Here is a 72,089-nt window from a genome sequence, read left to right as displayed (position 1 = left end):
TGATGGGAATTGTAGTTCCTGAACAACTGGAGGGCCGTAGTTTGAAGACCCATGCTCTTGGATGTGTGCATGTTCATTCTCGTATTTCCAGAATATGAGGAAGTAACAAACAAGACTAAAGCAAGGCAGTTACATTCGGTGAGTCACTCAAGAGGAGATGTGGCTTGTAGTCAAAGAGATTAGAACTCATTTGTTAAACATAAGAGGGGGAGAACTTATCCACTGAGCTACTACCTCCGTTCAGTCATGTGACTCTTCATTCTCCTGTTTCTGGATATTTGAATGCATTTATCAACCGGTGAGAAAGCTATGTAAGAGAGAGCATCTCCACCGAGACACTTGAAAAGTGAAGCAGCTTGCTTACCGCCACAAGGTTTTCACTCTAAAGCACTAGAACTCCTAGCCTCCTTCTTTCCTTTCTTTAGTCAGAGCTCTTACTCTCTGAGCTACCACCTTTAGGTAGTTGTGGTGGCATTTATTCTTCTATTTCTGAAATATAGGGCACTAGCAAGCAAGAAAACTGAGAATACAACTAGATCCGCTGGGACACTTGATAGGTGAAGTAGCTTGTTAAGAGTCAAGAGGCTTTCCTATTTTTTTTTTTACATCACCTCCTCTTTGGTGCTGAAGCATTATTCCTCAAATTTAACGAGAAGCATTTTAGCAAGGGGAGCAGCCTGTCTAGAGCCAGAAGGCTTGCATTCGGAGAGAACCCTTGGTTCTCCGTTGTCCATTTAGAAGCCACAGCACTTACCCTGTGAGCTATCACATGCGCTAAGATAACGTTCTTCAACTCCAGTCCTCAAGTACCCCCAACAGGTCATGTTTTCAGGCTTTCCATTGTTTTACATAGGTGATTGGATCGGTTTCACTGCCTTAGTGATTACCGCAGCCGCTTCATCTGAGGTAAATCCTGAAAACATGACCTGTTGGGGAGATACTTGAGGACTGGAGTTGAGAAACAGTTTTCTAAGACAGGGATCTCCAAACTACGGCCCTCCAGCTGTTGCGAAACTACACATCCCACGAGGCATTGTAAAACTCACAGACATGACTAGGCATGATGGGAATTATAGTTCCTGAACAACTGGAGGGCCAATAGTTTGGAGACCCCTGCTCTAAGACATGGGCAGGGGCAGACTGACCATTGAGCATCTCGGGCACTGCCCGAGGGCCCCAGGCCACTAGGGGGCCCCATCAGGGTTGCCAGGCTCAGTAAAACCAGGGACAGTATGTCAAAATCCTCTCCAGTACCTTCTCAGCCAATAGAAACGTGTCTGTGTATACTAATGTGTACATGTATGTGTATAATGTGTGATTGTATACTGTGTGTGTGTTTTTGTATACTGTGTGGCCCCATGATCTCTTATTGCCTGGGGGCCCCATAATCTCCTATTGCCCGGGGGCCCCATGAGTTGTCAATCCGCCCCTGGACATGGGTCTTCAAACCATGCTTGCGGGCGGCACAGTGGTGTAGTGGTTAGCACCCTCACCTAGCAGTAAGCAGGGTTGCGGGTTCAAATCCCAACCATGACACTACCAGCCTGAAGTTTGCACATTCTCCCTTTGCCTGCATGGGTTTCCTCCCACACTCCAAAGACAGGTAGGCTAATTGGCAACTGGCCCTAGTATATGAGTGGGGACCTTGTATTGTGGGCTCCTTGAGGGAAGGGACCGATGTGAGTGTGCAAGGGATAGGGACAATTGTAGACACCCACTCAGGTTGGACTGGTGTCTTTATGCAACCTTACTAAATATGAAATGATGGCCCTCCCGTTGTTCAGGAACTACAATTCCCGTCATGTCTGTGAATGTCAGAGTTTTACAATGCCTCATGGGATGGTTAGTTTCACAACAGGTGGAGGGCCGTAGTTTGAGGATCCCTGCTCTAAGACACCAACCCAATCATTTTCCTATTTCTGGAACATGAGGCAACAGCAAACTAGAAAACACCTGAACTAAGGGAAAATGACTACTGTAGATCTACTTGGAACACTTATGAGGGGACAAGGCTTGATCCCCAAGCCACATTGTCAGAACTCTTGAGCTTACGTTTCATTCTGAGATCATTTCCGCCGAGCTAATCCCACCACCTGGTTCCATCCTGTGTTCATCCTCATATTTCTTCAATATGAGGCATTAGTAAACTAGACGAAAAGGAAGACCATTACATTTGGGTGGTCGCTCAAGATGCTTTAGCTCCAATGGAGTCTTTTTTTTTTTTTCCTGCATATTCGTCAGTGGTCTTTATTCTCTGATCTATCACCTACACTCGGTCCCGAATTGCCTTCATTCTTTGATTTCACAGCTTATTAAGGCATTAGTCAACTAAAATAAAAACTTGAGCAAAGGAAGACATCCCCATTGCCCCAAAACACTTGAGAGGTAAAAAGCAGCTTGGATAGGGGGCACAAAGCTTTTTACTCAGATGGTTAAGAACCCTTGGTCTATCGATTTATATAAAGTCACAGTTTACCCTCTGAACCATCGGCTCCTCAGACATAGACGCATTCATTCTCTTATTTCTGAAATAAAAGGCAATACCAAACTAGAAAGTACCCAAACTAAGGAGAAACAAGCATATCTGCTGGGACACTTGAAAAAGTGAAGTGGCTTTTTTCAGAGCCAAAAGGCTTTCGCTCAGATTGGAATGCTTCTTGTTTTTTTTGTTTTTTTTTTACGCTTTGCGCTATCACCTCCTCTTGGGTGATTAAGCGTTTGTCCTCAAATTTAATGGAAAAAAGTTTTAGTCAGCTTTAAAAGAATGTAGAGAAATGCAGCTCTATCCACCATAACATATAAGAGGTGAGCGGCTCGTACACGATCTAAGATGGATTAGAACTCTTGGGTTTTCGTTTAAAGTAAGAGCACTTATCTTCTGAGATGTCTCCCAGGACAGACAGCCCCACACATTCATTCTTCTATTCTGTAGTATTAGGTTAAAAAAATAAAATAAAATAAAAAACCCCTAAATTAAGGGAAAACACAACTATATACACCAGGGGTGTCCAAACTTTTTTTCAAAGAGGGCCAGATTTGATGAGGTGAACATGCACGAGGGCCGACCATTTTGCCGGACATTCTTTGAACCATTGAAAATTCGGTCTAAGTGTGTCCATCCGAGCGCTAATACATGGCCCAACAAGAATTCTCTTGCCTTTGTCGCACTCGTTCCTGACACACAGACGAATGCTCCGCACTTTAGGGGGCACCGTTAATTCTTAATGGTACCCCACACATTGAAAAATGTAGGGTGCTTTTGGTACAGTGCAATAAAAAATAAAAAATAAAAAGTTCGGGAACTTCTTGCCCTGCATTTTTGTGAGTAGAGAAGTCCATTGAAATGAATGGGCTGCCCTACACACAGTACGCAGCCACACAGATGTTGCATTTACGGACTTAAAACAGGTGGTGAGGAGGCAACATAATGCATCTTTACCGCCATTCAAATGCCTCTGAAAAGAGATCTGTGCATGGATTGCTTTTCAGAGGAGCAGCAGTCCTGGCTAATATCACCCACAAGCCCTACAAAAGCAGTTTTGATGGTATAAGAATGGGGGGGGGGCGGGTCCAGATTAAAAGTAACATACACAAGCACACACATGCAGACACACATACAAACAAATGCATACACATACAGACACATGTGCACACACAGATACAGACACACGTGCACACACATACAGACATACATACATACAGACAGACACGTGTGCACACACACACATACAGACACGCACACACACACACACACATATACAGACACATGTGCGCACACACATACAGACACATGTACGCACACACATACAGACACATGTGCGCACACACATACAGACACATGTGCGCACACACATACAGACACATGTGCACACACACACAGACACACGCACACACACACATGTGCGCACACACATACAGACACACACGAATAAAGCCCTTTTTAACACCAATATAGCTTGAAGCACAGTACAGTACCTTTCCAGCTTCCTCATTCAGCCGGGTACTGCACTGCAGGAGGAAGCAGAGAGCACAACACACTTCCCTGCACTTTCACTTTTGAAGCTCACGGAGCTTCTCACAGTGCTGGGGATCGGCTCATCTGACAGCCCTGATCCCGCAGCACAATAAATTGAGAAAGACCAGACGGGCTGTTCAAAACCGGGCCGCGGGCTGGACTTTGGACATGCGTGATATACACGATCTAACCAAAAGTATTGGGGCACTTGCCTTTACACACACACGAACTTTAATGGCACCCCAGTCTTAAGCCCCATACGCACTATTATGCCGCGTACACACGATCGGAATTCCAGCCATAAAAAAAGACCAATGAGAGCTTTTCATGGGAAAATGTGACCGTGTGTACGCTCCATCGGAATTTAGCTGTCCGAATTTGCGCCAGCCAAAAATCGATAGCATGTTCTCAATTTTCCACCGACGGAAGAACTTTCTATCAGAAATTCCGATCGCGTGTATGCTATTCTGACACACAAAAACTCACGCATGCTCAGATTCAACTACGAGATGGAAGCTATTGGCTATTGAACTTCCTTTTTTCGAGTCCCATCGTACGTGTTGTACGTCACCGCGTTCTAAACGATCGGAATTTGGTGTGATCGTGTGTAGGCAAGACAGCTTGAGCGGAATTCCGTCGGGAAAACCATCAGAGCTTTTTCCGACGAGAATTCTGATCGTGTGTACCCGGCGTTAGATTTTCTTCAGATTTATCAAAACCATGTAGTGCAAAAGGCCTGCCTGATTGCATACAAACTGAAACTCTTAAGCCCCATACACACCATCAGTTTTTCTGCTGAGTTTTTCCATCAGATTTACCAAAACCATAGAGGCGATTCAGTTCGCATTGTGCGCTATACAAGTATTTCATTCATTCATATAATATGGAGGTCAAACCTTAGGATTTTCAATGTGTATGCAATCAGGCAGGCCCTTCTACTACATGGTTTTGGTAAACCTGAAGGAAAAACCCAGCAGAAAAACTGATAGTGTGTATGGGGCTTAAAGGTTTGACCTCATTATATGGTTTTGGTAAATCTGAAGACAAAAATCCGCAGAATATCAAATAGTGTGTATGGGGTCTTAAGCCTCGTACACGCGATCGGATTTTTCGGCAGACAAAGCGTCAGACTTTTGTCCGAAGGGCGTGTGTCTGGATTTTGTCTTGCATACTAACGGCACACAAATGTCGGCCAACAAACACGAACGTAGTGACGTACTACATGGAATTTCACCTCTTGAGCGCCACCCTTTTGCCATCTTCTGCCAATGTCTGCATTGATTTCGAGCATGTCCGTTTGTACTTTGGACTTTTGTGTGACGGATTTGTGTACACGCACTAGGAAAATCTGACAACAGACCGTTGTCCGCCGAAAATTTACCAGCCTGCCATCCAACATTTGTTGGCGGAAAGTTGGCCAACAATTGTCTGATGGAGCGTACCAACGGTCGGATTTTAGGCAAACAGTCTGTCATCACACAATTCCCTGCCAAAAATCTGATCGCGTGTACGGGGCTTAAGTCCGTAGGATTCAGTATCGAGTTGGCTCCGCCCTTTGCAGCTATAACAGCTTCCCCTCTTCTGGGAAGGCCGTCCACAAGGTTTAGGAAGGTGTCTATGGGAATGTTTGATCATTTTTCCAGAAGAGCATCATTGGTAATAGTGGGAGGAATAGAGCCCCACACTATTGGTATTAGTGGCAGGAATTATGCCCAAATAGTTGGTGATCAGTGGGAGGAATAGTGCCCCAAGGGCCGGATAGAGGCTAGCAAAGGGCCACAGTTCGGAGACCACTGCACTAGAGCAGGGGTCTCCAAACTATGGCCCTTCCCATCATGCCTAGTCATGTCTGTGAATGTCCAAGTTCCACAATGCCTCATGGATTGTGTAGTTCTGCAACAGCTGGAGGGCCGTAGTTTTTGAGATCCCTGCTGACTAGAGCAATGTTTCTCTACTCCAGTAGCTATCACATGCTCTAAGATAATGTTCCTCAAATCCAGTCCTCAAGGTGATTTGATCAGTTTCACTGCCTTATGCCGCGTACACACGAGCGAATTGTCCGGCGTACTTAGTCCGCCGAAACGCATTTCACCAGACAATTTGATCGTGTGTGGGCTTCAGCGGACTTTTCCAGCGTAAAGTCCGGCGGACTTAGAAAGTATTTTTGCACTCCAATCTTTCCGCCGGACTTGGGTTTCAGCGGACAATACGTTCGTCAGTATGCTAGTCCGGCGGACTAAGAATGACGCATGCTCAGAAGCAAGTACGAAAAAGGAAGCTATTGGCTACTGGCTATTGAACCCTCCTTTTTCTAGTCCCGTTGTACGTGCTGTACGTCATCGCGCTAGCAAACGCCAGACTTTCTGTGTGTCCGTGGGTGGCCAAGTCCGTTCGGTATAAAGTGCGCCGGACTATCCGCCAGATTGTTTGCCGGACAATTCGCTCGTGTGTACGCGGCATTAGTAATTACCACAGCCGTTTCATTGGGGGGGGGGGGGGGGAATCCTGAAAACATGACCTGTTGGGAGGCTACTTGAGGACTGGAGCTGAGAAACACTGTCCTAGAAGGCTTGAGTGATGAAGTGGGTCGTCCGGGGGGAAACTAAACTTTCAGTTGGGGTTCTAACACTCGGAGGTATTACCACCTCTCTCAGGTCCCAGAAGTGTCATGATGCGGTTCTAAAATAGAAGGCCTCAGCCAAATAGAAAACATGGCCTTAGAGGCCGCCTTCCAAAAGGACTGTTAGGAGGTGAAGCTTATGAACTCTGAGGGAATTAGAACTCGTTCTCCTCTTTTGATATTGAGCAGAGCCAGGGGTGGACTGACAACTCATGGGGCCCCCGGGGCAAATTATGGGGCCACACAGTATACACATACATGTACACACATTGTACAACCACACAGTTTACACAGACATGTTTCTATTGGCTGCGAAGGTACTGGAGAGGTGGGGCAGCTATAACCTCTGGATTGTTAGACCAAAAGGATGTCGGTAAGGGACAATTCAGAGACAGATGTAAAAAACAAACAAAAAACAAACAAAAAACAAACAAAAAACAAACAAAAAACAAACAAAAAACAAACAAACAAAAAACAAACAAACAAAAAACAAGGATGTCGGTAAGGGACAATTCAGAGACAGATGTAGATGACAAAAAACAAACAAACAAAAAACAAAACAAAAAAACAAAACAAAAAACAAACAGATTTTTACATACTTTCCATGGTTTTACTGAGGCTTGCAACCTTGATTGGGGCCCCCTAGTGGCACGGGGCCCTTGGGCAGTGCCCCAATGGTCAGTCCGCCCCTGAGCAGAGCACTCGCCCTCCAAGCTATCAAGGCTTAGATCAGCCATTCTCAACCAGGGTTCCGTGGAACCCTGGGGTTCCTCCAGAGTTTGCTAGGGGTTCCTTGAGCTGGGGCTGATGAACCACCTTTTTCGTGGTGCCTACAGAGTTCAAGGTTCAGCATCACTTAGCAAAGCCGGCAGCACGACACCAAAATATCTTTTTAGCCGTCTTTAAGAGGGGCAATCTGAGCACCACTTTAAGGGGGACATTGTTTTTGGCCACCAGTAACAGGGGCATTGTTCCTATTGACTCCTGATAAATTGGTTTTAGTAAGGGATCTTCAAGACCTGAAAGTAATTTTTGGGGTTCCTCTAGGGTTAAAAGGTTGAGAAAGCCTGGCTTAGATCATTAAAGGAATAAAGCAATGGCAAGAGCAAAAATATTGCAACTGATCAGCCCTTTAACCACTTCCGGACCGCCCACCGCCGTTATTCATTGGCTGTTTGAAGAGGAATGTCATTATGGCAGCAGCTAGCTACCATAATCCCGGTACCCTCTTCTTTGGCGGGCGGTCTGGTTTCAGATAAAAGTGGTCTCTGCGGCGGATTCGCCACGAGATCACTTTTATCGGCGGCGGGAGAGGGGGCCTCCCGCTGCACTCCGGTTCTATTCTGCCGCTTACTGGTTCCTTCGGCGGCATCAGCGGAGTCGATCGGATCTTCTCCCTTGCTGGGTATGGAGACGAGTGAGGTGAAGATGGACCCCACCCGTCTCCATAATAATGGAGGGCGGAAGCGACGTCAAAACCTCACTTCCGCCCATAGCTCTTAAAAGGGACTTTTCTTTTTGGCATGTTTTTAAATTACATTTTTATTTTTTATTGCATTTTAGTGTAAATATGAGATGTGAGGTCTTTCTGACCCCCCCCCCCCCCCCCCTCCCATATCTCATATTTAAGAGGACATTCTATTACATGGGATGTTTACATTCTGTGTAATAGGAATAAAAGTGAAAAAAAAAAAAAGTCAAAATAAAAAAGGTAAAACAAATAAGAACAACATTTTCTTTTTTTTTAAATGCTCCCCGTCCCGGCAAGTTCGCGTGCAGAAGCGAAAGCATACGTGAGTAGCGGCCACATATGAAAACGGTGTTCAAACCACACACGTGAGGTATCACCGCAATCGGTAGAGTGAGAGCAATAATTCTAGCCCTAGACCTCCTCCGTGACTCTAAACATGCAACTTGTAGAATTTTTTTTTTTTTAATTTTTTTTTAACCTCATCTTTCACAATATAAAAAAAAAAAAAAAAATTGGGCTTTACTGTTATTTTTTAAAAAGTTCATTTTTTTCCCCAAAAAAAGTGCGCTTGTAAGACCGCTGCGCAAATACAGTGTGACAGAAAGTATTGCAATGACCGCCCTTTTATTCTCTAGGGTGTGAGAAAAAAAAAAAAAAAAAGTATATTTTGGGGGTTCTAAGTCATTTTTAAGCAAAAAACAAAAAACAAAAAACAAAAACTGTTTTTAACTTGTAAACAACAAATCTCAGAAAGAGGCTTGGTCCTTAAGTGGTTGAAGTGGTGGCTGCATTTGTTTTCTTTATTAGGGATTTTGCCCCTTTCATCCAATGATTCAGCCAATAACACTTTCTGTCCTAGGTAACAATATACTATATCAATGGTGGAGCATTCTTATAGCACTGGAAGCTTTAGGACTACAAAAAGCCCCCACTTCATTCCCATAACAGAGATAGGCATTCACAGATAATATAGGCAGGTCTGATAACACTTTAAGATTTTGGTACAGTAGAGGCACTATGTTGCCTGCTGAAGTTATAAATGCAGTAGATTTCTGGCTGATCAGCTTGTGGGTGGGTGCAATCTGTATTCTCAACAGCAGGTGGCAGGCTGAGAGGAATTTGATTCCTGTGTGATTTCACCAGTCACGAGGAGGCAGCTATCCGATTGGATGCTGGTGCGCCATGTGATTTTTGGCAGCCATCTTGGGTTAGGCAGAGTCTTTTTATGACTCAGTCTACCAGGCTTTGCATGCTTTTTTTGTGAGTGGTTAACGTGGGGAAAGGAGCCCCATCTGTCAGGGCAGTACCAGAGAGATAGGGAGAGGTTCCCCAGGGTAGTGTCAGTGCTATATCTACCTTCGAGTAAGCCTTCCCTTTTGGGTATGGAACAGCCAGGCTGCATCCTACTCCTCATGGCAGACTTTATCAGCACCCTCTTTTGTTCATCTCGCGAGTCCACCCCTGTCTCAGTTGGATGTAGGTCCCTGCTGGGCCTATTTTGCTTGCTAAACCTTCCTACAGTATATGGTTTCTGCCAAATTCAGACTATCTTGATTTACTAAAACCAGTGCATCTCTGCATATAGCCCAATCAGCTTCCAGGTTTTATAGTTAAAAACTAAATTGAACAAGATAAAGTCAGAAGCCGATTGGGGCGAACATGCACAGCTCTACCAGATTTCACACTCTCCAGTTTTAGTAAATCCAGAAAGATTGTGTGCAAGGAGAATCGTGGATCACTATGGGGCCTATAGGAGCAGCCTTGGTCCTGAAGCCTCCATTTTTTGGGTCAAACATCCCTTAAATTTTTTTGCACTCAACAGATTTAACAATTTGGTGTTGCAAAAATGGTGTGAAAGCAGGGGCGTAACTATAGGGGGTGCAGCAGTTGCGACCGCAACCGGGCCCTGTGATGCAGGGGGCCCATGCAGCCCCCTCTACATATGGCTGCTCTTTAGTTGTGCATTACCCGCATGACCTGTGTCCTCAGCCGGCTCCTCAGAGTACCCCTCTCCTGCTCCATGCATTGCCGCTCAGTCCGATGTCTGTTCTCCCAGCTAGAGTCCCCCCCCCCCCCCCCCCCCCCCGAGTCCGGCCCACACTGCACTGCATACTTCTCCCGGGTAAACAAACTTTAAGCACACAGATGCAGTGCAGCCCTATGAGAGCCGGCTCCCCGGAGGACACTGCAGGCTTGTCTGCCAGCCCCCCCTCCTCCCCTGTCATACACAGATGATGAAAGGTCTTTCTGGGAGATATGCTGATCGCCCGTCGAGCACACTGGATGGAGCCCAGGCCAACATGGATGAGTGCGCGGCCTACAGCTTGGTCATGGTGAGTGAGAGGACCCCATCCCCCACACACCATTACATACCCCCTCCATCTCCCCTGGGTACAGGGACCCCTTCTCACGTGGGGACAGGGACCCCCACCTCCCCTGGGGACAGGGACCCCTTCTCACCTGGGGGAAGTAACTTCATCTGCCCTGGAGAAAAGGACCTCATCTCTTCTGGGGATGGGGACCCCATCCTGCCTAGGGACAGTCCCCCAATGGGACACCTAAAAATAAAAAAAAACTACTGATACCAGTGGTGGAACTACAGGGCTCACAAAGGGCATACCTGTGACCACGCCCTGGAGTTCCAATACCGGACTCTGAGGGAAGGGCCCTGGCTGGGGTTCAGGGGGGGCCCCTCATGGTTTCTTGCATCAGGGCCCTGAAGGTTCTAGTTACGCCACTGTGTGAAAGGGTCTTGTAAAATAATGGTTTGTAGCTCACAGTTAAAAATTGTGAGTTTTTGCGAGTCATTGTTATAAAATCCAAAAATTCTAAAATCCAAAATAGCCAAGTTATAGGTATTGGAATTTCCTTTCAAATTTGGCTGTTAGTCAACATAACGAATATGAATTTATCCACAGTGACGAATTATCCAAAACAAATGCCATATCTAAACAAATGGAACAGAATGAATTTAATAAAAAAAGTTATTATTGTGATATTTGTTAAGGAATGCCATATGTAAAATATTAGAACAAACTTTATTCATTTTGTTACGTCCCGTTTGTTTAGATATGAATTATCCGAAGTAAGGAATGCCCTAATGTCAGATAAATTCGTATTCGTTACGTTGACCAACAGCCAAATTTGAAAGGAAACTCCAATACCTATCATTTAATAGTTGGTAATCGAATCGTTAAGTTATTGTTAGTCATTTCAGATTTTCATTCTTTCGGATAATAAAACTTCAGGGGAGGTGACAGCTGGAGACCCAATTTTACTCTTTTGGATAAAGTGAGAAAAAGTTTTATAGAGCTGCTTGTTTTTACAAGTCTATGGAGGAGTTGACTTGCAGTGATTGAATGAACGCCAAATATTTTAAAGCAATTCTATACTCGCCTCCCCTCAGCAGGTCTTTTGCTGGGTATGGGATCTTCAGCCAGACCGACCAGGCCAGAAGGACCCAACACCCATAGGCATCCCCAACCCCCCCCCAGAGGGGCACGCGGCAGGCGCACCCCCCCCCCCCAGAGGGGCACGCGGCAGGCGCACCCCCCCCCCCAGAGGGGCACGCGGCAGGCGCACCCCCCCCCCAGAGGGGCACGCGGCAGGCGCACCCCCCCCCTCAGAGGGGCACGCGGCAGGCGCACCCCCCCCCCAGAGGGGCACGCGGCAGGCGCACCCCCCCCCAGAGGGGCACGCGGCAGGCGCACCCCCCCCCCAGAGGGCACGCGGCAGGCGCACCCCCCCCCCAGAGGGGCACGCGGCAGGCGCACCCCCCCCAGAGGGGCACGCGGCAGGCGCACCCCCCCCCAGAGGGGCACGCGGCAGGCGCACCCCCCCCCAAAGGGGCACGCGGCAGGCGCACCCCCCCCCAAAGGGGCACGCGGCAGGCGCACCCCCCCCCAAAGGGGCACACGGCAGGCGCACCCCCCCCCAGAGGGGCACACGGCAGGCGCACCCCCCCCAGAGGGGCACACGGCAGGCGCACCCCCCCCCCAGAGGGGCACACGGCAGGCGCACCCCCCCCCCAGAGGGGCACACGGCAGGCGCACCCCCCCCCAGAGGGGCACACGGCAGGCGCACCCCCCCCAGAGGGGCACACGGCAGGCGCACCCCCCCAGAGGGGCACACGGCAGGCGCACCCCCCCAGAGGGGCACACGGCAGGCGCACCCCCCCAGAGGGGCACACGGCAGGCGCACCCCCCCAGAGGGGCACACGGGAGGCCCCGTTTATACTGATTAGCTGCGGATGGACACAAAGATCAGCTGATCATGGAGACCAGAGGCTCTTTACCTAGATTGGAGCTGCGGTGTGTCAGATTGATCACGGCTTATGCAGCTGGACATCATATGATGCCCAATAAGGATAACTGAACCACTTCCCGGCCATCATTCTGCTATAGGCCAGGAGGGAAGTGGTTAAAGGCCAAGTTCACCTTTTTTCACTTTTTCTAAATTCCAGCTCCGCTTGTGCAAAAATAAAATCACTTTCCATTTATTCTACACACTTTCCTCTCTCCATGGCTGTTTAAAACCCCCCCCCCCCCGTCTTTTAGGACAGCCACAAAGTGAGACCTTTTGGCTGTCCTGAAAGACTACTGGAAAAGAGGTTAATGGCACGAGTAACTAATTATCCATTGAGCCTCATTTCCTGGACAGACTTTAGGTCATACAGGAAGGAGTTGACCAGCTGAGGGTAGATGCATGGCGCGCGCCAATGAGATTCAGAAAAAAAACTCCATAATAATTTTGCACTTTATTGGTAAATTTGACAGAATATACATTCTCCTCTCAAACATTAAGCACAAGGCCATAATAAAATCATTCATACTTCAAGAAATAAGGCCGTAAAACACATGTAGTGAGAGGGAGGGTGGAACAAGGTCTCCGGGACAAGAGACCAGTAGGTCTATCAAATCCATGTTGGTGTCTGGTGAATCAATATCATTGATTTAAATGAAGGTGTAGCAGTTTCCAAGTGCATCATTTCGAAAAAAAACATGCAAGAATATAGGTTTAAAATAATAAAATATTTACAATTTCTTAAATATTGTGACATTTAGAACCATGAAATAGATTTAGAATTATACAATTATAATTTTATGCACATTCCATTAGATATTCAGTGTTATAATAGTGGTCAAAAATTTGAAGGCATTACCCAATTTATTTTTTTGGTTTTACCTTTAACAAAAAAAAAAGGTTAAAAACCCTCTCCCCACCAGGGGCGTGTTCGAAAAATCAAAACTAAAAATGTGTTTTTGGGCAAATCTCAAAGTAAACAAGACAATTTTATTAAGACAGGCCTAGTCATAAGACAGGACACACAAATACATATAAAAAAAAAACCTTTACCAAGGACATGTCACCTTGGTCTCATCAAGTCCGATGACCTCCAAGAATTTCAGAAGGTTGGAAGGTTTGAAGTTGGCTCCCGATGAAGTCAACCGGTTTTGTAAAGGCAGTCTACGTTACCACCTTACGAAAGGTTTATTGTCTTAAGAATGGTGTCGCAGATACAGACATGCTACGCGTCTTGAAGCTTCCTCCGGGGATTTCGCAGCTCCGATTCCTTTTGATTACATCCAAAATGTACTCTTGACACTTAAGACATATGGTCATTGAAGTCCAGTTGTACATTATCCATTTGCGAAAGGCAAAGTCACCCGATGTGTTTTTGGGATGAAACATAACCAGTGGAACGCTAGAAAGGTCAAAAAAAGGTAAAAAGTAGATTTTAAAACCCATCAATAAAAGTCATTATCTTTAAACATGTTAAAGTAGAAGTAAACTCCCCTATCGTGTTCAGCCAAGGAAGCTGCCATCTTTGCCCCTGTTTAATCTTCAACGGTCCTGCACATGTGATTCGTTATGACACCAGCCATTGGATGGTTTGATAGTTTGGCTGAGAGCAATGGGCAGTTAGCATTCTCGGCATGCCTTTTTTTAACCGTTTAAATCCATGGGTTTACTTCCACTTTAAAGACATTTCCAGATCAATTTGCATCTTCAAATGTGTAAAGGGGAACTTTTGGCACAGCAGGGAGGAATAGGTTAAATAGTCCACTAAAATGACCCTTCGTGCAGGGTTCTCCCAACTACAGCCCGATGTGGGCCTTTGCTATCCTTTATCTGGTCGATGCGGCACTATTCCTCCCACTCATACCAGTGATGGGAACTACTCTCACTGACACCATTGATGGGGAACTATTCCTTTCACTGACACCAATGGACTATTCCATCCCACTGGCATCATTAACGAGGGGCAATTCCTCCAATAAAATGTTAAAGTCCTTAGTGCAGGGTTCTCTAAACTACAGCCCGATATGGCCCTTTGCTAGTCTTTACCGGGCCGATACGGCACCACTCCCCCCACCGATGCGGCACCACTATTCCTCCCCTGATACCAGTGATGGGATCTTCTCTCACCAACACCATTGATTGGGAACTATTCCTTTCACTGACACCAATGGACTATTCCTCCCACTGGCATTGACGAGGGGCAATTCCTCCCACTGGCACCAATAGTGAGGGGCAATTCCTTTAAGTGATATCAACAGGTACTATTCTTCCCACTGACAGCGAATTTCTACTCCCATTGGTCACTGTTCCGGCCCCTCTTAAGTCTGAGGGGCAGTAAACTGACCCTTTGTTTCAAAAGTTTGGAGACCCCTGATGTAGACTACAAGCCCATACGGGCTTTGTTGTCTGAATAAGCCTAGATCCAATGACCTGAGCACAAAGAAAAAACTAAGACTGTACTGTTATATACTTTTGGCCAGTTCAAGACTGACAAGCCCTATGTCCACTCAGAATGGCAGGTTTAAAAATTTCTATTAGCCTCCCTTTAACTAGCCAGAGGCCATCGGCTGACAAGAATCAAAGGGTAGGCAAGATATTGGGCACAGCTAGTGAGGGCTCCAGAGATTTTTCCAGGCCTGTAAGTTACACTCAATGACTAAACCTCACCTTGAGTTGTTCCAATGGAGCAAGTCCTTTGTTCGAGTAAGATCACTCTCCTGCGTGAGAACCTGAGCTTTGAAGAAGCTGACCGGTAAGTTCATGCACTTTTGGTGGGGCATCAACATCTGCAAAAAATAGAAAGTTTGAAAAGACTCCTCAAAGGAATCATTAAAAATTTAATTCAAATTTCTTTAAACTGTTGATGTTCTATAGAAGCATTACATGGCTGAGATGACCTGACCAATTAAAACTAGAACTCCTCTCGACAGTGGGGTCTGAGAATTAATTAGAAGGGAGTCTGGTAGAGGGACGCCGATGACACCATTTGAAATTGTAATGTGGGCCCTACGGGGATAAGAATACAGTATGCCAATGTAATAGTAGAGATCTGGAACTGACAAGGGTTAAGCAAAGCTCTGAATGGGCACACGTACTCAAGTATGGCTTGCTCAGACGCACGAAGAGTGGCTTTATCTGACTGCAAGGGAAATAAAACCCTTAGTAGTTGATAAAAGCATTTGTTAATTTGCAGCCAAAGGTTGGAGGTTGCCTTGGGTCAACCTCAGACCAAAAACCCATTTTAAAGCTTTAATCAGTTTAACATTCCTTCCTTGCAACAGACCCAACTTTAAAAATGATCTATGGAGGACCTGGTTAAAGTCTACTTAAATTCCAGTAGAAAAGCATGGACAAAGCAATTTGGCCATACTTCAGTTCACAGGGGCACAGCAGAAAGCCGGAGCCAGTTGCTCCATCTCCTGTCCGGTGCTCCAGTAAGCAGTGGTGGAGCAGAGTAGAATGATTACTGAACAGACTGAGAAATGAGCGATCAGCAGTCATTTTATCGCTCAGTTCAGTGTTGAAGTCCACATGGGACAGTTGTAGCCAGGGGTTTATCTACCACGAGGCAAACTAGGTGTTTGCCAGGGGTAGTGCTGCCCCCCCAGGCAGAAGGACACTAGTGAGGACTGCAGAGAACAAGGGCAGACTGGGCTGCCAATATGATGCCCCAAAAAAGTGGTGCTGCTTTACCGACAGTATTGATCCCAGCTGGCCAAGACCCGTAGCATGCTCCACCTTCACTGCTGGCTGTACTTCCCACTGGCTGCTAGGGCTGCGGTGCAAGGTGTTTAGCAACCAGTGACATGTCCCCACCCCTTTAAGAGGCCAAGGCCCCAGCATTCAAAGCAAAGGGAGTCAATTTCCTCCTCTGAACATGGTGCTCTAGCTCCACCCACCTCAATCTTCTCTGGCGGCATGCCCTGCTCAGAGGGAAGGGAAAGGGGACTGTAGGACTCCCTGCATCATGAGGGAGCCATGCATTGCAGAGACCCTTACAAAGGGGAGAGGTTCATGATGTGGTGGTAATCTCACTTTTGGGGAATGTGACCCCTAAAAGTGAAGGACTACAGGTCCCAGCATGAGCCCCTGAGAGCTGATGGGAGCCCCTCAACTATTGGACTACAAATCCCAGCATGAACACAAGAGGTCACATCCTTAGATCACAGATTCATGCTGGGACTTAGTCATGGGCGTCCGCAGGTAGGGGCAAGGGGGGGTCAAGTGCCCCCCCCTGGAATCAGGGATCCAGGGCCGGACTGGCCTACCGGGATATTTCCCGGTAGGCCGCCTGGCCTTGGGGCCGCTTTTGGTTGCGGCTACATTGCTCCGCTCTCTCCTCCTATATGGATCACACAGTGCGGGCTGGCAGTGGCTGTGTGTTCGGCCGCCGTGATGTAACACAGCCCCGCCCCCCCAGACCTGCTCGTGTAATAGACAAAGCTTTGATTCTATCTACTATCATACGAGCAGGTCTGGGGAGGGGGCGGGGCTGTGTTACATCACGGCGACCGAACACACAGCCACTGCCAGCCCGCACTGTGTGATCCATAGGAGGAGATGTCGCCTGTGCAGCCCGCTCTGTGTGCCTGGATAGGAGGATCGCCGTGGGGCTGCATATAGAGGAAATTATCTTTCTATATTCCTCCATGCAGCTGCCGAATGCTTGCAGATGTGAGAGGAAGAGAATCAAGTATTCAGCGGCTGCATGGAGGAATATAGAAAGATAATTTCCTCTATATGCAGCCCCCCCCCTCGATCCTCCTATCCTACTTATTTTTTCTGCCCCCCCCTTCACCTTGTGCTCCCTGCCCCCCAGTGCTCTCCCCTCAGTGCTCTCCCCTCAGTGCTCTTCCCCCAGTGCTCTTCCTCAGTGCTCTTCCCCCCAGTGCTTTTACCCCCCCCCCAGTGCTTTTACCCCCCCCCCCCCCAGTGCTTTTACCCCCCCCCCCAGTGCTTTTACCCCCCCAGTGCTCTTCCCCCAGTTCTCTCCCCTCAGTGCTCTCCCCCCAGTGCTTTTACCCCCCCAGTGCTCTCCCCTCAGTGCTCTCCCCCTCTCTCTCCAGTGCTCTCTCCTCAGTGCTCTTCCCCCAGTGCTCTCCCCACCAATGCTCTTACCCCCTCAGTGCTCTCCCCCTCTCTCCCCAGTGCTCTCTCCTCAGTGCTCTTCCCCCAGTGCTCTCCCCACCAATGCTCTTACCCCCTCAGTGCTCTTCCCCCAGTGCTCTTCCCCCTCAATGCTCTTCCCCCCTCTCTCCCACAGTGCTCCCCCCCAGTGCGCTCTCCCCCCCGTGCGCTCTCCCCCCCAGTGCGCTCTCCCCCCCCAGTGCTCTCTCCCCCCCAGTGCTTCTCCCACCAGAGTGCTCTTCCCCCTCAGTTCTCTCCCCCTCTCAGTGCTCTCCCCCGTTCTTTCTCACCCCCAGTACTCCAGCTCTCCCCATCACTCTCCAGCCCCCACCCCAGTGCTCTCCAGCCCCCCATTCTCCCCACCCCTGTTCTTTATGGCCCCATGGTGCTCTCAAGCCGCACCCATCGCTCTCCTGCGCCCCCCCCCCCCCTCCGTGCTCTCCACCCCTGTTCTTTTTGGCTACCCCCTTTACTCTCAACTCCCCCCTGCATTTTGCCCCCACCCATGTGCTCTCCAACCCTGCCAGTGCTCTCCACCCCCATAGTGCTCTCCAGTCCCCCATTCTTTCCACCCCTGTTCTGTTCTTTCTTGCCTGCACTGGGGCTCTCAAGCTCCCCCCCATTGCTCTCCACTCCCCCCGCTCTTTGTACCCCCCAGTACTCTCCAGCCCCCGTGCTCTCCAACCCTGTTTTTCTGCCCCCCAGTGCTCTTCGCCACCCCACACTCTTAGCCCCACCCAGTGCTCTCAGCCTACCATGCTCTCTGTGTTCTTTTTGGCCCCCCCCAGTGCTCTCAAGTTCCCCCCCAGAGCTCCCCGCTTCCCCCTGCTCTTGCCCCCACCCATGTGTTCTCCAACCCCGCCAGTACTCTCTGCTCCACCTTCTGTCCAGCTCCCACCCAGTGCTCTCCACTTCCCCAGGACCAGAGGATAGGCTGACTGGGGCCAGAAAATGAGGACGGCTGAAGGTGCAGGTGGCCAGGGCCCACTCCATCTCACAGCAAACAGATCCTCTGGAAGGAGCACCATCCCCATCCAAAACAAGAACAGACCCTGCCTGCTGCTGACCGTCATGGATATCCTGCTGGCATGCAAGGTACCGTACCGAACATCAACAACACACCACACCTTCCCATAGACAGGGACTACAGACTGGGACATGGGGCACAGGAGGGGCTGCATTCATGGGCATAGTGAGGTTGCATTCATGGGCACAGTGAGACTGCATTCACGGCAGAGTAAAGCTGCATTTGATGGGCACAGTGAGGCTGCATTAGTGGGCACAATGAGGCTGCAATGGTGGGCACAGTGAAGCCTCATTTGTGGGCACAGTGAGACAACATTCACGGGCAGAGTAAAGGTGCATTTGGTGGGAAAAATGAGGCTGCCTTGATGGGCACTGGTGAGGCTGCATTGAGCTCTTGCATCAAGTCTGCAGTCTTTGACCATCTCCTGTATCATGTCTGCAGTCTCTGAGGGATTCTGGAGAGGAGTCAAGAGTGGGAGTGCCGCCAGGATGGGGGTCATGGGAGAAGTCAAACTTGTGTGGACTGTGGACAGGAGACTATAGGATAAAACCAGAGCCACCAAGCTGGAGCCGACTGACTGAGCCCTGCACAGTGCACCTGAGAGGAGGTCAGTGACCGCACCGCCAGGCCAGTCTGAAGGGGGGGGGTGACTGATGTAAGGGGGGAGTTAATACGATAATGTAAGGGGGCACTGATATAAAGGGTTTCCCCCTTATATTAGTAACCCCCCCCCCCTTACCTTAATGTATTTCTGCGGAAGGTGGTCCCCCCCATGTTCTGAGTTCCCCCCAGGATGATTGACCACTTACCACTTTTAGGGGAATTTGTATATATATATATATATATATATATATATATATATATATATATATATATATATATATATATATATATATATATATATATATATATATATATAAAAGCCCTGTGGGATGTCATATCTATATATAATACACTCTTTATCAAATGTGCTTTAAAATGTATGGTTTTTGCTTTCATGAACAAGGAAATAATGACGTTATGCTGTGGGGCTGGTATGAATTTTTTTCCAGGGCTGGTTTTTATTCCCAGTCCGGCCCTGCAGGGATCAGATCTTAAATTCAACACAGTTCCATCGTTATCGGCTAGCGCTACAGGAAAAAGAACGAGGAGTGTGCTGGGCAGAAGCCAGAGAGAGAAAGACTGAGCCACTGCCAGGATACAGACATGCTACACTACTGACCGGAGGGATCACTGCTGTAGTTTTGCTGGGTCTGATAAGAGGGCCTGTTTGCCATTATCCATTACTTATCCTAGGGATTGTACTACGTCTGCAGTCTCTGAGCATGATAATGTGATAAAGACATTGCCGAAAAATGGCGGCGCATAGGTGACCCTAAAATTATGCCCCCCCCTGAAAAAAGTTCTGCGGACACCCATGGACTTAGTCCTTCACTTTGGGGGGGGGGGTCACATCCCATCCTTAGATTTCAGGGTTCATGCTGGGACCCTTCCAAAAGTGAAGGGCTGCACTCATCCTCTTAATGTACTAAGAGGTGGAGCCTAAAGTGTAAGGGGGGCATTTACAGGTATAAGCGTGGCTTTTAAACAGGAAGGGGTGGGGCATCAGATTTTAATCTTGCCTAGGGCACAAAACCAAAATACACCACTGGCTGTAGCATCAGAGTCAGTATGAACATTTTATAAACCCTTCTTTCTAAAGGAAAGTTTTTTTTTTTTTACTTTAAAGAGTTCGCGTAGCTGACTTATTAGGACACATACCTGTCCTGGAATCCAGAAATGTCATCACCCCAACTGATGTTTTGCTTGCGGCTTCACAGTCGTTTCCCTACTGTGCTTGAGCAAAGCATGCTGCGTTTTCTGAATGGCCCCTCTGTGGGGTAAGAAGTAGGGGCCAAACTTACGACTGATCGCGCTGTGGTACGATCTCCCAAAAGTGGATGTAGCAAAGTCCCGAGGCCCTGAGACCTAATGCTGACCTCTAGAGTTAGGGACAGCTCACATTCTTCAGTGTAGAGTGGGTAACAAGGCATGGTGGGTGCCAGCCACTTTGCATTTAGAGCTTTATCTCTTAAACAGAATTGTAGGAGTGAGGGTCAGGGCCAGGACACCCTTAGATATATGCAATGTTAATTGGCAGGCTTCTATAGGTAGGCAGCTATACAGGTGAAGGCCTGCAGCCAGACAACTTCTGTATAGGAAGGAACGATGTCTGCTATGGCAACAATCTTGTAGCTGTTACTAACGGTAAAGGTATTCAACTATCTGCAACACAAACCATTCTCTTTACCCCATGCTCACTGTCTTCACTCAACAAGCTCCCCTCCCAATCTCTCACTAGACTTCAGATCCACTAGCCACTGGATCCCCTGAGCTCTCACTTTAGCACTCTGTATCTTCAAGTGTCACACGCATTTTCCTGATGGGTCCCTGGTTTGGCACTCACTCAAGCTTCACCCCTGATGACACATTAAGTCCCTGGCTTGGCACTTCACATCCATCAACTCTGTCCTGCTGGCTCTTTGACTTGGCACTTTCTGATGCTTTCCCTCATCACCATCCCTGGCTGGTGAGAAGTCTGCTCTGGTACTGTCCTCAGCTTACGCCATGGTCTCAGGTAGCAAGGTGGATGGTCCCTTGCAGCTTCCCCTCTACCTCCAACCACGGCTGGTTCCCTGGCTGGAATCGCTACTTCTGGTTGGACTACAAGCCTGCAGTGCCAACCCTACACTACTTCTGGATAGGCTCTCAGATAGCCTAGCAACCAGATGTCTGATAGGCCTTAGGTTTCTGGCCTAGCAGCCCGGAAAAATAGGGCACATGTTCACCCAGACAGCCGTCCAGGTGGCACAGAACCCCGATCACCAGACTCCACCCAAACAGGTTGTCCCAGCAGGGCCAAGGGACCCAAGAAAAACCTTGTCCATTGGTTGAGATACCCCATTCATTCATAATCTGTCCTTGCAATGCCCTTGTCTTTTCTAATGTCACCAGATACCCGGCCATCTAGTGACAGAAGAGAGAAGTGCAGCAATTCCAGAATTAGGGTGAAATCAATTGACCCATCAATTGGCCAAGGCAGCTATCACTTGGCAAACAAATTTGATAGCAACCCTGCCTAAACATCAGGGTGCTACATCGGGATAGGTTCTTGTAAAAAACAGTTAGCCGCTCCCCCATAAGGTGCCAAATGTGGCACTAGAGGGGGGAGTCAGATAAGCGGAGCTTCCACTTTTGGGTGGAACTCCGCTTCAATGCATTAGGGTAACAACCTGCAACACTTGCTGCTCCTTTTCCCCTTCTATACTTACATGAGTCCTCCCTCAATCCAGTGCTGTGCCCATCTGAAGCAGCTGTGCCAAATCAAGACGAGGGATTGGGGACACGGACACAGTCTGGCTTGGAGCGTACTTGCACAGGTGCCCTGTACCGAGATCAAACTGGGCTCATGAACATTCTTGTTTTCAAATATCCTTAAGTCTAAAAGTGAAAGCATTACAAGGAACCAACTCCACCCCGATTCCCAGAAGTATTTACCTCCACACGGCATTCCGGGCAAATAGTCCTGCAAAATAAACGAAAAAGATTGCAGCATATTTCTAAGGATTGAACACAGACCATTAAGCCAGATAAAGCACAGCCAGGCCTGAAAACCTTAAAGCATGTCGTGGTCTAGGGCAAGATCAGAAATCTTGCTGCTCTAATGTATTCAAGATTTTAGTGCAATCGTTTCCAAACTGTGGCCCTTGGCTTGCCTTTATCTGGCTGGTGGGCCACCATCCTTCCCACCGGGCCCCCTCCTATGGCGGGGGCACCATCCTTCCCACCGGCCCCCCCCCCTATGGCGGGGGCACCATCCTTCCCACCGGGCCCCCCCCTATGGCGGGGGCACCATCCTTCCCACTGGGCCCCCCCCTATGGCGGGGGCACCATCCTTCCCACTGGGCCCCCCCCTATGGCGGGGGCACCATCCTTCCCACTGGGCCCCCCTATGGCAGGGGCACCATCCTTTCCCACTGGGCCCCCCCTATGGCGGGGGCACCATCCTTTCCCACTGGGCCCCCCTATGGCGGGGGCACCATCCTTTCCCACTGGGCCCCCCTATGGGGGGGGCACCATCCTTTCCCACTGGGCCCCCCTATGGCGGGGGCACCATCCTTTCCCACTGGGCCCCCCTATGGCGGGGGCACCATCCTTTCCCACTGGGCGCCCCCATGGCAGGGGCACCATCCTTTCCCACTGGGCGCCCCCATGGCAGGGGCACCATCCTTCCCACTGGGCGCCCCCATGGCAGGGGCACCATCCTTCCCACTGGGCGCCCCTATGGCAGGGGCACCATCCTTCCCCACTGGGGCCCCTATGGCGGGGGCACCATCCTTCCCACTGGGGCCCCTATGGCGGGGGCACCATCCTTCCCACTGGGGCCCCTATGGCGGGGGCACCATCCTTCCCACTGGGGCCCCTATGGCGGGGGCACCATCCTTCCCACTGGGGCCCCTATGGCGGGGGCACCATCCTTCCCACCGGCTCCTATGGTGGGGCACCATTCTTCCCACTGGCAGCAATGAGGTACTTTTCCTTACACCGACACCAATAATGGGACGCTATTCCACCAACTGATACCAACAGCCGCCCACCTAAAGTCTGAAGGATGGTAAACTGGCCCTTTGTTTAGAAAGTTTGAAGACCCCTGTTCTAGCGCAAAAACCTGATAGCAGTCTGCTGCAATCCCCTTCACCACCACACTGGGAGCTCACTACGCTGCCGCTTCCATTGTCCAGTCACAGGCTGGGAGTGTAATCTTGACCATACTGTGTAGTGGTGAAGGGGGGGGTCAGGGCCTGGATTTGTTTTATGGCAGAGGTATCTGGCATGCAAACAGGCTACAGAGAAAGTTTTGACAGTTGAAGCGGATCACATACGCATTTCAACTACATAGCGAGTCGTCAGTTGCATAGATTTAGTTAAATCTGGCTCAGTCTCCGAATAGGTAGACAACTGGACTACGTTTCCATTCCAGAAATTGCAATTTATCACGTCAAAAGGAATATCTCTGGAACAGGGCAACCTTACCTTTCACAGAATTTGCAGAGGACCTGCCTGCACAAAAGCCTCTTGCGACAACTTGAACAAGCCTGCCAGGCAGAAAATGGTGTTCAGTTTAACAAAAATTTTTTACAGCATTTAATGCAATTACATCTGAGTGTTTATGTTGCATTTTCTGTGATTGCATAAGGCGCCATATCTGCTTATACAGTATTTATACTCCATACCAATGCACTAGAACCGCCCTTCATAAAATAAAAATGAACCCAGCAGCTGGAAACCATCTGCCAGCCTTAGACGGTTCAACTGTTCAAACCGGTGTTTACAGGCATAAATTATCCTCAGAAGAGTATTACCCAAACAATTCCATGTCCAATAAAGCTTATATACAGTCATGAGCAAAAATATTGGCACCCCTGCATTTCTGTCAGTGCATCACAATTTCAAATGTTTCATTTCATCGTTGGTAAGGTTGAATAAAGACACCAGTCCATCCAGGTCAACCTGAGTGTCTACAATTATCCCTATCCCTGTACATTTTCTGTCCCTGCCGTCAAGGAGCCAACAATCCAAGGTCCCCACTCATACTAGGGCCAATTTTGGACAGAAGCCAATTAACCTACCTGTATGTCTTTGGATTGTGGGAGGAAACCGGAGTACCCGGTGGAAACCCACGCAGGCACAGGGAGAACATGCAAACTCCAGGCAGGTAGTGTCGTGGTTGGGATCGGAACCAGCAACCCTTCTTACCGCTAGGCGAGAATGCTAACCGCTACACCACTGTGCTGCCCTAGGCATTCTGTTTTTCGTTTGTATTGGTAGGACAAAAAAAGTAGAGAAACAAAAAGGCCAAATCTGACATTCCACACAAAACTCCAAAAATGTGATTGACAAAATTGGCACCCTCAATATTTAGTAGCAGATCCTTAGGAAAAAACTAAAATTGCTTCCTGTAACCAGTGAGTTTCTTACATCACTCTACTGGAGTTTTGGGCCACTCTTTCACCAACTGCTCCAGGTCTCAGGTCGGAAGGGTTCCAAAACTCCAAAAATGGACTGGACAAAATTGACACCCTCAAATATTTGGTAGCACACCCCTTTGAAAAAAATCAATTGCTTCCTGTAACCATGAATGCGTTTCTTGCACCTCTCCTGGAATGTTGGCGCACTCTTTCGCCAACTGCTCCAGGTCTCTCAGATTGGAAGGGTCCTTTTCACCCAACTGCGGTTTGAGATCGCTCCACAGGTGCTCTACGGGATTAAGAGCTCTGGCCAGCCTAGTAATTTCCAGCGCTTTGTCTTAAACCATTTCTGGGTGCTTTTGGTCATTGTCCTTCTGCAAGACCCATCTTTTCTGTAACAAGGACCTACATTGCCCCCCAGAATTCTTTGGTGGCATTTAGATTTCATAAAGGCCATGCACACCGTCATGACATCCAGTGCTTGAAGCAGCCCCAAAACACCAGTGAACCTCCACCATGTGTGACTGTAGGGACCAGGGGTGGACTGACAACTCATGGGGCCCCCCGGGCAATGGGAGATTATGGGGCCCCCAGGCAAATCAGATTATGGGGCCACACAGTAGAAACAAACACACTCACACAGTATGCACAGACCTGTTTCTATTGGCTGAGAAGGTACTGGAGAGGTGGAGCAGCTATAATCTCAGGATTTTTAGACCAAAATGATGTCGGTAAGGGACATTTCAGAGACAGAGATAAAAAATAAACACATTTTTACATACTGTCCCTGGTTTTACTGAGGCTGGCAACCTTGATGGGGCCCCCTAGTGGCATGGGGCCCTCGGGCAGTGCCCAAGTGGCCCAATGGTCAGTCCAGCCCCTGGTAGGGACTAGATTCCTTTAAAGGCCTGATTTTTTTCTGAAAACAGTAGAATTACAGCCTTTACCAAAAAGCTGTAATTTTGTTTAGGGCCGGTTCACACTGCGGGCGATGCGAGGCGACACCGACTTGCCTCGCCGCGACCTGCCGCGACCTCAGCGGCGATTTGCAAATGACTTCTGTATAGAAGTCAATGCAAGTCGCCCCGAGGTCGCCCAAAAGCAGTACAGGAACCTTTTTTCCGGTTTCATTGTACAGAACGGGGGCGACTTGTCAGATTGCGGCGAGGCAAGTCGTGTCGCCTCGCATCGCCCGCAGTGTGAACCGGCCCTTAGTCTGTCCACAGCACATTCTCCCGAAAGGCTTTTGGCTTCCTCAAACTTTGGCAAACTCCAATCTGGCTTTAAGTTTGTGTCAGCAGTGGGGTCCTCCTGGTTCTCCTACCATAGTCTTCATTCAGATGGTGACAGTGAGCAGTTTTACCCAGTGCCTGAAGGGCTTCTTTAATTTGTCTCGAGGTTCCTTATCCACCAGTCAAACAATCCTTAGTTGCAATCTGAAAATTTTGGCTTTCATCCACGTAGATTAGCTACAGTTCCATGGGCTGTAAACTTCTTGACAATGTTGCGCACAGTGGTCACAGGAACATCCGGATCTCTGGAGATGGACTTGAAAACTTGATTGTTTATTCTGTTCCACAATTTGTCACAAATCAATTCTTTGCTGCTCTCTTCTCCATGCGGCACACAGGCACAATAGAAAGGTTGAGTAAATTTCTCATTTTAACTGGTTACTGATGTGATATCTAAATGGTCAGCACCCTGCTAACTGATACAGGTGAGTTTAATGACAAATTACAGGAGCCTCACAAACTTGGAATGCCATTTCTTATAATTTTGAGACTTTGCCAAAAATATTTTTGGAGTTTGGCGCAGAATGTGTAAAGATTTGCCTTTTCGTTTCTCCACTTTGTGCCAACCGATACAAAAAGAACATGAGAACACTTAAAACATTTGTATTTGCAACAATTTTCTGGGCAAAGTGGTGCATTATCTGACAAATGGGTGCCAATATTTTTGGCCATGGCTGCATGCAAGCTCAAAATGTGTCTCACTTGGATTCCTTTTACTTATTGTGTATGGTGATGTCTCAGTTTGCAAGCCGAGACCCGCTCTCTAACAGGTGATCAATTTGAAAGCTACTTTGGAAACTAAAGCCGGCCATGGACTGTTTGACTCAGCCGGTACAGCAGGAACCAGCCAAGATTTTATCATGTATGGGCAGGCTAAATTTCCCCATGTTGATCAGCCTTCAATTGCAAGCGGCTGTTATAGCCTCTAGCAATCACTTCTCTCCCCCCCCCCCCCCGGGGAGAACACAATGGCTCGTGGGAGGTATTCCCAACAACATGGTCTGTGTTTATAGGGGAAATGGAGTTTCCCTCCTGCAAACCCATGGTTGCAGGAAAGAAATTCACTTATGGCCAACCTAAGGCTCCATTCACACTTGAGCGACTCCAAAGTCATGCAAATTTGGAGTGCAACTTTGGATGGACTTGACTAAAGCCCCATACACTATTAGATTTTCTGTAGATTTGTCTTTAGATTTACCAAAAAACATATAATATGAGGTCAAACCTTAAGTTTCAATTTGTATACAATCAGGCAGGCCCTTGCACTACAATCTGAAGAAAAGCTTAGTGTGTATGGGGCTTTAGATGCGTCCCTCATGCACTGGTCAATGGTGCAACAGTGGGTCCAACTTCGCAGATGGACAAGTCGCGCCCATGTAAAGTTGCACCCCAAGGCTGCATGACTTGAGTCATTCAAGTGTGCATGGGAGCCTTAGGTTGGCCATAGATGGAGCGAATTTGTCCTGCAACCATGGGTTAAAATTGAAGGCTATGGCCCTCGAGTTGCATGAAAGTCGGACCAAAGTAGTGCATGAAGTCACTGCGACCAAGTCGCACAAGTGAGAATGGGGTGCAAAGGTTCAGAGATTTCAAATTTGTCACCTGAAGTGGAATCGGCTTGCAAATGGAGACTCCACCGTACAAGTCAAATGAATCAAAGCGAGAGGCATTTTGAGCTAGCATATATGCACTTTATTAGACATTGGATTGTTTGGGCAACGTTTACTTCTGAGGATAATTTTTCCAGTAAGGGCTGGTTTTGAACAGTATGCATATACAGTGTTAAATGCTGTGAATTTATTGTACTTTACTGTTCTTTAGTCATGGCTCCAATAGCTTCCAGTGATCAAAGATATCGTGCTAAAGCAAGATGCCAATGAGAAGCAGATGGAAGCTGCCAATCCATAGCCCAAGAATCAAATTACGCTTTTGATTCCACAAAACATTCTATTCGCACCAACATTTTCAGGACATGCTTTCAGGGTATACCACTTCTAGGGTTCAAGCAGTACCTTAAATGGGGTAACACCCCAAATGGTTTGCCCTGCAAATTGACAATGGACAGTACTCAACTGTTGTAAATGCACCAATATGGATATTCATGGTATTCATACTTGAAAACCATGCACGGCCCTTAATCCTTGCCCTTACCTTTTGCCTCAGAACATCTCTACTAGACCGAAAGACTGACACCTCAGTTTTTACCATCATTCGACGAAGAGGAGCCAGCTCCAGGACCGTTGGAGGTAGACTAACCCTTGGAGAATCCCAAGCCTGAAACGAGTATAAAAAGTCAGTGCAATTTCTAGAATTTCCCCAAAAATGTACACTGGAATCATATGCAAGTCATCTATAAATCAGAGCACTTGTATGTTTAAACACCAATTGCTTGATACCTGATCATCCTGTACTCCTAGTAAGCCTTCAAAGGAGCTTGACCGCTTGTGACCAAAAGACAGCTTCTTCTGGATGGATGAAGAAAGCAGTTTGTCATGAGTTGATTCACTGGTTTGGCGGTCCGCTTGGGATGAGCCACAGTTCATTCGGAGGTCCACTTGTGATGAAGTCCACACAGGCAGGAAGGAGAGCTCTTAAAAATATGAAGACTGATTTACAAACTACGTAAATGTAATTTAATGCATTAAATTACAGAGTGTAAGCTGCCGTTTTTCGCCTTCTCTTCAAAAGTATAAAAAAAAAGGTCACCAAACCCAGATAGATCAGACTTCGTCCCCCCCAGGCACAGCCCTCCTGGATTTCAGTGACAGGATCTGGAGGACATTCCTCAGGAACACAGGGAAATGTATCCTAAAGCAGCCAGATTCAAGTCTACTAAGTGAAAGGAACCCCCGAAATGGCACAGAGGGCCATCCCAGGAGTCTGAGCTGAGGCAGGGTGCTGGAGGTGTCCTTTGGGCCACTCTCCAGAACTCTGACAGCTCTTCTGGGAGTAGGGCCCGACGCAAGTAGGGGGCCCCATGAGAGGCTCCTGTTAATCTATAGAAAATGATGACTGGGGTGGGTTGGTGAGGACAGATGGGGAGTAGAAGACAGCAGTGACACCAAGGTGTCACCTCCTCCATCGCCCAGCTTACGAGAGAAGATATTGGGTCACTGCTTCTGCTAATAAGGGGACACCGGCTTTAACCATAGGGGGGATCATATTCTGATAATCGGGGCTCAGACTATGCGAATGGGGCAACAGACAAGGGGGCTCTGTGTTGGGCTGGAGGTGACTGGGACAGAAGGTGAACTCATACTACCTTCAGGAGTACAAGGAGCTGAATTTTAGCTGGTGTTCTCTAGGAGCGGGGAGTATATAGAGGGGGTCCGGTACATAGGAGCGGGGAGTATATAGAGGGGGTCCTGTACGTAGGAGCGGGGAGTATATAGAGGGGGTCCGGTACGTAGGAGCGGGGAGTATATAGAGGGGGTCCGGTACGTAGGAGCGGGGAGTATATAGAGGGGGTCCGGTACGTAGGAGCGGGGAGTATATAGAGGGGGTCCGGTACGTAGGAGCGGGGAGTATATAGAGGGGGTCCGGTACGTAGGAGCGGGGAGTATATAGAGGGGGTCCGGTACGTAGGAGCGGGGAGTATATAGAGGGGGTCCGGTACGTAGGAGCGGGGAGTATATAGAGGGGGTCCGGTACGTAGGAGCGGGGAGTATATAGAGGGGGTCCGGTACGTAGGAGCGGGGAGTATATAGAGGGGGTCCGGTACGTAGGAGCGGGGAGTATATAGAGGGGGTCCGGTACGTAGGAGCGGGGAGTATATAGAGGGGGTCCGGTACGTAGGAGCGGGGAGTATATAGAGGGGGTCCGGTACGTAGGAGCGGGGAGTATATAGAGGGGGTCCGGTACGTAGGAGCGGGGAGTATATAGAGGGGGTCCGGTACGTAGGAGCGGGGAGTATATAGAGGGGGTCCGGTATGTAGGAGCGGGGAGTATATAGAGGGGGTCCGGTATGTAGGAGCGGGGAGTATATAGAGGGGGTCCGGTATGTAGGAGCGGAGGGGGCGGGGAGTATAGAGGGTGCCCCCATGAGTCATGAGCCGTCAGTCAGGCCCTGCAGAGTATTTGGCATGGGTAAACCGCTGGACCAATGCTGGTCAAAACAGGCCTATAAGGAGAGTACAAGTGTTAGGTTTTCATTGCTTGCAGCATAGGAAAATGAATTTGGGGTACAGAATGAGGAAGGCTGGAGGGCAGCATGGAATCTGACACTGCTCACCTGTGCTACTGGACGTTAGGTCAGATAACTTTTGTTCTGATGAGGATTCCTGGCTAAATTCTGTGTTCCAGCTTATCCTTCCCTATAAATAACAAGACAGGATAGATTACACATTGTACTAACATCCTAATGTCAATAAATCACATTTACCACTAAGCAACTGCATCATTGAACAGACAATATGGCAAAGACCAAAAAATGTCTGCTGTTCAGCATTCGTACTCAAAAGGTCACCAATTTATACCAAGGACTTGCTTTTACCAGATACTAGAGTGATAAAATTTTCCACGTAGAAATGAAGGAGCAGCCTGTTGGAGGGCCACTGATAGAAAGTGACCATATACATTCAGACACTTTATTAGGCACACCCGTTCAATTGCTAATCAGCCAATCACATGGCAGCAACTCAACACATTTGGTCATCTAGACGTGTGAAGACAACTTGCTCAAGTTCAAACTAGAAATCAGAATGGGGGAAGAAAGGGGATTTAAGTGACTTTGAACATGGAATGGTTGTTGGTGCCAGACGGCCTGGTCTGAGCATTTGAAAAACTGCTGATCTACTTGGATTACAGGTTTACAGAGAACGGTCTGACAATAAATCCAGTGAGCGGCAGTTGAGTGAACAAAAACGTCTTTCAGGAGAATGGGCAGACTGGTTCCAGATGATAGAAAGGCAACAGAACTCAACTAGCCACTCGTTACACCCAAGGTATGCAGAATACCATCTCTGAATGCACAACACATCCAACCTTAAAGCAGATTGGCCACGGCAGCAGCAGACCACACCGGGTGCCACTCCTGTCAGCCAACAGGAACGCAATTCACCCAGACTCACCAAAATTGGACAACAGACGATTGGATAAACTGCTTGGTCCGAGGTTTGGATTTCAGCTGCGGCATTCAGATGGTAGGGTCAGAACTCCAAAGACATGCTGGTAGGTTAATTTGCTTCTGTCCAAAAATTGGCCCTAGTATATGAATGGAAGTTGGGGACCTTGGATTGTGAGTTTGAGGGTAGGGAGTGATGTATGTGTGGAGTTCTGCGTAAATTGACGGTGCTATACGGGTACCTTAAATAATATAATAGATGAGTATCTTAATCAGACAATGTACGGGGATAGGGGCAATTGTAGACACTCAGGTTGAATTGGATGGACTGGTGTCTTTATTCAACCTTACTACGAATAATTAGGCTTAAACATGATAGTCTGGATCCATTCTGCCTTGTATCCCCGGTTCAGGCTGGTGGTGTAATGGTGGAGGGATATTTTCTTTGTACACTTTGGGCTCATTACCAATTGAGCATGGTTTAAACACGGCCTACCTGAGTATTGTGGCTGACCATGTCCATCCCTTTGTGACTACAGTGTCCCCATCTTCTGATGGCTCCTTCCAGCAGGATAATGCACCATGTCACAAAGCTCCAATCATCTCACCACTGGACAATGAGGTGTAGCACTAACCCCCAAAGGAGCTGCTGGTTTAATTTTGGGCTTACCGTTACCTTTTCGTCAATTCACATCTAGGGGTGTCCCGTGGTAGATGCCCAGTAACTTGACTGAAGACAGAGTCCGCATAAAGGGATTTTATTTGCAAATGTAGACAATGAACAGTCTCTTAAATTGGGATCAGAGGGTTAGGAAGAAAGTTCAGGTACTCTTATTGTCAAAGCCAAAAATTTATGAACTTGCTCACTTTGACTGTATCCAGAGAATAGTCATTCACAACTGGATGATCACTCAGGTTGGATAGTCCCTCTTTCACAAGGCCTAGCAGCCAACTAGGTGCTTAACTTAGGAACAAGTCTGCCACAGACGTTGTTGAACATACAAGGATAAGTCTCTGCCACAGATGTTGTAGAACATGTAGGAAACTAAACTTGTAGAACACTTGTGTGATACCTGAATCTTTCAGCCAGCTTGGCGATATAGAGACCGGATTCACTTTGGTACTTCAGCCATTCCAGGCTCTTGCTAAGAAACCAACCAGTACGTGGTCTTCTGAAGAGTCCTCCCCTGGAATGCTACGAATCTAATGGGTCTCTCCCAAACCAGAGATAGCACCCAAACACTTCAGAATCCTTTAGTTTCCTTGACTCGGGCTAGCCAGCCCCGAGACAAGTCGGGTGGATCCGCACCCCAGGCCATAGCCCTCCTGGGGGCTGGTCAGGAGGACCAGGACCATGAAGTTAGCACATCCTTCTGGACTGGAACCCCCAAAGCACATGACATCTCAAGTACCCTCTCCCAGTAAGCACAGCAAGAGCGCCACTCCCACTGGGCGGGCTCCGAGAGTAATCTTAAAGCACCCAACCAGACTAGTTCCATGCCTATCAGAAGAGACAATGCCCCCTGTGGCCAGGCTGATAATCCCATAGTCCAGTCAGACTGATGCTGAGGTCCAAATTTAGACAATTTCACCCAAACCAAACTGCAGTTCAGGTGTAACCTTAAATTTATAAAAACATAGCGCGTGCTCTTCAGGACTTGGCGCTACAGAGGTCACTGTCCTCCAGTGGCCTCCACACTCAACACATCTCATTCAATACAGCACCTTAGATATAGTGGAACAGGAAATTGACATGGATGTGCAGCAACTGTGTGATGTTAGGTCTCTATGGACAAACATCTTAGCATTGTTTCCAACACCTTGTTACATAGTAGGCAAGATCAAAAAAAATACTCAAGTCCAACCTATGTCCGATTATATGTCAGTATTACCTTGTATATCCCTGTATGTTGGGCGTTGTTGGATCTATGCCATGAAGGAGGAAGGCAAACAGGGGTCCTACCCGCTACTAGCAAGGTGTACATAATAAATGGTCCTCAATGGGACTTTTCTAAATCGTGTTTCATTTTTGCACGATTAGGAAAATGTGTTAGTCTGAAGACATGTTGACTTTATTGCCCATATGAACGGAGACATGCAGCACTGCAATTTTAAAGCTGAGCAAGCAAATGGCTCGTGAAAAGGATGAACACATACAAATTAGCCGTTGCACCTGCCAAAGGAATTTATTTTTGTCCAGCCAATCCTGAGATGTACACAGCTTGGACAAAGTGCACAGACATGAAGGGGAGGTAATCTGATCGCCAACGCAGTTAACACCAAGTCTTGCTCTTCCCCCAGCCTGTGATTGGACAGTTGAACAGCAGACCAATGACCTCATCTGACTGCACTATTAGCATTTGTCTTGAAAGTCAGCAAAACTGGTTGACTTCTTGTGCTGGTTCTTCCATTTCCCTTTGAGCTCTGCTGTATTGACTGTACAGGGACAAGATATCAATACCATGATAAAAAAAATCAGATACTTTCATTCCTTGTTTTTAAGCATTAAAGATGCATTGACTACGGAGCTGAAATTTTTTTTTGTTTCTGCCTGGCTTCCAGCTTTAATAGAAAAGCAAAAGGTAAAATCCAGAAATACTCAGATTTGACTATATTATGAGCAGTGGCGTAACTAGAACCTTCAGGGCCCCGATGCAAGAAACCATGAAGGGCCCCCCTGAACCCCAGCCAGGGCCCTTCCCTCCGAGTCTGGCGGTGGAACTCCAGGGCGTGGTCACAGGTATGACCCTTGTGAGCCCTGTAGTTCCACCACTGGCATCAGTTTTTTTAAATAATTTGTTTAAAATTTTTTAGGTGACCCATTGGGGGACTGTCCCTAGGCAGTATGGGGTCCCCGTCCCCAGAAGAGATGAGGTCCTTTCCCTCCAGGGCAGATGAAGTTACTGCCCCCAGGGGAGAAGAGGGTCCCTGTCCCCAGGGGGAGATGGAGGGGGTAAGTAATGGTGTGTGGGGGATGGGGTCCTCACTCACCATGACCAAGCTGCAGGCCGCGCACTCATCCATGTTGGCCTGGGCTACATCCAGTGTGCTGGATGGGTGATCAGCATATCTCCCAGAAAGACCTTTCATCATCTGTGTATGATGGGGGAGGAGGGGGGCTGGCAGACAAGCCTGCAGTGTCCTCCGGGGGGCTCTCATAGGGCTGCACTGCATCTGTGTGCTTAAAGTTTGTTTACCCGGGAGAAGTATGCAGTGCAGTGTGGGCCGGACTCGGGGGGGGGGGGGGGGGGGGGGGGGGGGAGAACAGACATCGGACTGAGTGGCAATGCATGGAGCAGGAGAGGGGTACTCTGAGGAGCCAGCCGAGGACACAGGTCATGCAGGGAATGCACAACTAAAGAGCAGCCAGTGCGATAGTCGAGCATGGAGCTCTGCTAGTCACCCTCCATCTCCAGCCACCCGTGTGCATGGTGCACTGGTACCCATAGCTGCCTATGCAGCTGCTGGCCATATATAGAGGGGACTGCATGGGCCACCTGCAGCATAGGGCCCAGTTGCGGTTGCGACTGCTGCACCCCCTATAGTTACGCCCCTGATTACGAGAAATACTATTGAGGCTGAACACCAAAAACGACCAGATAGTTCCCCAGAGATCTGGGTAATCTACTCCTCACCTTACTTTGGTCTGAGTTTTACCTCAAGCTGATGGTCTTGAAAATCAAAGGTTGGCACGTTCCACCTGGACTCCAGTCGGCATCTATAGTGAGGGAAGTCTGAAGGAATGGAGAACGGGCCATCTGCGATCCTCAAGTCTTCGTCTAAGAAAAAAGAAATAAAGTCCATCTGCCTTCCTCAAAGACCAACTTTAACCAAAAGGTTTGCATAGAAGAATGTTAACTGGATTATTCGCGTAACCAAAAGTGAAAAACACTGAAAATGGTGTAAAAAAATAAAATCTGGCGTGGACTTACCAAAACTCACCCTTGGAAAAGATTTTTTGCCCTCTGCAGATTTGAGTATTGACCTGGAAGATTTAATTTCAGACATCAGGAGTTCATGTAGGCTTGGCTCCTCATGTGGTTTCTCTTTCAGCTTACGTTCCGAGGCCTGAAACAAGATGGGTCTTTGCAGTTAATTGCTTTGATGAAGTTATCCTTTAAAGAGAAGGCCACCAAAAAATACAGAAATCAAGTTTTTTAAAGCTTACTTGCAGTTTTGTAAAAAACTTTCTAGTAAAGGCCCTTTGCACTTACTAGAAATGTTGATTACCTTAAAGAGTAAAAAAAAATAAAATCACATCTGACACTATGCTATGTTCACTAGCCTTAAAACCAAAGTTTTTTTTTTTTAAAGTCAACCCTTTAACATGGTTACTTGTTAAACCCATCAATAAGCCATTTACCACTTAAGTTTGGGCTCAGGCTCCCAACAGCTTGCCGAGAAGCTGAGCCAGGTGCCGGTCCACGCTTCTGGGTGAATCCAGTTTATATAAATCGCAATCTTTCCCCAGCCTAGACCAATTGGCATCAGCCAACAGCAGTCTTCAGCCCGCTGTCTGCTGAAAACTAGTTACAGGCGGGAATAAATGCCCTCCTGTGATCCACAGAAGTACAGCCAAACGCTCTCAGCTGGTCATCCAGCATGCTTGTCTGAAAAGCCAGCTCATCAGACCAGCTGCCATAGAGGCCAAACATCAAACCGCATTTAACCCAACTAATGTCACCTGACTAGGGGCCCATGTGTACTAGGCTTTATATAGGCTTGCAGCAGCTGTGGACAGAAGTCAAACTCCAACTAAAATATTGCTGAGTTACTGCGACTTTGGGAAAAGACACAAACCATATGAATGGAAGCGGTTTGCTATGAGCACCCCTCAGTGTTTGTCCCCAACACCTCTTTTGCAGAGCAGCTTAGCCCACTCAACCAGGGCACAAGTTGTAAGGGGTTCCGTGAGCAAAACTGTCTCAGCCATTGGTCAATGATCCCCTTACACTGAGTGGAACTGGCCCCCAATGTAAGGACCACTACACTGACCAACAAAAAAACATTTCTTTACTAAATACCAAACGGGGAACTACAATGGTCACTTTTTGGTGATTATTTTTATTACCAAAATTTTGGTAATACAGAACGGGAGTGTTAATGTTCACATATTATAACTATAACAATTGAATGAATGAAATACTTTTATAGTGCACAATGCGAACTGAATCGCCTTTAGGCGCTGTGGATCATAAGCTGTAGACTTAAGGGTTTCTGTTCTATAGATTGCACAGTGGCCAAGTGGTCACCACCTAGCAGTAGCAGCACTGAGGTAGTTGGTTCAAATCCCAACTGCCTGGAGTTTGCATGTTCTCCCTGTGCAGGTTTCTTCTGGGTACTCCCGTTTCCTCCCACACTCCAAAGACATGCTTGTAGGTCAATTGGCTCTAGTATGTTTTTTGTATGAATGTGAGTTAGGGAACTTAGATTGTAAGCTCCTTGAGGGCAGGGACTGGTGTGAATGTGTAATATATATGTGAAGCACTGCATAAAAATACCCAAATGAAATATAAATGGTTTGCTTAGACCAGGGGTTTCAAAACTGCGACCAGGGGGCCTGATGCAGCCCTTTACTTTCCTTTATCCATACGGGGCACTCTTCCACCCACCGACACCAACGGGGCACTCTTCCACCCCCTAATGCCAAATATGCATGGTTTAATCCCACTGACACCATGATAATTTCTACTCCCAATGGCCCCAGTCTAGCCCCCAATAAAGTCTGGTGGACAGTGAACTGTCCTTTAGAAAAAGTTGAGACCCCTGGCTTAGTGAAATAACTGATCTACTGGCAGAATGAACCGTAATAAAACTTGGTGGGAACTTTTCAAGTTTCATCAAGGCATTTTGTAGTAAATGTGTGCAGTGAATACAGCCAATAAGCTGACGTTCTCACCGTGTCTCCAAGTGGCACCCAATATTTTGCACAACAAGTCAATGAATACCGTTAATGCATGCTGCAGCTTCTCTTCCCAAGGTGCTACAGTCTTTACACCGCTTGCTTACAAATGGTATGTCTCATTTTATAACATGAAGTTCAGCGTATGAACTTTGGCCCTTTGGGAGTATTGGCAAGGAAGCAATGTCTGGAGCCCTCTTGGGGACCACACAGCCAAACTACTTACTGGTTTCAGCGAGCGAAGCAGATCCAAAATGACGACATTCTCCTCACTCTTGTTTGATTTGTTACTGGACAAGTCACTGTCCTAAAACATGGAAACTTAGGTTAGCATCCTATAACAAATCATTTCACTATAGTATTTCCCAGGAGGAAACACTGCACAAATAACTGCAGAACTAGAGGTGTGCATCCCAAATATCAAACATGCGTGCACTGACTACATTGTGCTCAGCCCAGCTTACTGTCTCCTGGTAGGCTCAAGTCTATCCCGCCCTGCAGGTGGTGATTACCCCCTTCCTCTTCTGCCCACTCCAGCTGCCAGCACCTCCGGTTGTAAAGTCAAATAAGGCACGCTGGGCGGGTACAGTGTTCCCATTGGCTAAGGAGCCTGCGGAGAAGCCTAGCAACTGTAGCCTCTGACTTTAGACACTGCATGGTTGGCAACCCAGGTGATTGGGGTGTGCCCAGGCACACCCCTGTGCATGCCTATGTACATAACCATTTGAGAACAATGAAGGGAAGGAACTATTCTACCTACATCACTTTCAGATACTTGCTTATGTTGTAGCTTTGTGTTATTGCCTTAAACATTTCAAAACACACATTTTCATCCAGATCTGTTGAGCTTTTACCTTAACCATGTAAAATAGACAAAATGGGCAAGAGATGGAATTCACAGATTGGCAGGGGCGTAACTATAGGGGATGCAGCAGTCACAACCGCAACTGGGCCCTGTGATGCAGGGGGCCCATGCAGCCTCCTCTACTTATGGCCGGCAGCAGAAAGGGCAGCTAAGGGTACCAGTGCACCATGCACACGGGTGACTGGAGGGTGACTAGCAGAGCTCCATGCTCGACTATCGCACTGGCTGCTCTTTAGTTGTGCATTCCCCGCATGACCTGTGTCCTCGGCCGGCTCCTCAGAGTACCTCTCTTGCTCCATGCATTGCCGCTCAGTCCGATGTCTGTTCTCCCCAGCCAGAGTCCCGCCCCCCTGAGTCCGGCCCACACTGCACACTTCTCCCGGGTAAACAAACTTTAAGCACACAGATGCAGTGCAGCCCTATGAGAGCCCCCCGGAGGACACTGCAGGCTTGTCTGCCAGCCCCCCTCCTCCCCCGTCATACACAGATGAAAGGTCTTTCTGGGAGATATGCTGATCGCCCGTCCAGCACACTGAATGGAGCCCAGGTCAACATGGATGAATGTGCAGCCTGCAGCTTTGTCATAGTGAGTGAGAGGACCCCATCCCCCACACACCATTACATACCCCCTCCATCTCCCCCTGGGGACAGGAACCCCTTCTCACATGGGGACAGGGACCCCCACCTCCCCTGGGGGCACTAACTTTATCTGCCCTGGAGAAAAGGACCTCATTTCTTCTGGGGACGGGGACCCCATCCTGCCTAGGGACAGTCCCCCAATGGGGCACATAAAAATAAAAATAAATAAAAAAAACTACTGATACCAGTGGTGGAACTACAGGGCTCACAAAGGTCATACCTGTGACCACGCCCTGGAGTTCCACCGCTGGACTCGGAGGGAAGGGCCCTGGCTGGGGTTCAGGAAGGCCCTTCATGATTTCTTGCATCAGGGCCCTGAAGGTTCTAGTTATGCCACTGCAGACTGGTCTCTAACAGGAGTGCATCAGGTTACCTTTGATGCCATTTCATAGCAGTTCAGGGCTACTAAAACTTGTTCACAGTATGTGAAATGGTCCCCGTTTCTTTCATGTTGCCCCTCCCCGTTTCTTTCATGTTGCCCCTCCCCGTTTCTTTCATGTTGCCCCTCCCCGTTTCTTTCATGTTGCCCCTCCCCGTTTCTTTCATGTTGCCCCTCCCCGTTTCTTTCATGTTGCCCCTCCCCGTTTCTTTCATGTTGCCCCTCCCCGTTTCTTTCATGTTGCCCCTCCCCGTTTCTTTCATGTTGCCCCTCCCCGTTTCTTTCATGTTGCCCCTCCCCGTTCATTCTTTGAATAGATAGGGCTTCGGAAAGGAAAGTCATGGTCTTACACGGAAGACTGGAAAAGCTTCAGTGCTACAATTGTCTGAAGTAAAATTGAACCACCAACTCAGCGGTTACAAGATTTGATGACAGTAAAGGTGACAATGCAGACTGATCTGCAGTGGTCCGTGTTTTTACCCTTCAGACATGATAGTCCTAGATGACTTGTCACAAATGAGTCCATGTTCTAGTCTGGCCCATGCCCTGTTGATCAATTTTGGGACTGGCAAGAGCCACAAGTAAAACTTACAGCAAAAAAAATACTAGTAATAGACTGCCAGCGAGTTCTCCGCTGAATTAGTTTATCCCTAACCCTTTAAATCCATTTAGCTCATTGGCAGTGATCTTTTGACTCAACCATGCATCACCTTCTACATGGAAGACTCATGCGGTCCCAGTTACGAATTCCTTAACCCGCTTCTGCAGGTTAAGGAATTATTTGTAACTGGGACTGCATGAGTCTTCCAAGTAGGGTGTTAAAACCCAACACATTGAGACACCCCCCCCCCCCCCCCAATTTTATCCTGACCATTTTTGCCTGGATTTTGGATTTACAACGTCTGATACCCTTTTGCGAAACTTACTTGGACTTTTCGCAGTGTGTACCGCTTACAGCGGATGTCCTCCATTAACATCTCATACGGCGCAAGTTGATACTCAACTGGTTGAGATTTGGAGCGCCGTTTGGAGCAGAGTCTCATGCCAACACGGAGCTCTTTCATTACACCTTTCCACAAGGCACTCTGCAACAAAAACCAACATTAATTGCTTTTTAGTCTGCACCAAGCCATTTGTACAGATATCCCAGAATTAGAGGCACAACAGCAGGGGGACTCCGCAACAAAGGACACCCTACTGGTTCTCATACTCCTATACTTTATTACCTGGACCAAGTACCCCCTGGGAAATAGGCATATGTCCTCAAATACCCAACTCATTCATATGAGCTGGAGAAAGGGAAGGGGCTGTGAATCTCTACATTCAGCAGCTGAAAGAATTTCGTTACATAGACATGCAGAATGACTACAACCAGACTTGAGACCATCTACTGGTTGAACATTGTAAATAAAGATATTCACATGCAATTGCTCATTGACCAGATAAAAGTTTTCTAGTCATGAGATCACAAACGTATCCCCCCCCCCCCCCCCCCAGAGGGACAACTGAAATACTTGAAGGAATCCACAATTTCAGGATTCAGGGACATTGACGACCAATTGTTGTGGGTGGAATAGTGTCTCCGTGGGAAAGATTTACCTTCTGCCCTGGTGAGTGGTGACCATTATCACTAACAGAAAAGGATGAGATCAATATACAGTTGTCCACAAACAGGACCCAAGGAGAAATTGACCAATATTCACCAGCTTGGGTGACCATTAGTATTTTCAATTAGCTTTTGAGCTCTCTTCCGGTTGTCTTCAAGAACAAAGGGAAACATCCCCCCCCCCCCCCAAGGATAGCCCTAAAAAGGCTTCTACCCACTCTAACCATGTATAACCGTTACCCACTATTTAAAGTAAAGGTTTTGATAATACAAATGCCTAAAATAAAGCCTTACCCAGTTCTCAAAAACTACAGAGTTATCGCTCTCCTCCTTGCTCTCCAGTTTCTTCAAATTCTGAGAAAAAAAAAAAAAGTTTAAGAAAGTTCAAACTTTAAAGGCTTATCTGGATTGAAGGCAGGCCTTAGTTGACTACAAGCTACTGCACTTCTGTATAAAGGCAGGAGAGCATGCAAAGGGAAGCAGCTTCAGAGGATGCATTGTCACCACTGAGGTGTAAGGCCATTTAGTATAGAATGTGGAAGGGTTACAAGTCTGGTTATTGACGTCTCTTAATTTTGGCAACCATTGTCTGCACTAGTCTACACTCCAAAGACATGCTGGTAGGTTAATTAGACCTTGTCTAAAAAATTGGCCTTAATATGTGTATGTGTATGTCAAGGTTGTATGTGTTTGTAAGCATGTCAGGACCTTTACGGGGTAAAGGACCACGCAAAAGCCACAGATGGACTCTCGTGGCAAGAAAGCGCCCTGAGGCGATTCAGTTTGCATAGGTAGCACTATACAAGTCACTCACTCACTAGTGAAAGTGATGGGAAATCCAAACAGTTGTCACAGAACAGGGGGGTGAAGAGTTTTTTTCCGGTGGGACATCTGTTCTGGTTTCAACTGTCAGATATACCCTCTTACTTTGCAGAGATCTTTGTTCCTGCCGAGTCTGGGAAGTTTAGAAAAAAAACATAGGTCCGTGAAAAAATAAACATAAATCAGCCAAAATCGGTCAGTTTCTCCGCTCTCCATATTGCCTTTTTTACATATTGTGATCACTATTTTATTTTGTTTTATTTGTACATGGTTTTTATGCAAATAAATGGCCATTTTTTGACCTACACCATTGGAGGCATTCTTCTTTCGGTTTAACATCTGCTAATGAGCTGGTTTGAATCTCCATTGGGCGATTGGTGGCCTTCCTTCCATCCTCCTGATTCCATCAAGAGAAGTTTGGATTTCCTGAGGTCATCGTGGACCACTCCATATGGATTGAGGGACTCCTGGCAGTCTGCTGCATTCTCTGCATGATCGTGTGTTCGCCCTTTATGCTCGCTTGACCTGGTGACGCCGACACGTAGGTCTACTGTCTCCGGTAAGAGTACCCATCTTTTTTTATACCATTGAAGTCATTCCTTCAGAGATCCACCAATCATTTCTAGCTTATTCACCACTGTGGTTGTGATAGACCTAATGGGACTAACTTTTTGGACTGATTAATGTTTATTTTTTTCACGAACTTATGTTTTTTTTAGGTTGGTTATTATATGTTGATGTTCATTTACATTTCTTTACATAACATTTGTTATGAACACTTGTTATCTATGCACTTTATTATACATTATCCTTTAAATCACCAGCGCTACATTTGACATCTTTGATCTTTCACATTTATGAATTGTCACATTGGTATGTAGCTGCTCCTTCGTGCTATCTTGCAGATCAGCACAATAATTTTTTTGCATATTTCAAAAAACATAGTACTATACAAAATAGGGATCTTATCCAATGCCTACTCTATCCAAAATGAAAAGTTTGGCTTCACACACATTTAAAGAGCACCTCCAGCAACAAGCGAAAGAAACGTGACCCGGTGCTACCTAGAAAACAGTGCGTCCATGTTAAAAGAATCTCTATGTATCCAGAACTAAGGCTTGGATCATATTCAAAGTTTTTAATGAGACGACAGCCTACAGTGGTCCGGCATCAAACATGTAGACTTCAGAATCTCCAGACTGCACATGGGGAGGACCAGGGCAGTCTTTAAAGCAGCTGCCTCATACTTGCCAACCATCCCTGTTTAAATTCCTTTGTCCCTTTAAGTTTTTGTCCCGATATCTCAGTGTGAAGTGATGGTACTAATGCTGCCCAACTCTGCCCTGTTGTGTACAGATGACTCACCTGCAGACCCTGTGTTTACATGTAAATAAACAGCATTCATATGTAAATAGCGGCGGCATTTATAAGTAAACAGCTGCGGCTGGTGGTATTGATATGCAAATAAAGGCAGCATTCATATGTAGATCACGCCCCCCTGCAGTGAGGAGAAGATGTGCTATAACCTCTAGCAACCAGTGAGCAGTATTACTGTACAGTAATCTCTATCAACCAATTAACCAGCAGAAATCATTTGCTGTAACCTCTAGCAACTAATTAGTGAGCATAATCTGTGCTGTAACCTCCAGCAACCAGTCAGTAAGCAGTAATGATATGCTGTAACAGCTGGCAACCAATCTCAATTGCTGCCTGATCTGATACAGTAAACTGATTTTAAGTCTAGCTGCTATTGTATGTCTCAGCTGTCGGAGACACCCTATATTTGACCACCCCCCCCAAAACAAATCATGCAGAATTACCTTTTTGAAGTCTTTTTGCATTGGTTAGGCACACCCTCTACCCCATCACATAATTGCTCAGTGTTGCCATGGTCACCAAGGGCAGTACCAACACACCTCATAACTACCCTTTCTGGTTTTATGCAGAAGCTCTTGGACACATGGGAGGTACAATGGCAAGAAAACATATGAACCCCTGGAGGTAAGTAGTTTTCTGCAGTTTGCCATAAAATGATAGAACAATGTGCTTAAGCTAACAATTCTAATTTCTTGCGTCTATTGAACAGCCATTAAAACATTTACAGTGCGGGAGGAAACGTTAACTGAACCCTTGGAGTTATTATCTGGTCGAACCCCCTTTGTCAGCAACGACTTCAACCGATTTTGGTAGCTCTGGATAAGACCTGAGCGTTGGAGCAATTTATGATCATTCGACAAAACTGCTTCAAACAACTCGAGGTCATTCCACAGCCTCTAAGGGGTTAAGGTCTGGGCAACTCCAAAATGTGCATTCTTCTGAAGCCAGTCTTGTGGATTTACTTTGATGCTTAGGGTCATTCTCCTGCTGCATCACCCAACTTCTACTGAGCTTCAGCTGGCGGACAGCCACCCCGACATCCTGTAGTATATTTTGGTAAACTTGAAAATTCATTTTCATCTTAATGGTAAGTGGTCCAGGCAAAAAGGCTTCAAAAGCCCAAATCCTAATATTCCCTCCACCATTGGGATGTTTTGATCTTGGCAAGCTGTGCCTTTGAGTCAGTGCTGAGCATTAGTCGTGAAAAAAATTTAACTTGCTTCAGTCTGCAAAACATTTTTCAAGATCGCAAGGTGCTCTTTGGCAAACTTCAGGTGTACAGCAATGTTTGAGAGGAGCGTCTTCCTCTGTTCTGCCATGGACACCCTGCCTGTTCAAAGACGACCACACTGTAGACCACACTGTAGACCACACTGTAGACCACACTGTAGACCACACTGTAGACCACACTGTAGACCACACTGTAGACCACACTGTAGACCACACTGTAGACCACACTGTAGACCACACTGTAGACCACACTGTAGACCACACTGTAGACCACACTGTAGACCACACTGTAGACCACACTGTAGACCACACTGTAGACCACACTGTAGACCACACTGTAGACCACACTGTAGACCACACTGTAGACCACACTGTAGACCACACTGTAGACCACACTGTAGACCACACTGTAGACCACACTGTAGACCACACTGTAGACCACACTGTAGACCACACTGTAGACCACACTGTAGACCACACAGTAGACCACACAGTAGACCACACAGTAGACCACACAGTAGACCACACAGTAGACCACACAGTAGACCCATGAACATGGATGTTTGCCAGTTCCAGTGATGTCTTCAAACCTTTAGCCAACTCGTGGGCTCTTTACCTGAGGATTCTTCGTTGTGCTTTGGAAGTCATCTTGGCTGGGCGCCCACTTCTACGGAGTGTAGCCACAGTACTAAACTCTCCATTTATAGACAATTTGTCCGTTGACTGATGGATACCGAAACCCCCGATTGCTTGGTATTCCTTTCCAGCTTTACGCTGATCAACTGCTTGATCATATGCTATCAAAGAGCTCCTTGCGCAGCATAATGCTTAACAGCAATCTAAAAGACTAAGTTAGACTTACCGGTGACGGTATTTCTAAGAGCCTTTCAGGACAACCCCGGAGAGAGTGTAGCTCCACCTTGTAATTAGGAAACACATGCCCACTTTAAAAACACCTCCTCTTCCTCCATGGCTTCAGTTATTGTGGCCTTCCGACGCTGGAAAATAAAGCACAGAAAGCACAACACCCTGGTAGAACTTAATACATTTACTAAGCATAACCTAGGGAGGGAAGTAACGGTTGTCCTGAAAGGCTCTTAGAAATACCGTCACCGGTAAGTCTAACTTAGTCTTTCTCAAATCGCCTTTCAGGACAACCCCGGAGAGGATAACCGAGAAACTTACCCTAGGGCGGGACTACTGCCTGCAGTACCTTCCTGCCGAAGGCCTGATCTGCTGTAGACAGTAGATCTAACCGGTAGTGCCGGAGAAATGTCGAATAACTGGACCAAGTGGCAGCCTTGCAGATTTGTTCAGGCGTTGCACCGGCCCTTTCAGCCCAGGAAACTGCCGTGGATCTAGTAGAGTGAGCAGCAATACCTGAGGGAGGTATTTCTCCTTTTGCTTTATAGGCTTCTGTTATAGCCAACTTAAGCCACCTACCCAGCGTACTTTTAGAAGCTTTCTCCCCCTTGCGTGATCCAGAAAATATCACGAAGAGGGCGTTTGATTTTCTAAAATCTTTAGTAACTTTCAGAAACTGTAATAGACACCTTTTCACATCCAATGTGTGAAAAACTTCCTCTCCTGCATTTGCTGGGGTTGCAGAGAATGTAGGTAACACTATTTCCTGCGATCGATGGAAAGCTGAGGATACTTTCGGTAGGAATGCTGGATCCGTCCTCAGTACCACCCTGTCCTGATAAATTCTAAGGAAGGGTTCTGTAATAGCTAGAGCTTGGAGCTCGCTGACTCTCCTGGCCGAGGTGATGGCCACCAAAAAGATTGTTTTTAAAACCACCTTCTGTAAAGAAGCTTCCTGTAAGGGTTCAAACGGTGCTCCCGAGAGACCCTGTAAAACTGTAGACAAATCCCAACTGGGAAAGTCTTTAAGGGCTACTGGTCTATTTCGAGCAAGAGCCCTAAAAAATCTAGAAATTAAAGTTTCTTTAGATAAAGTCTTTTCAAAGAAAACTGATAAGGCAGCCACCTGAGTCTTCAGGGTACTGGCTGTGAGACCCTTCTCCATTCCTTCATGGAGAAACTCCAAGACGGACACCGTGCTCTTGACCTTGAGTTCTCTAGAACTGCACCAGGAGTTGAACTTTTTCCAGACCTTCATGTAAATTGCCTGTGTAACTGCCTTCCTACTAGACAGCAGGGTCTTTACTACTTTATCTGAGAGACCTTTGGCTTTTAATAGGTCCTCCTCAGAAACCAGGCGGTTAGCTGTAGGAGTTCCACCTCTGGATGACTTACTGTCCCCTGGGATAACAGATCTTTTCTGAGTGGTAACCTCCATGGGGGCTTCGAGGCTAGGTTTCGAAGACCCGCGAACCAGGGCCTTTTTGGCCAAAAAGGAGTGACTAGTATTAAGTCTGTCCTTTCTTCCCTGAATTTCCTCAGTACTAGTGGAATTAGAGGAAAGGGGGGAAAGGCGTAGCACAGCTGGTAATGCCAGGGGTGAGCCAATGCATCCAACCCTATTGCTGCATCTCCTCGGTGAAGAGAAAAGAATCTGTCCACCTTTGAGTTCTGCTGGCTGGCAAAAAGGTCTACCTGTGGAACCCCCCAGGCCTCGGAGATCATCAGGAACACTTCCTGATTCAGACTCCATTCTGCCTCTAGCAATTTGCGCCTGCTTAGGAGGTCCGCAAACAAATTCTGAGAGCCCTTCAGATGCACTGCCGATAGTGAGGCTGTGTTCTGCTCTGCCTAGGCTAACAACAGATTGGCCAGCTCCATCAAGCTCCTGCTTCTGGTTCCCCCTTGCTTCATAATGTAGGTAACCGCTGTTGTGTTGTCTGACAACACCTGGACATGGTGGCCTCTCAAACTCTGCTGAAAGGCCACTAATCCCAGAAAGATCGCCTTCAACTCCCTCCAGTTGGATGATCTTTGAGCTTCCTGTTTGGACCAGACCCCCTGAGATGTCTGACCATCCAGATGGGCTCCCCAGCCCCAGGCACTTGCGTCTGTAGTAAGGCGCTTGTCCACAGGAAAGGTCCACACCAGGCCCCTTGAGAGATTTGCCTGGTCTCTCCACCACCAAAAAGCCCTTTTCGTCCTTGACGAAATTTTTAGCTGTTTTTCCAAAGGATCCTGATGGGACCAGCTTGACAGAACCTCCCTCTGAAGGGGTCTGGAATGGAACCTGGCCCACTGAACAGCCGGGATTGCTGCCGTAAGCAGGCCCAGAACTGCCATAGCTGTCCTGACTGAGACTGTCTGGTTGCTCTGTATCCGCTGTACAGCTAGCTGCAACTTTTCCTGTTTTTCCAACGGCAGGAAAACTTTCTGGAGAATCGAATTTAACGTATACCCCAGAAATTTCATTTCCTGTGAGGGGGTCAGGATTGACTTCTCTAGATTTAGAAGCCATCCCAGGCCCTCGAGGTGAGACTGGGCCCTCTGGAGATTGACTAGGACCTGCTCCCTGGAGTCTGCAAAAAACAAAAGGTCGTCCAGGTAAGGGACGACTGGAATCCCCTTCAATTTCAGGGGCTCCAAAGCCTCTGCCATAATCTTCGTAAAGACCCTGGGAGAGGACGAGAGTCCGAACGGCAGAGCCCTGAATTGGAGGTGCCATACCGAACTCCCCACCTTCAATGCCAGGCGCAGGAACTGCTGCGATGCCTGATGAATTGGTATATGAAGGTAGGCATCCCTTAAATCCAGGGATGCCATGAAGCATTCTGGGGTCAACAGCTTTGTGATGGAGAAAATTGTATCCATCCTGAAATGTTTGTACCGAATGAACCTGTTCAGGAATTTCAGATTCAGGATTAGACGGTACTTCCCTGAGGGTTTTTTCACCAGAAAAATATGTGAATAAAAACCCCCGCCCTGCTGGTTTACTGGGACTTGAATCAGAACCTCTTGCTGTATCAGCTCCTGTAACAAAAGCTTCATTGCAGAGGCCTTCTCCTGATCCCCTGGCAATGTTGTCACGTAAAACCTGCTCGGGGGTAGTTCTGAAAACTCCAACCTGTACCCCTGATCGACAACGCTCTTCACGAACAGATTTGGAGACAGCCTGTCCCATTGTTCGCGAAAAGCTGACAGTCTCCCCCCCCCCCACTGGGGAGATATTGTCACTTGCTCTTAGGGGACTGCTCTGGGGGAGATCTAAAGAGGACTCCACCCTTGCCTTTGCCCTTCTGTGAACCCCATCTGCTCTTGCGCTCCTGGTCTTTTTTATGGGACTGCTGAAAAGCACGAAAATTCTTTTTGGCAATCTGCTTTTTCTTAACTGGAAAAGCCTTCTTTTTATCGGCTGTTCTATCCAGCACAGACTCTAAATCGGGACCAAAGAGCAAGTCACCCGAGAAGGGAAGACCACACAGCTTGACCTTAGAAGCAGTGTCCCCAGACCATGTTTTCAGCCAAACTGCTCTCCTGGCTGAATTTACAAGAGCCGAAGACCTAGCGGCCAGTTTAACCGATTCTGCTGATGCATCCGCCATGTATTTGACTGCATTCAGGATCAGTGGAAAGGACTCTAAGAGATCCTTGCGGGGAGTCCCCGCTTCAATATGGCTCTTCAGCTTCTCTACCCAACATTCCAGATTCCTGGCCACTACCGTAGCTGCCATTGCTGGTTTTAGACTGACTGACGCAGCATCCCAAGCCTTTTTAAGGATGGAGTCAGCTTTTTTGTCCATTGGGTCTTTAAGGATCCCCATATCCTCAAAGGCTAGATCCGTTCGTCTGGATACCTGCGAGAAAGCTGCATCGACTCTGGGTTTCTTGTTCCAAACCTCTGAGTCCTTATCTTCGAAGGGAAACCTTCTCTTGAGAGCTTTAGAGAAGAAAGGGGCTTTTTCTGGGTCCTTCCACTCCTTTCTCACTGAGTCTGAGAGGACCCTGTGGACTGGAAAAACTCTCCGTTTTGTTTCGTCCAACCCCTGGTACATTTTGTCATGAACTGACAGTTGTACTTTTTCTTCTTGAATTTCTAGAGTAGTGTAGATTGCTTTAAGAATATCATCTACTTCCTCTAGTGATAGCTTGAATTTGGAGCCCCTGCTATCTTCTTCCTCTTCCTCCTCCTCAGAATCCCTGAAGGAGATGAGAGTACTACCCCCTTCGTCTCCAGACTCTTCAGTTTCCACCTGTCTGGATGACGACGCCCTGGGGCTGGGCGGTAAGTTCTGAGGCTCGGTCTGTACGGGAGGGTTTTGTATCAGGATGGACCTGACTGAACTCAAGGAGTTTGTCAGCTCTTTAACCAAAGAAAACAAATCCTTATATTGTTGAGATGTTTCCTCTTCCACCAATTCTCTGATACAATTTCTGCACATTGCCTTCTGCCATGAATCTCTGAGGGGGGTCTTGCAAGAAGGACATTTTCTCTGACCTGGTCTAGCTTTTCCTAGTGATTTTTCCTGAAACGACATACAGGTTTAACTCACTAAAAGCTCTCAACAACCAGTTGCTTAACACCAAGCCAGTGCAGAGACCCACCACCAAACAGACCACTAGTGAGACCCCAGAACTAGGCTGCAAAAGGTCAGAGCGAAGTCCACCTCCGACCTGCAGCGACAGGCCCCCAAGAGGGGGGAACAGACAAAGACATAGCCCAACAGTAAAGCAGAGGGTGCCAGTGCACCTTACGTACCTGGGCTGGACCGGTGCTAGGGGCGCCTGTCTCCGCCATAGCTGGCTTACACTCTTCCATCGTTTGAGTGAGGCAGCTATCACAAACAGCTCTGTCATTTTAAATTTTCCCGGCCGCCACGTCATCAGGGCCGGCCGGAAGCGGAAGCACGCGGTCACCTGACCCGCCCCATGATCCCTGCGTTCCAGGCGCTTGAACCACGGCGCCACGCCCCCTCAGAGCGCCCGCGCGTCACCGTGAACGACGCCGTCGCCGCCCGGGACCCGGCGCCGAAAACGGAGCCATGCCGCTGACCTGCAGCGGCCTCCGCCAGCAACAGAGCCCTCCCTGCGCTAACCAGCGGACACCGGGCACCCGACGCCGGCACTCCGAGGGTCCTTACTCCCGTGAGATGGCGGCACCAGGAGCTCCAGGAGTCCTCTCCCAGTGGAGATGCTGCTGGGGGTCAAAAAGAAACAACCTGCAACGAAAGGTAAGCCTTACTCCCCTGCAGAGAGTGTAGCTCTCCCTGGTTCAGGCACATGCTTCCTCCAAGGAGGAAACACAATAACTGAAGCCATGGAGGAAGAGGAGGTGTTTTTAAAGTGGGCATGTGTTTCCTAATTACAAGGTGGAGCTACACTCTCTCCGGGGTTGTCCTGAAAGGCGATTTGAGAAAATGTTTGAGAATTTAAAGTACAGCGAGGGAAAAAAGGTCCGATCCCCTGCTGAATACGTACATTTTACCACTGACAAAAATGATCAGTCTGATTTTAATGGTAGATTTTAACAGTGAGAAAAAAAATCCAGAAAAACATTTCAAAAAGTTATATATTGATTTGCATTTTAATGGAGTGAAATAAGTATTTGACCCCTTCGCAAAACATGACTTCGTACTCTGGAGAAACCTTTGTTGGCAGAGGTCAGACGTTTCTTGTAGTTGGCCACCAGGTTTGCCCACATCTCAGGCAGGATTTTGTACAACTCTTTGCAGATCCTCTCCAAGTCATTAAGGTTTTAAGGCTGATGTTTGGCAACTCAAACCTTCAGCTCCCTCCACATTTTCTATGGGATCAAGGTCTGGAGACTGGCTAGGCCACTCCAGGAACTAATTTGCTTCGAGACACTCCTTTGTTTCCTCAGCTGTGTGTTCAGCATCATGGTCATGCTGGAATACCCAACCATGACCCATTTTCAATGCCCTGGCTGAGGGAAGGAGGTTCTCAAGATTTGATGGTACATGGTCCCGTCCATCGTCCCTTTGATACGGTGAAGTTGTCCTGTCCCCTTAGCAGAAAAACATCCAAAGCATAATATTTCCATGTTTGAGAGTGGAGATGGAGTACTTTGGAGTCATAGGCAGCATGCCTCCGCCAAACACTAAGTTGAGTTGATGCCAAAGCTTGATTTTGGTCTCATTTGACCACAACACCTTCACCCAGGTCTCCCTGGAATCAGAGGTTCATTAGCAAACTTCAGATGGGGCTGTACATGCGCTTTAATGAGCAGCGGGAACCTTGCGGGCTCTGCAGGATTTCAGTTCTTCATGGCGTAGTGTGTTAATTGTTTTCTTGGTGACTATGGTCCCAGATGCCTTGAGATCATTGAGAAGATTCTCTCGTGTAGTTCTGGCCTGATTTCCCACCGTTCTCATGATCATTGAAAACTCCCTGAAGTGAGATCTTTCATGGAGCCCCAGACCCAGGGAGATTGTTATTTTGGGTTTCTTCCATTTGTGAATAAATCACATTAACTGTTGTCATCCTCTCACCAAGCTGCTGGGCAATGGCCTTGTAGCCCATTCCAGCCTTGAGTAGGTCTACAATCTTCTCCGACATCCTTGGACAGCTCTTTGGTTTTGGCCATGGTGGAGAGATTGGAATATGATCGCTTCTGAGCACTTTAAGAGTGCTCCCCAATCTCAGCTTGTTACCTGTAGTGATGGACGAACTTCCGACGGGACGTTTCGCGAACGCGAAATGCGAACGGACCCAAACGTTCGCGAAACAGAACGTTCGCCGCGGGCCCCATTGACTTCAATGGGAGGCGAACTTTGCAAACCTTCATGTCGAATTTGCGGCCACGTGGTAATTATTAGGGGGTAAAACGTAGTCCCACCATCTGGACAATGACATAATACATGTATGAGGTGAATTTGGGATCGATAACTACAAGCATTTTTATTTTATTTGGGAAATTGTTCTAACAATTCAGGACTATGGAGCTAATGAAGGCAATGGAGGAGAGGGAAGGTCAGGGACCAGGGTAGGCAAAGAAGAGGGTGCAGGAGATGATCACCAGCAGCGTGACATACCGGAATGACACATGCACCGTGATAGAGGCATCTGACAGCAGCACCGTGACATACAGCGCTCTGACAGCAGCACCGTGACATACAGCGCTCTGACAGCAGCACCGTGACATACAGCGCTGACAGCAGCACCGTGACATACAGCGCTGACAGCAGCACCGTGACATACAGCGCTGACAGCAGCACCGTGACATACAGCGCTGACAGCAGCACCGTGACATACAGCGCTGACAGCAGCACCGTGACATACAGCGCTGACAGCAGCACCGTGACATACAGCGCTGACAGCAGCACCGTGACATACAGCGCTGACAGCAGCACCGTGACATACAGCGCTGACAGCAGCACCGTGACATACAGCGCTGACAGCAGCACCGTGACATACAGCGCTGACAGCAGCACCGTGACATACAGCGCTGACAGCAGCACCGTGACATACAGCGCTGACAGCAGCACCGTGACATACAGCGCTGACAGCAGCACCGTGACATACAGCGCTGACAGCAGCACCGTGACATACAGCGCTGACAGCAGCACCGTGACATACAGCGCTGACAGCAGCACCGTGACATACAGCACTGACAGCAGCACCGTAAGCAGCCCCAGGAGGAAGTCAGCACAGCACAGGGATGGTGTGATCCCCTCATAATAAGAACCCCCAGGAGGAAGTCAGCACAGCACAGGGATAGTGTGATCCCTTCATAATAAGAACCCCCAGGAGGAAGTCAGCACAGCACAGGGATATCATAAGCAGCCCCAGTAGAAATATGACACCGCTCAACCTCTTCAAAGAGGAGGGTAGGGGCATATAGTACGGTGTGCTTTTTTGGGTCAAGGAAGTGAGCCAAATGAATTAAGAAGGTCTGTGTGCTTGATTAAAAAAATAGTTTATAGACATATACATGGTCTACTGGTCACATGTGTTGAATTCCTCCGAGATCCATGCCTCATTCATTTTTAGAAATGTGAGGTAGTTAACACTGTGGTGAGCTAGGCGAGTACGCTTATCGGTCACAATCCCCCCTGCTGCGCTGAACGTCCTTTCGGACAGGACACTGGATGAGGGGCAAGCCAACAGTTCGATTGCAAATTGGGCAAGCTCTGGCCAGAGGTCAAGCCTGCCCACCCAGTAGTCTAGGGGTTCATCACTCCTCAGAGCGTCCACATCGGCCGTTAACCCAATGTAGTCGGACACCTGACGGTCTAGGCGTTCCCTGATGCTGGATCCGGATGACACCTGTCGATGGGTCGGCTGAAAGAATGACCTCATATCCGAAGTCACCAACACATCTTCAAACCGGCCTCTTCTTGCAGGCGCTGTTGGATTGGTACCCGCAAATCCTTCTCTGGGAGTGGGAATTGCTCCTCTGCCAGCGCACGCAAAAGCAGAATGCAGCATTTCTCGAAGCAAGGCCTGGAAGTGCTGCATTCTGACAGCCCTCTGCGACGGCGGTAACATTTCCGCCATTTTGTGTTTGTACCGGGGGTCTAAGTACGTTGCCACCCAGTACTGGTCCTTGACCCTCATGCTTTTTATACGGGGGTCCCTATTAAAACACTGGAGCATGAAGGCCCCCATTTGCACTAAAGTGGAAGCGGTGTGGTGGCCTGGCTCCTGCTCATCATCCAGGATAATGTCGTCCTCTTCATTCTCCTCTCCCCATCCACGCACAACAGGGATCCCAGAAAGGTTTAAAGCATGCTCTTCTTGCTCCTGCTCATCCGCCCCGGCACCATCCTCCTCTGACTCCTCATCAGACTCCTGTTGTTGACTTGTCTCAGATAGAGTAGCCCCCCCTGGGAATTCATCCAGCATTGCGACTTCCTCATCTTCCCGCTCCTGCTCCTCCACAGCCTGATCAATGACACGACGCAATGCACGCTCCAGAAAGAAGGCATAAGGTACCATGTCACTGATGGCGCCATGGCTGCGACTGACCAGTTTGGTGATCTCCTCAAATGGCCGCAGAAGTCTGCATGTGTCGCGCATGAGCAGCCACTGGCGCGGTGAAAAAAAACCCAGCTCCCCAGAACCGTTTCTTTCGCAGAGTTCATACAGGTAGACGTTAACTGCACGTTTCTGCTGGAGCAGCCTATCAAGCATATAGAAGGTTGAGTTCCATCGCGTCGGGCAATCGCAAATAAGACGTCTGACCGGCAGATGGTGTCGCCGCTGAATGTCAGCAAGGCGAGCCATGGCCGTGTAAGATCTTCTGAAATGGGCCGAGATTTTCCTTGCCTGCCGCAAGATGTCCTGGACCCCAGGGTATTTGACAAGGAATCGCTGCACGACCAAGTTTAAGACGTGTGCCATGCACGGCACGTGCGTGATTTTGCCCTGTTTCAATGCGCTAAGCAGATTGGCACCGTTGTCACACACCACTTTACCAACTGTCAAATTGAGCGGTGTTAGCCACTCATCTGCCTGTGAACGCAAAGCTGAAAGGAGTGCCGGGCCAGTGTGGCTCTTTGCTTCCAGGCACAACAGACGCAGCACGGCATGGCAACGTCTCACCTGGCATGTGGAATAGGTTCTGGGGAGCTTGGGCGGTGCAGTGGAAGAGACGCTAGCAGCGGAAAAGGAGGAGGCAGCTGAGGAGGAGAGGGAGGAGGATGGAGTAGGAGGAGGAGAAGAAGAGTCAGGCCTGCATGCAATCCGTGGCGGTAAAACCAAATCTACACGGGTGCCACGGGTTACATGCTTGACGGCCGTCAGAAGGTTCACCCAGTGGGCAGTAAAACTGATATACCTTCCCTGCCCGTGTTTGCTAGACCACGTGTCTGTGGTCAGATGTATCTTGGCACCGACACTGTGTGCCAGAGATACATTCACTTGCCGCTGAACATGGCCATATAGCTCTGGGATGCCCTTCTCTGAGAAATACTTCCTTCCTGGGACCTTCCATTGTGGTGTTCCAATGGCCACAAATTTGCGAAAGGCCTCCGAGTCCACCAGTTTATATGGCAGTAGTTGGCGGGCTATGAGTTCTGACAAGCCAGCCGCCAACCGTTGGGCAAGAGGGTTATCCGGCATCATCATTTTTTTACGCTCAAACATTAGGCCCACGGAAGCCTGCCTTTTTGCAGAAAAATGTGAGCTTGGCGTGATGGAAGGTGGAGTGGAGGACAATTGTGAGGAGAGAGGAGAAGGAGAAGTAGAAGACGAGGCTGGACGGTGAGAGCCTGCAGTGTGGCTTTGTGTGTTCCGTTGCTCCCACTGGGCTCGGTGATGGCTGCTCATGTGCCTTCTTAAGGCGGTCGTCCCTAGGTGAGTATTGGGCTTACCGCGACTAACGCGTTGACTGCAAAGATTGCAGATGGCAACGCTATTGTCAGCAGCGGACACGTTAAAAAAAGCCCACACTGCGGAGCCATGTGCCGGTGTCCTGGGAGCGCCAGATGTGACCGTACATGGTCGATGACTCGCTCCTGATACATTTGCAGTCTGCTTTGTCCCTGCTGTGCAATGTAAGTCATTGCTGCTTCTCCTCCCTATCTGCTGGTCCATATCTCCCTCTGAACTCCCCTCCTCTTCCTCTCTTGTGGGCACCCACGTGACATCACTAGACACGTCATCATCAACGTCACCTTCCCCACCGCTATAAGTAGAGATCTCGGAGTAGGCAGCAACACCGGGGACCAACCTCCTCCTTGGGCTGATCTGGGTACTGGCGTCAGACTGCTGAGTAGCGCTTGTTGCTACCTCCTCTTCCTGATCCAATACCAAGAGTGGCTGCGCATCAGAAATGTCCTCTTGATATGGATCGGAAAATAATTCCAGTGACTCAAGCGGAAGGTATGTGGTGGTGGTGGTGGTGGTCGTGTTGTTGGTGGTAGTGTCTTTGGGGGTGCACATAGCAGAGAGTGAAGAAGAGGGTGCAGATCGAGAGGATGAGGAGGGTGCAGAAGAGTAAGGCTGAGCGAGCCACTCAACCAAGTCTGGTGCATCCTTTAAAGTAATTGAACGCACCTTCTGCAACTTCCCACTTTGGCTCAAGCCTGTTGCTCCTGCCCTACCCCTACCACCCCTGCGGAAGGGCCTGCCTCTTCCTCTGCATGTCATTTTTTAAATGACCCTGTGACAAAACTCTTAGTCCCTATACCGCTGAAGGACTGCTGCAGTATAGGTGAGCGGTCAGCAGTGGTGCACGTCAACCCTATCTATTGTGGACCTATAGCGGTCCTTACAGAACAGCAGACTGTACCGCACTCAAGCCTATGTACCGTAGCACCCTATACCAAGTTACCAGTCCTTATAAGAACTTTTGTGGAACAAGCAGGTTGTGTGTTAGTGATTAGCAGACTGTACGTCAGTCCCTATACCGCTGAAGGACTGCTGCAGTATAGGTGAGCGGTCAGCAGTGGTGCACGTCAACCCTATCTATTGTGGACCGATAGCGGTCCTTACAGAACAGCAGACTGTACCGCACTCAAGCCTATGTACCGTAGCACCCTATACCAAGTTACCAGTCCTTATAAGAACTTTTGTGGACCAAGCAGGTTGTGTATTAGTGTTTAGCAGACTGTACGTCAGTCCCTATACCGCTGAAGGACTGCTGCAGTATAGGGCAGCGGTCAGCAGTGGTGCACGTCAACCCTATCTATTGTGGACCGATAGCGGTCCTTACAGAACAGCAGACTGTACCGCACTCAAGCCTATGTACCGTAGCACCCTATACCAAGTTACCAGTCCTTATAAGAACTTTTGTGGACCAAGCAGGTTGTGTATTAGTGTTTAGCAGACTGTACGTCAGTCCCTATACCGCTGAAGGACTGCTGCAGTATAGGGCAGCGGTCAGCAGTGGTGCACGTCAACCCTATCTATTGTGGACCGATAGCGGTCCTTACAGAACAGCAGACTGTACCGCACTCAAGCCTATGTACCGTAGCACCCTATACCAAGTTACCAGTCCTTATAAGAACTTTTGTGGAACAAGCAGGTTGTGTGTTAGTGATTAGCAGACTGTACGTCAGTCCCTATACCGCTGAAGGACTGCTGCAGTATAGGGCAGCGGTCAGCAGTGGTGCACGTCAACCCTATCTATTGTGGACCGATAGCGGTCCTTACAGAACAGCAGACTGTACCGCACTCAAGCCTATGTACCGTAGCACCCTATACCAAGTTACCAGTCCTTATAAGAACTTTTGTGGAACAAGTGAGTTGTGAATGTTTAGCAGACTGCAGCAGAAGGGCAGCAGTCAAGTATAATATCCTTTCTATATTTGGAAGAAAGAATATTATACATGTACAAGCCTATTACTGTACCACTGATACCAGTCCTGAAAAGAACCTTTGTGGAACTAATAATAACAGCAAGTCTTTAAAATTACCCTCACTGCCTGACAACACTGCTTCCTTCCTGTCCCTATACAAATTGGCAAAAAAAGAGAACGATTAGTGGTTACTGGAACAGCTCTTTTGTGGACCTTGATAGTAACAGCTAATGATGATGATGATGATGATGATGATGAAAGACTAATCTGGCTGTCCCTGTAGCATACACCGTCCTTTCCCTTTCTCTAAACTAACAAAAGACACTCAGGCTGCTGCAAGAATCAGCAGCACAGCAAACCTATCAACACCTAACACCTATACCAGTCCTGAAAAGAACTTTTGTGTACCAAATAGCTAGTGGTTTATCTCTCCCTACTCCACACAGGAACCTGTCCCTATCGTAACAGAAGAAAGAATGTAAAATGGCCACCGGATCGGGTGTATTTATAGGTTAGGGGGAATGTCCAAGTGTCCATGTGCTGTCATGTCTCAATTGGCTGTCCTGTATCACATGATAAACGTGTCACCAAAGGTTAAAGTTCTTGTATACATTAAACACGTAAGTCCGCCGCGGCGAACGACGGAAAAAGGCGTTCGAACGTGCGGACCGCGAATGTCGGAAATTCGCCGCGAAACGACCGCCGGGCGAACCGTTCGGCCATCACTAGTTACCTGTATAGAAGACAGCTGGGAGCCAGAAAACTTGCCAATTTATAGGGATTAAATACTTTTTCACTCATTAAAATCAATTTAACTTTTGAAATGAGTTTTCCTAGGTATATTTTTGTTCTGTCTCATCAGTAAAACATACCAAATTATAGACTGATCATTTCTTTCTCAGTGTGGCAAACATACAAAAATCAGCAGGGGACCAAATACTTTTTCCCCTCACTGTAGCTCTTAACTACACTTCCAAACATTTCATTAACTGGACTCCAGATGTGCAAACTACAACAATTCGCTTTCATGGTAGTTAGGCCATACACCTTGCAAATTTTTGCCACTAGAGTTGGGACAAAGCCATCTAGAGCACGGGGCAAACATGCCAAATGGTGCCACTAACCAACCCCCCCAAGATGTATGAGAATTGTGTCGCAAAAGTCCATACCCTACCCCCCCCCCCAAAAAAGCGCTAATCTGCATGCTTACCCCTAAACACAAGTTCCCCCTTGCAGTACAAATCTACCCCCCTGCTGAAATCTGCCTCCTAGCACAAATCGTTAACCCCCCCCTGCACAATTGTTGCGCCAAAAGAAAATAACCCCCTTCTAGCACAAGTCTTCTTCCCCTCAAATTTCCCCTCCAAGTACACATCCTCTCCCCACCGCTAAAGCCCACTTCACAGCACAAATCACCCCCCCCCCCCCCATTGCCTACTTCTAGCACTAATACCAGCTAATCATACTTCCGAGCACAATTCCCCTACCTCTACCATATCACCTCTAGCACAAATCCCCCCCCCCCAAAAAAAACCACCGCCACAAATAGTTTCTCTATTCCCCCTGCCAACACAAGTCCCCTCATGACACCCCTCCCCTACTTCACATACCACAGTGCCCAAGGCTGCCCACCCCTTGTCCTGGCCCTGCCTGCAACCAGGGTGCCCCCCCCACCCCTGCCAGGTTGGGTGCCCCACCCCACCCCTCCGGGGGCAGGGTGCCCCACCCCACCCCTCCGGGGGCAGGGTGCCCCACCCCACCCCTCCGGGGGCTGGGTGCCCCACCCCACCCCTCCGGGGGCTGGGTGCCCCACCCCACCCCTCCGGGGGCTGGGTGCCCCACCCCACCCCTCCGGGGGCTGGGTGCCCCACCCCACCCCTCCGGGGGCAGGGTGCCCCACCCCACCCCTCCGGGGGCTGGGTGCCCCACCCCACCCCTCCGGGGGCTGGGTGCCCCACCCCCACCCCTCGGGGGGTTGGGTGCCCCACCCCACCCCTCCAGGGGTTGGGTGCCCCACCCCACCCCTCCGGGGGCTGGGTGCCCCACCCCACCCCTCCGGGGGCTGGGTGCCCCACCCCCACCCCTCCGGGGGCTGGGTGCCCCACCCCCACCCCTCCGGGGGCTGGGTGCCCCACCCCCACCCCTCCGGGGGTTGGGTGCCCCACCCCCACCCCTCGGGGGGTTGGGTGCCCCACCCCACCCCTCCAGGGGTTGGGTGCCCCACCCCTCTTCTGCAGGGCAGCTCAGTCCAAAATGGCCCAGGCCTATTTTGTGTCCCAATCCGGGTCTGGAGACAATTAGAATGAATGCATTATCAGCTTAAGCACATTGTCTTAGTCTATTATGACTTGTATGAGGATCAGATCACATTGTGGCAAACTACAAACAATTCCAAGGGATTCACGTGCTTTTACCCACTGTAAGTGGCACCCTATGGTGGGCTTTTACTGAACCTATTATCTGGCTATACACAGACTACAGCTCTTCATTACACGAGACATTAAGTAATTGAGTTCCAAATCACACTGTACCTGTTTAGATTGCTTTATGGTCTGCAGGAGATTGCAGATCTCAGCATGTACTCCATATTGCATGCGGCACACCGCTTTGTAGTGTCCTGGTGCATCAGAGGGAAGGAAAAGCCTTTCGACACACACCTGAAAAACAAAAAGGATTCAGGCTGCAGTACATTTAAGGAATTTTTCGTGTTAAATGCAGATTGCTGCAAGGGAAAGGAAAACCCAGGGGCCTACTATCCACCGTAGAGTATCACAAGACGGGCTGATCACATACACAAGACGTTAAGGCCCAAAAAAAGCCTTGTGAATTGTGGAGAGCAATTATGGTACAGAATAGTGGAAAAGCCTCAGATTCCTTATACAAATGTTCTGATTCAGGTTTCTATTACCCAAGTTCTGGGGGGGGGGGGGGGGGGTTAACTTCTGTTCAAGGTAAAATAGCCCATCCATAATTAAATGGCATCTGCAAGGTTTTAATGCAGTCATGTTCAACGTTTTGAAGATATTCCACACTTAGGAGAATATAAAAACGGTTTATGAATATTCAATGTTGACAACTCTCAGCCAGTAGATGGAGCTCTAAGTTTTGCAGTCAGGGCCGGCTGTTGCGCGTTGACCTGAAAGTGGACGTCTCCACTGGTGAGGATGCAAAGTCTCAAAAAGTCAAAGTTGCTAAAACCTGATGTTCCATGCGAAATTAGACGACTCTTCCGAACGGCACCGCTGATTCATGCTATAAGGTGAAATTACCAACTAAACCACCTTCAGAAACTGACACTTGAGGAAATGTTTGATTACTGGACCACCTGCTGTTCTCTGGTTTCTCCTGCCAACCCCCCCAACTACAGGACAGATGTCCCATAGATGGCCCCCCAGCTACATCACTAGCCTAGTCTCAAAAAACCAACCCAATCATTCTCTTCGTTCCCTCAGGACCTTCTGCTCACCTCCAGGACTTTTCCAGAGCCTCTCCAATCCTATGGAACTCCATACCCCAATCTGACCATCTCCTACTCCATTAGCTTTTAGATAATCCTTAACTTCCTCTCCTCAGAGAAGCCTACCTTACCCACACACCTATTTTCATTGTCTCCATCAGTTCATCCACCACAGTTACTACCTTTTGACCCTCCCTTCTAGACTAAGCTCTAACGAGCCGGTGTCCCATCATAAGGTCCCCAATCAGATAGTGTCCGCTGTGTACTGCGCATGCGCAGTACACAGAAACATATTCCGAAAAAAGCCGAGGATGAACGGCGCCTGTGTCGTGAGTCCAGGTTCTAGCCCCACCATCCAAGTGGACATAGAGTAGGAATAAAAAAAGAGCCGAGTGCAGTGAGGCCGAGCCTGAAGCGTGGCGAGCGAAGCAAGCCCACGAGGGGCCCTCTAATTTTCACAACCCTATGTCCGCTTGGATGGTGGGGCTACCACCTACACTCACGGCACAGGCGCCTTTCAGCTTCGGAGATTTTCCGAAGCTTCTTCTGCCCCGTACTGCGCATGCACAGTACGGGGCGGACACTATATGATGGCAGGACACTATCTGCCAGAACACCGGGTCCTCTGATTCCTCATGTATTGAATTGTAACTGTACTATCTGTCCTCATGTAAAGAGCTGTGCAAACTGTTGATGCTATATAAATCCTGAATAATATGTGTCAGCAGACTGAACCACAGGGCACATTGAGGGTTTAGGATTTAGAAAGGCCTGAAGATTCTTCAGCGATCAATTGTGCTTTACTGTGGCAGCATTCAAGGGCACTGGAAATAGGAGCTGTAAGCACAACTTTGCAGGGAATGAGGCGATTAATAGATGGCATAAGCCTGCCAAAAAAGCATAAAGGTTGCTTGTTTCTATTGGCAAATTGTAGAAAGTATGCCTATTTCACAATTCCGGTGTATGGCCCTAAAGCTGGCCATACACCAGTGGCGTAACTAGAACCTTCAGGGCCCCGATGCAAGAAACCATGAAGGGCCCCCCTGAACCCCACAGCCAGGGCCCTTCCCTCTGAGTTCGGCGGTGGAACTCCAGGGCGTGGTCACAGGTATGACTATCAGTAGTTTTTTGTATTTTTATTTTTTATTTTTAGGTGCCCCATTGGGGGACTGTCCCTAGGCAGGATAGGGTCCCCGTCCCCAGAAGAGATGAGGTCCTTTTCTCCAGGGCAGATGAAGTTACTGCCCCCAGGTGAGAAGGGGTCCCTGTCTCCACATGAGAAGTTGTCCCTGTCCCCAGGGGGAGATGGAGGGGGTATGTAATGGTGTGTGGGGGATGGGGTCCTCTCACTCACCATGACCAAGCTGTAGGTCGCGCACTCATCCATGTTGGCCTGGGCTCCATCCAGTGTGCTGAACGGGCGATCAGCATATCTCCCAGAAAGACCTTTCATCATCTGTGTATGACGGGGGAGGAGGGGAGCTGGCAGACAAGCCTGCAGTGTCCTCCAGGGAGCCGGCTCTCATAGGGCTGCACTGCATCTGTGCGCTTGCACGAAGCAGGAGAGGGGTACTCTGAGGAGCCGGCCGAGGACACAGGTCATGCAGGGAATGCACAACTAAAGAGCAGCCAGTGCGATAGTCGAGCATGGAGCTCTGCTAGTCACCCTCCACCTACCCATGTGCATGGTGCACTGGTACCCCTAGCTGCCTATGCTGCTGCCAGCCATATGTAGAGGGGGCTGCGTGGGCCCCCTGCATCACAGGGCCCGGTTGCGGTCGCGACTGCTGCACCCCCTATAGTTACGCCCCTGCCATACACTGAAGGAGATTTAAACCACCCGAGTACATTGACTTCGCAAATGTTTTGAAAGCGCTTCCAAAATTTTGTTTGCTTTGACGTTCAGTTTTGGAATTTATAGAGACTTTCCCCAAACTAAAGCCACAATGTTAGACTTTGGGTTCATGAAAATGTTCCATACTGCACCTTCAAAGTGTCAATACTGTTGAAAAAAAAATGATTTGAACCACCAACTTAAAATGAGCAAAACATTTTGAAGAAAAAAATTCTAGTGTTATGCCCAAGCTGAACTCTAAATCCTAACTGAATGACATTTGCTTTACTAGAAAGCTGTTACAATTGGCATGTTTTACCATAAAATCCTGTTCTCCACTTTTCACCCCCCATAGTGTTGGCGATCTTCCCCAACCTCTTCCAGCCACTCTTGATGCACTCATTGCTCTGGACTGGCTTCCTGAAAACAATGGCGGAACCGTGCCTGCACAACTCATTGGCTGCTTTTAGCTTCCACTAGAGGTGGCATGGGCAGGGCTGCCATCAGGGCGGACAGCTTATACACACTTAGGGGGCCCGGGCATTGCTAGGGGCCCAGACGCCCTGGTGTCCCAAGCTGCCAGGGGATTGGAATGTCTTTGCAGGATTGGGCTGTCTGTTCAGTGAATTGGAATATTTGCGGGATAGGGATGTCCCCTTTGCTGTATATACGAGGCTGTCTTTATGAGATAGGGATGTCCCTTTGCTGTATATACGAGGCTGTCTTTACGACATAGTGATGTCCCTTTGCTGTATATACGAGGCTGTCTTTACGACATAGGGATGTCCCTTTGCTGTATATACGAGGCTGTCTTTACGACATAGTGACGTCCCTTTGCTGTATATACGAGGCTGTCTTTACGACATAGGAATGTCCCTTTGCTGTATATACGAGGCTGTCTTTACGACATAGGAATGTCCCTTTGCTGTATATACGAGGCTGTCTTTACGACATAGTGATGTCCCTTTGCTGTATATACGAGGCTGTCTTTACGACATAGTGATGTCCCTTTGCTGTATATACGAGGCTGTCTTTACGACATAGTGATGTCCCTTTGCTGTATATACGAGGCTGTCTTTACGACATAGTGATGTCCCTTTGCTGTATATACGAGGCTGTCTTTACGACATAGGAATGTCCCTTTGCTGTATATACGAGGCTGTCTTTACGACATAGGAATGTCCCTTTGCTGTATATACGAGGCTGTCTTTACGACATAGTGATGTCCCTTTGCTGTATATACGAGGCTGTCTTTACGACATAGGGATGTCCCTTTGCTGTATATACGAGGCTGTCTTTACGACATAGTGACGTCCCTTTGCTGTATATACGAGGCTGTCTTTACGACATAGGAATGTCCCTTTGCTGTATATACGAGGCTGTCTTTACGACATAGTGATGTCCCTTTGCTGTATATACGAGGCTGTCTTTACGACATAGTGATGTCCCTTTGCTGTATATTTACGAGGCTGTCTTTACGACATAGGGATGTCCCTTTGCTGTATATACGAGGCTGTCTTTACGACATAGTGATGTCCCTTTGCTGTATATTTACGAGGCTGTCTTTACGAGATAGGGATGTCCCCTTGCGGTATATACGAGGCTGTCTTTAGGACATAGGGATGTCCCTTTGCTGTATATGAGGCTGTCTTTACGACATAGGGATGTCCCTTTGCTGTATATGCAAGGCTGTCTTTGCAGGATAGGGATGTCCCTTTGCTGTATATCTGAAAGAAGAACTGGTTTGGGACTTTAGATGAAGCATGGAAATGTGCCTCCTTCCCGCATACAGCAAAAGAGGAAAAAGGGGCATTGGGACTTTGAGTGAAGCAGTTGACAGATTTGGGGTTGAAGTAAAAAAAAAAAAAAAAAATGTTGTCCACATAAGTAATACTATATATCACATGTAGAAGGTTGTGTGTGCACATGACAACCAAATGCATATATCTAAAAACATTCAAGATATCTAATACATTATTGCGATTACAAATGTCATGAGGGGATTACATATATGAACCGGAAGGCACATAACATAATAGAAAAGCAAGTATCGATTGATGTAGTACATAGAAGGGTTGACCTGAGTAGAATCCTATTAAGCAAAATAACTGCATCCTAAATGCCCAACGTGTTTCTATGAAATACACTTCTTCAGGAGCTGATGCTATAGGATGTCTAATAAAATATAACAATATCAGAAGATTGACTCAATGCATCCAGAAAGGCTAATATGTCCTTTCTGGGTACTTACAATATATACCAAGCTATGGTGTAGAGTCTGGGCCAAAACAGGTGTCCTTCCCCCGAACTGAGGTGGCAAAGAATCCATGTGGAATAAATTTGATTTTTACTTCAATCCCAAATCTTTCAACTGCTTCACTCAAAGTCCCAATGCCCCTTTTTCCTTTTTTTTTGCTTTGTTGTACATGGGGCTGTCTTGACGGGATAGGATTGTCCCTTTGCTGTATATGGGGCTGTCTTGCGGGATAGGGATGTCCCTTTGCTGTATATGGGGCTGTCTTGCGGGATAGGGATGTCCTAGGGCTGTCTTGCTGTATATAGGGCTGTCCCTGCTGGATTGGAATGCAAGGGTGATGTGATGGAAGATAGTGTGATAATTTTATCCCCCCCTTTACATGCCCATGTCACTGATGGGCATGTAAAGGAAGAGGTGAAATGTAGTGGTGGCAGGCTTCATATTTCTATATATTGCTTACTGTTAAATCTTGAACAAACTGACTTTGAATACTTACATTTTCATATATTAAATTGTAGTGTAAAACAAAAGTGGGATTGTGGGTTGTCAGGCCCAGGGGCCCCCCAACCTAAAGCCGTGTAAGGGGCCCCAACATTTCTGATGGCTGCCCCTGGCATCGGGCAGAGAGACCATGCAGGTGCCCATTTGTAGAAGCATTGTTATCCTATAACAGAAAGTTGTAACCCACAATCTTCATACCAGGAGCAAAAAGGTTTGCTTTAATAAGAGCTGCAGAATGTTACATTTACCTTGAATCTGAGATTTGTGTTTATATCGGTCATCTGGCTTAGCGTGTTCATAAAGGACACGGACCAGTCTGTATTTTAGCCCCAAAGAAAGTGGGACGCCATAAAGTGAAAATACGCAAGCGAGAAGACAAAGCTGTAAATTGCACTTAACATCTCCATTTAGTAGTTTTGAGTTTTGGAGGGTACCTACCTTTGTAACGTCATAGAGGGTGATCTTCCACAACTCACCAGTGGGGGATGTGCAGTTAGCGTTCAGGCCGACCATGCGGTAGAGCAGATAAAGTAGTGGGTCGCTGAGAACACGTTCCATGTCACTGCTGAGGCCCCAGTCCAGGGCAGAGTACACCACCTTCCCTAGCTGCTCAATAACCTGGTAGAGAAGACTTGACCAGTTACAGGTTTGCCAACAGTTAGCCTTCTAGGTGCACTCCACCCAACTCCACCCAACTCCACCCAACTCCACCCAACTCCACCCAACTCCACCCAACTCCACCCAACTCCACCCAACTCCACCCAACTCCACCCAACTCCACCCAACTCCACCCAACTCCACCCAACTCCACCCAACTCCACCCAACTCCACCCAACTCCACCCAACTCCACCCAACTCCACCCAACTCCACCCAACTCCACCCAACTCCACCCAACTCCACCGCCAATTTTAAAGCAGTTGAGAAACCCCAAACACTTGGCTTGATTGCATAAGGGCTCTGGTGCGACTATAGAGTAGCATTACATTTATAAGGGTTGGGTCCAAAAGCCCCAACACGTTTGCCACCAAGCTTCAGAAGTGGTCTGTGGTGTGCAGCAGGAATGTGCAGTCAGGTGAGGCCGAGTCTCACCTGCCATGAATATTGAAAACTTTTTTAAATCGAGCTTCGAGGGTCTTGGCTCAGCAACCTGAGGTCACAGAGACCCCAATTTTTTTTTGGGGGGGGTAGATGGCTCCTACGACCTATGGTTCCAGAGATACGGGGCTCCTTGCACCACTTGTCAGAAACTACATATAGAGCAGCCAGTTTAAATCCAAGCTGGCACACTGAGCCATGGCATTGAAAATGGGCTGTGATTGGGTATCACAGCATGATAATGACCCAAAACACACAGCCAAGTCAACAAAGGAGTGGCTCAAGCACCACGTTAAAGAGGAGTGCCAGCTTTTAAAAAAAATTTTTGTTTTGCAGGCGCTATAGTGTTAGAAATAGCGCCTGCAATCCACCCTAAAGAAGCTGCACCATTGAATGTAGTGTGAAAGCCCCGAGGGCTTTCACACTACAGCGGTGCGCTGGCAGGACGTCAAAAGTCCTGCCAGCAGCTTCTTTGGAGCGGTGAAGGAGCGGTGTGTTTACCGCTCCTCCACCACTGCTCCCCATTGAAATCAATGGGGCAGCTCTGTAATACCGCTGGCAAAACACCGCTATTGTGGCGTATTGCCGGCGGTTTTAACCCTTTTGCGGTCGCTAGCGGGGGGTAAAAGCGCCCCGCTAGCGCCCGAAATGCGCTGCAAATCCGGCGGTAAAACGCAGCTAAAAATAGCGGCGTTTTACCGCCAACGCAATGGGCGGTGTGGTGTGAAAGGGGTCTTAAAAGTCAGCAGCTGCAAACACTGTAGCTGCTGACTTTTAATAAGCAGACTTACCTGTCCAGGGAGCCCGCGATGTCGGCCGCCCGAGCCTGACCCGTCCCTCGGCTCTTGGGTCCCGGCGCCGCCCTTTAAGGGAAAAGGGCAGTGGAGCCTTTGCGGCTTCACTGCCCGTTTACTACTGCGCATGCGCGAGTCGCGCAGCGCTTTGTGAATGGGGCGCGCTGTGTTCTGGGACACACAGTTCCCAGAACACAGCGCAACCCATTATCCAGAAGACGCCGCACGGAGGAAAGAAGGCTGAAGATCACTGCGGAAGAGGAAGAGGCAGATTAGGATGATATGCCTAGCAACAGGCATTTCTGGTAAGTTTAAAAAAAAAAAAAAATTTCAGATTTTTTGCCAAATTTTAATGTTTTTGTTTTTCAGGGTGCCCCTCCACTTTAAGGTCCTGGAGTGGCCTAGCCAGACCTTAATCCCATAGAAAGTATGTGGAAGGGAGCTGAAGCTTCGAGATACCAAATGTCAGCCTTGAAACCTTAATGACTTGGAGAAGATCCTAATACCCTTTAGGAAATTGAAATATCCCCCCCCCTTTTCGGAAATTCCGATTCTCCCCCCCCCCCCCCCCTTTTCAGAAATTACAATTATCGAATTGTGACAACGAATGATTTGATAAAACGAATAAAACAAATTTTTCAGCAGCGCACATGTCAGCCCGGAAGTGACGTCAGATGTCGCTTTCCGGGTCACAAGGGGAGGAGAGCGGACCGCTTGTCTGCTGTTCTCCTTCCCCCTCTAGCCCTAGGCACCCACCCGTGTCGCTCCTAGGCCTGCAGATCCGCACAAACAAATCAGATTTCAGGCACCCCCCCCTGCAACAAGACACTTTTTGGCGAGATACTCCCAATAGAAAAATCACATCTAAAAGGGATGCAGACCCTGCAGCTTTCCTGCAGGTGCTGCAGCTGATTATGAAACCACTCCCATTAGATTCACTTTCCCACATGAACACAAACCCCCGATTTCTTCAGATCAAATGGTCGGAATCTGCGACAACGTTTGTTAGAATCCTTGTAATGTACACAGATCGCCCAGAGTGTTTCTCAGCAAAAGCGGAGTTACACTTTAAGTTACATTATACTAAAATGCATGCATTACCGCACCTCGCAAATGTGACTGAACCCTAAACGTGTTTGGAAGGTAAGGCAAGGACAAAGCTGATGGTTACCTTTTCCTCCGATTGACAAGCGCCCACCATACCTAGAAGACAGAACACGTCGTTAGTGGAGAACGCGATAGAAATGGCAGAAAATACTTTTAGAGCAAATTAAACCTAAAAAAGCAAAAACCTGCACAGCCAGAAAATACCGAAGACATATACATACTAAACTGGAAATATGGTACATCTCCAAGAGGGGATCCATGGAATTTGTTAACCACTTTACCTCCGGAAGGTTTTACCCCCTTCATGACCAGGCCATTTTTGCCAGTTAGCACAGCACTACTTTGGTAATTGTGCGATCATGCAACGCTGTACTGCATATATATTTAGAGTCACACAGCTTTCCTTTGCTGGTTTTTGATCACCACTAGGTTTTTTCTCTTTTCCGATAAACGAAAAAAAAAAGTGTATATATATACATATAAATATAAATATATAATATATAATTCCTCCACTTTTGTCCAAAATGTATTCTGCTACATGTCTGAAAGAAAATATCCCAATAATTGTATATTCAACATGTGAAGTTCGTTTTGTTGCGAATTGAAAGACAAAGATATTGATATGCAGAAATTCAAACGTATCCAAATTTCCGAATTACAATAGTAATCAGTGCCCACAATGGGCATCACTGATTGGCAGGCATTGTTTGGCATTCAACCGTATCAGTGCCAACCCCTCCCCCCGCCAAAGGCGGCCATCAGTGCCAAACCCCACCCCCCCGCCAAAGGCGGCCATCAGTGCCAAACCCCACCCCCCTGCCAAAGGCCGCCCATCAGTGCCAAACCCCACCCCCCGCCAAAGGCCGCCCATCAGTGCCAAACCCCACCCCCCCGCCAAAGGCCGCCCATCAGTGCCAAACCCCACCCCCCCGCCAAAGGCCGCCCATCAGTGCCAAACCCCACCCCCCCGCCAAAGGCCGCCCATCAGTGCCAAACCCCACCCCCCCGCCAAAGGCCGCCCATCAGTGCCAAACCCCACCCCCCCGCCAAAGGCCGCCCATCAGTGCCAAACCCCACCCCCCCGCCAAAGGCCGCCCATCAGTGCCAAACCCCACCCCCCCGCCAAAGGCCGCCATCAGTGCCAAACCCCACCCCCCCGCCAAAGGCCGTCATCAGTGCCAAACCCCACCCCCCCGCCAAAGGCCGCCATCAGTGCCAAACCCCACCCCCCCGCCAAAGGCCGCCATCAGTGCCAAACCCCACCCCCCCGCCAAAGGCCGCCATCAGTGCCAAACCCCACCCCCCCGCCAAAGGCGGCCATCAGTGCAAAACCCCACCCCCCCGCCAAAGGCGGCCATCAGTGCAAAACCCCACCCCCCCGCCAAAGGCGGCCATCAGTGCCAAACCCCCACCCCCGACGCCAAAGGCGGCCATCAGTGCCAAACCCCACCCCCCCCGCCAAAGGCGGCCATCAGTGCCAAACCCCACCCCCCCCGCCAAAGGCGGCCATCAGTGCCAAACCCCACCCCCCCCCGCCAAAGGCGGCCATCAGTGCCAAACCCCACCCCCCCCGCCAAAGGCGGCCATCAGTGCCAAACCCCACCCCCCCGCCAAAGGCGGCCATCAGTGCCAAACCCCACCCCCCCGCCAAAGGCCGCCATCAGTGCAAAACCCCACCCCCCCGCCAAAGGCCGCCATCAGTGCAAAACCCCACCCCCCCGCCAAAGGCCGCCATCAGTGCCACACCCCCCCGCCAAAGGCCGCCATCAGTGCCACACCCCCCCGCCAAAGGCCGCCATCAGTGCCACACCCCCCCGCCAAAGGCCGCCATCAGTGCCACACCCCCCCGCCAAAGGCCGCCATCAGTGCCACACCCCCCCGCCAAAGGCCGCCATCAGTGCCACACCCCCCCGCCAAAGGCCGCCATCAGTGCCACACCCCCCCGCCAAAGGCCGCCATCAGTGCCACACCCCCCCGCCAAAGGCCGCCATCAGTGCCACACCCCCCCGCCAAAGGCCGCCATCAGTGCCACACCCCCCCGCCAAAGGCCGCCATCAGTGCCACACCCCCCCCCCGCCAAAGGCGGCCATCAGTGCCAAACCCACCCCCCGCCAAAGGCGGCCATCAGTGCCAAACCCCCCCCCCCGCCAAAGGCGGCCATCAGTGCCAAACCCCCCCCCCCCGCCAAAGGCGGCCATCAGTGCCAAACCCCCCCCCCCCCCCGCCAAAGGCGGCCATCAGTGCCAAACCCCCCCCCCCCCCGCCAAAGGCGGCCATCAGTGCCAAACCCTCCCCCCACCAAAGGCGGCCATCAGGGCCAAACCCTCCCCCCACCAAAGGCGGCCATCAGGGCCAAACCCCCCCCCCCCCCCACCACCAGCGCAGAGAAAACTTATTTACGTTTTGTAAAAGAAACAAAATATTTTTGGTCTTTTTTTATTTGTTTAGCAGAAAATACCAGATGTGATCAAATACCACCAAAAGAAAGTTCTATTTGTGGGAACAAAATTATAAAAATTTAGTTTGGTTATAATGTATGACCGCGCAATTGTCATTCAAAGTGCGACAGCGCTGAAATCTGAATATGGGTCTGGGCAGGAAGGTGTACAAGCGCCCGGTATTGAAATGGTTAAAGCACTTGTGCATCATGATAGAGGAAAACCTGCAAACATGGCCTGCTGGGGGTACTTGAGGACAGGGCTGAGAATCACCGATGTAGGCCCTACCCATAGTTGCCTATTTGCTGTGGGACCATCTTGTGGCCAAATGAAGGAGACTACATGGCAGCTTAACACTGCTAATTTGGAAAAATAAATAAAAATTGGGTTACACAGGTCAGGATCTCAATAAAAAAAAAAATATATATAATTCAAGCTAAAAAAAACTAAAGACACAAACTTGCTGCAAGCAGATCAAAAAGTCCACAGCGCAATATAACCAGAAAAATCGCATTCCAGGCGGTCACAACCTACAGGCCACTTACCAGCAGATTGAGCAAAAGAGACCGCGCCATCCTGGTGAATGAAGATGCTCTCCACGCCACGCAGCACTGGCAGCGGCCTAGAACCCTGCCGGATCTGCTGGCATCTATGGGTGCATTGGTAGCACAGGGCCCAGGCCTGTTCCTCTGTGATGGCTTGTCCCGAATTCTTCAATATCTCTCTCAGCGTCACCTTGCACTGAGGCTCTGTGGAGCCCCAATCAGTCATTGCTCATGTGTCCCCCTCCTTGGAGGGTCTTCACCAAACTTCCAAAAGCCAGAAAGTAGCTCTACAGTTCACCAGAGGCCAATCATGTGGCTTCCACCAAACCTGAGCACATGACCCTTCCTGCCTTTTGTAGGCCCCACCGGGCACACCAGGCGGCCGTTTCCAATTAAGATCCAATTAAGACCCAGAGTCTTAACCCCCCGTGCTGCTCTTGTGCATCACAGAGTGGCGGAATGGTTGGGTGATTACATGAGGACGTCCATAGTGGAGGCGTCCATAGTGGAGGCGTCCATAGTGGAGGCGTCCATAGTGGAGGCGTCCATAGTGGAGGCGTCCATAGTGGAGGCGTCCATTACACCGTGGTTTATATTAAAGAACCGTCATGGATAAGTAAGTCCAAGTCCTCTCCAAACTTATGTCTAAAGGAGGTGTAAACAATATTTGGACATTTACTTTGCTGAAGTGATGTGTACCTTAACCACTTGCTTACTGGGCACTTAAACCCCCTTCATGCCCAGACCAATTTTCAGCTTTCAGCACTGATGCACGTTGAATGACAATTGCGCGGTCATACAGCACTGTACCCAAATGAAATTTTGCAAAAAAAAAATCATGTTTAATAGTTTGTTATAAAATTTTGCAAACAGGTAATTTTTCTCCTTCATTGAAGTGCGCTGATGAGGCGGCACTGATAGGCTGCATTGGTGGGCACTGATAGGCTGCATTGGTGGGCACTGATAGGCTGCACTGGTGGGCACTGATAGGCATAGTTAAGGCGGCACTAATAGGCACAGATAAGGTGGCACCGATAGGCACAGATAAGGCAGTACTGATGGGCACAGATAAGGCGGCACTGATGGGCAAAGATGGGCACAGATAGGGTGGCACGGATGGGTGGCACGGATGGGTGGCACTAAGGGGCACTGATAGGTACCACTGATAGATGGGACTGATGGGCACTGATAG

The 72,089-nt window shown here is 48.6% G+C and overlaps 1 protein-coding gene across 1 annotated transcript; it reads right to left on the bottom strand.

Moving 5' to 3' along the window:
• Positions 1-12,843: 12,843 nt before the first annotated feature.
• On the bottom strand, positions 12,844-71,210 carry LOC143936188 (protein spire homolog 1-like). Its single transcript, XM_077460580.1, has 16 exons — positions 70,898-71,210; positions 67,979-68,010; positions 65,356-65,535; positions 59,400-59,525; positions 40,610-40,669; positions 39,636-39,794; positions 37,053-37,133; positions 34,857-34,992; positions 34,582-34,703; positions 30,094-30,175; positions 28,259-28,452; positions 28,014-28,136; positions 23,636-23,697; positions 22,100-22,127; positions 15,076-15,194; positions 12,844-13,810 (listed from the first exon to the last, which is right to left on the bottom strand). Exons 1-16 carry the CDS (start codon positions 71,121-71,123, stop codon positions 13,597-13,599), a joined length of 1,944 nt encoding a protein of 647 aa, XP_077316706.1. The 5' UTR covers positions 71,124-71,210; the 3' UTR covers positions 12,844-13,596.
• Between the last annotated feature and the right edge of the window lie 879 nt (positions 71,211-72,089).

The sequence above is a fragment of the Lithobates pipiens genome, unplaced genomic scaffold (genome assembly GCF_037356315.1).
Source record: "Lithobates pipiens isolate NorthernLeopardFrog02 unplaced genomic scaffold, aLitPip1_a1.2 Scaffold_28, whole genome shotgun sequence".
In the NCBI taxonomy this organism is placed as follows: Eukaryota; Metazoa; Chordata; class Amphibia; order Anura; family Ranidae; genus Lithobates; species Lithobates pipiens.
The sequence above is the reverse complement of the archived record's forward strand: the minus strand, read 5'-3'. Positions and strand labels throughout refer to the sequence as shown.

Coding starts and splice junctions, on each gene's coding strand:
- LOC143936188 (XM_077460580.1), bottom strand. CDS start 71,123: ATGACTGATTGGGGCTCCACAGAGCCTCAGTGCAAGGTGACGCTGAGA. Junction 34,704..34,856: donor TTTTCCAAGGGTGAGTTTTG/GTAAGTCCACGC, acceptor CTTTTTTCTTAG/ACGAAGACTTGAGGATCGCA. Junction 22,128..23,635: donor CTCTGCAAATTCTGTGAAAG/GTAAGGTTGCCC, acceptor TTTATTTTGCAG/GACTATTTGCCCGGAATGCC.